Source organism: Panicum virgatum, chromosome 6N, assembly GCF_016808335.1.
Source record: "Panicum virgatum strain AP13 chromosome 6N, P.virgatum_v5, whole genome shotgun sequence".
Classification (NCBI taxonomy): Eukaryota; Viridiplantae; Streptophyta; class Magnoliopsida; order Poales; family Poaceae; genus Panicum; species Panicum virgatum.
The window spans coordinates 48,289,489-48,358,141 of record NC_053150.1 but is presented as its reverse complement, the minus strand read 5'-3'; the positions used below and the strand labels follow the sequence as shown (position 1 = coordinate 48,358,141).

The following is a 68,653-nucleotide window of genomic DNA, read 5'->3' as shown; positions in this document are numbered from 1 at the left end:
GGCACTAACTAGTAGGTGACGGCGGAGAGGCTCCTCTGGAGCGCCGACGACGCGTCCTTCTTCTCCATCTCCATGTCCATCGGTTGATCCATCGGCGAACCGAGCTAGCTTGATTCAGGCAGCTGCCTCGCTCCTCGTGGCCATGGCGACCAGAGACGCGCGAGCGTGGCCAGCAGCGCGCGGCAGCGTGGCCAGCAACCAGCGGCCCGCGGCCAGGCCAGCAACCAGCGGCGGCCGAAGCAGAGAGGACGGGGCGCAAGGGAGGTGCTGAGGCGCCGCCGGGGAGAGATCCGCCGCCCTGTCGGGCCTGCGCGCCCAACTTCCACCGGATCCGCGCCTCCGCCGACGCGCGGCCACGCCGGGCCGCCGCTAGAGCTAGAGAAACGAGAGAGGTAGAGAGATGAGAGCTAGAGATCGAAATGAGAGGGGTAGAGAGACGAGAGGGGACGGTCAGCGCTTAGAAATATCAGACGCGAGAGGCATTGGTACCGAGTGGTTTCTTCAACCGGTGCTCAATCTCAACATTTAGTACCGGTTTGTTTTATCACCCGGAACTAAAAGATGTCTCTTTTATTAATTCCGGGTTATGGCACGAGCCGGTGCCAATTCTTGATCATTGGCACCGGGTTGTGCCATAACCCGATGCCAAAGGCTCCCCTGAACACTTGCTCCAAATCAAAAGTACGAGCTACCGTTGCACCCGGTACTGATGCTCTCATTAGTACCGGGTGCAAATTGCAGGTGGTACTTTTCCTCTGGACCGATGCCCTGTTTTGTTTTCTAAGTAGTGGCGGCTGGTCGCCGTCAGCCCGTGAACGCACGCCGGGCCGTGCTTCCCGATTTCTATGGCGGCTAAAACTGGTTGCGAACCGGCGGTGCAGGTGGAGTCGGAGGGCGAGCTCGAGGCGGCGGCCGTGCTGACGCCGCCGCTGGCGCTGGAGGGCGGCCTCGCGGCGGAGCTCCGCCCGGCGAACCTCGCCCAGCGGGTGCTCAGCCTCTTCCGCAACGTCAGCCCGGGATCCGACCTCTCGCACTTCCAGGTACGGTGGTTACTGTTTTCAGATGCATCCCAGTGAAACCGAACTTACACTTCACGCATTTTTTTATTGCTGAAAGTGTTGCTCTAATTAGATAGTGTTAGGTCTTAATGCCCCATCCATTTGGTCTAGGATCTAACAATTTAATCACATGATTGGCATCATATCATGCACTTCTCCCTAAATTGTTTGTTTACCAGCGTTGCTAGGCTTCACCTAGTTGGTTTAAGGGCGTTGAGACCGGAACTATTTCTTTTTCTATTAAAAAAAACTACTTGGTCTACAAGCTAAAAATAAGCTAAGGTCTTTGATTTGTAGAGTAAATAAATTTTATTTATTTTGGAACAAATGGAGGAGTACTTTACCCAGTTGCTTCGAGTAATTAGGAGCACTAACAACAGCACATAATTTGGGGGCTGACAGTGATGGAGTAGCCGATGGGATTTTGCATGCGAGAGAAAGTGAGGAGCAGGTACGCTTGGCGCCTGGTCAGCTAGGCAACAAAAACGAGTTTCAAAATGGTAAAAGAAGGGGCTAATTTCTCCTTCCTCCTCCTTTTTTTCTCAAAAATGGAGAGGGGGCTCAAGAGGGAGAGGGGGGGGGGGGGCTCATTCGGGTCTAGCAGGACTGCCTCCTAGACCCGGTGCTGGATCCGCCCTGGTCCCTTTGAATCGGGACGTGATCATTGTTTGTTTCTTCTCACCTGACTGCGGTTGCAGACAGCGTCAACACCGCCATGAACCATGATGACCAGTTTCATTTCGTTGTCATGTCAGGTCTCTGTTTATTAATCTCCATGCTTTGAGCAATGGAGCTTGATTACTATTTCCATTTTAGAAGAGAGAGTTTTTTCAACGGGAATATGTCCTGCAAGAACGACGATGACAATCATCGTAGTCGTAGCTGCTTCAATCAACAATGTTGGATTTGAATCCATGACGACGGAATGCTGTTGTCTCTCTGTGAAAATTTGCAGCTGCCAGCGACGTTCAACCTGCCCAAGTCGCAGCTCCAGATGTACGGCGAGGGCGTGTACAGCGCCGGCGAGGACCTCCTCGGGCGGTGCGCCCGGGGCAAGGACAGCCTGGAGCGCCTCACGGCGGTGGTGGCCTGGAGCATCTCCACGACGCGGCCCCCCATCTTCGGGTTCGCGCCCTACAACCCGGTGCTCGGGGAGACGCACCACGTGTCCCGCGGCCCCCTCAACGTCCTCCTCGAGCAGGTCTCCCACCGCCCGCCCGTCTCGGCGCTGCACGCCACCGACGCCGCCGGGGACGTGCGCCTCGTCTGGTGCCAGAGCCCCGTCCCCAGGTTCCACAGCGCCAGCATCGAGGCCGCGGTGCGCGGCCGCCGGGAGCTGCGCCTCGCCCGCCACGCCGAGCGCTACGAGCTCGACTGCCCCAACCTGCTCATCCGGTTCCTCCCGGCGCCGTCCGTCGAGTGGGCCGGCGACGTCCGCGTCGTCTGCGCCGACTCCGGGCTCGAGGCCCAGCTCAGCTACTGCCGGACCCGCTCCTTCCTTGGCTTCGGCGGCGACGCCAGGTGCGTCAGGGGCAGGATCTTCCGCTCGGCGTCGCGGGACGAGACGATCTACGAGGTCGACGGGTCCTGGGACAGGACCGTCTCGCTCAAGGACGTCGCCGCCGGCGAGGTCTCCGTGCTGTACGACGCCCAGCGAGCCATTGGTAACCTCACCACGCCGGTCGTTCAAGACCACAAGGTAATTGCTCTTGAAAATCATTTCAACCTGAACTCTGAAAAACTTGGTTTGACATCGTTTCGATCAATCCCTGTGCTGATCGATGATCATGTTCGTCTCAGGGCGTGGCGCCGTCGGAATCCGCCGTGGTGTGGGGCGAGGTCAGCGACGCGCTCCTGAAGGAGGACTGGGAGAAAGCCCGGCAGGCGAAGCGGCGGGTGGAGGACGAGGCGAGGAAGCTCGCCAAGGAGAGGAACGACAAGGGGGAGGTCTGGACGCCCAAGCACTTCTCCCTGTCGCAGAACAAGAACGGCGAGTGGGAGTGCTGGCCCTTGGAGGAGTCGGTGCCGCCGGCTCCCATTGTCGTCCCTTCATGACAGTAGAGAGAGTACCTGACATGTAACAAGAGTTATGCGATAAACCTGAATTTCATGGAAATTTGTCACTAGTTCATTGTCTTGATTCTTCTTCGTGTTCTTCAGAATTGTGATCGACCGTAGTGATGATTTCTTCCAAAAAAAATAAAATCTGCCGGTGAACAAGAACAACTGAACATTCTGAGAAGAACAACAAGAACAACTAAACAGAGGAACTCAATACCAGTTTTTTTTAATAAGAAAAAGAAAAGGAACTGAATTCATGGAGAAACGAACAATGTGTTTTTATTATCCATATTATTATTTTTAAGTTTATTGTCCAGATTCTACATAAGCTAATTCAATCTGTACATGTTTCCATCTCGATTGACTATGGTGGATTTTATCACTGCTAGTGCTACACATGCGGAGTCCACGGAACTACTGTCAGTGAATCCTACAAGACCTGTGCCTGACGCCCTGACTACGTTCATGGCGAGAATGACCAGAGGAGGAACAAGAGCACTGCAGGCAGCAGGAGCCACAGCTGGTCGTGTATCGTGCTGGCTGACGACAGCGTCATCCACGGCGGCTGATAGGTGCTTCCAGTTCCAGCACCGTTGCTGGCGGCCGGAGGCGGCTGACCGGTGCATCCAACGCCATTGTTGTCAGTACTAGGAGTAGGAGGCGACGGGTTGGTGCTACCGACGCCATTGTTGTCAGTAGTAGGTGGCGGCGGGTTGGTGCTCCCGACGCCATTGTCGTCAGTAGCAGGAGGCGGCGTGCTGCCAGCAGCGCCGCTGGTGCCACCGCTAGTGCTCTGTCCATAGGCCGGCGGCGATCCTAGGGGAACGGCGCCGGGACTCTGCAACCTGTGCAAACAGACAAGGATATAGGATCTGTGACTCTGACCAGAAACACATTTCAGAGGCTGTGGATTCTGAAGTGTGTGAAGTCTGATCAGTGCGTTGCACTAGCAATGTTCAGTGAAGACGAATGGCGAGGCGTGTTGCGCGGCGAGATTACCCGGAGGGAGGGAGGCAGAAGGCGACGGTGTAGTCGGCGGCGTTGCCGCAGGTGAAGGTGCTGGAGCCGTCGTCGTAGGCGTAGCTGTACGCGCGCGGGCACGCCGTCTTGAAGACGGACGAGTACGCCGTCGGTCGGCACGTCGTCGGCGTCGCGTAGGCGCCGCTGCAGCAGTACTGGTCCTGCCCGAACGCCTCGCACGCGCTCCGGCACGCCACCGTGCCGCCGCCGCGGTCCACCTGCAGCTCCTTGGGGCACGCTGTCACACACACAGAATTTCAGGTGTCAGACAGAGCAACAAAAACTTACTAGTAGTTAGGACACGACATGGACGCGCGCGGAACGTACAGCGGTTGAGGTCGGCCATGCAGCCGGTGGCGTTGCAGCCGCCGGCGGCGCCCTGCCGCGCCCGCGGGACGGCGACGACGGGCAGGTTGTACCCGTCGACGAGGCTGACATCGTAGTAGTCCAGGTCGCCGGCGGCCTTCCCCAGCGTGACCTCGAACAGCGTCGCCGGCGGCGTGGCGCCGGTGCCCGCACACTCCATGCGCCCGCCGCAGTCGCCGGTCTGGCACGCGCCCTGGCCGCCGGCGTCGAACGCGCAGCCCGTGCGCGCCCATAACCGGCCGGACCACCCCGCCGGCGCCGGGACCTGCACGGTCTGCCCCGGATCGAGCCTGAACCCCGTCGTCGGCAGCTGCGGCGTGCCCGCGCCGGCGAGCGTCCCCGGCCAGATGGGCTGGGAGCAGTAGTTGGATATGGTGAAGCTGCAGCTCGCCGTGGTGATGCTGCAGCAATGGGACAGTGCTAGCACAAAGATCAGCAAGCATGGTGAACTACAACTTCTTGGCGTTTCCATGGTGTTCAGGTCTTGCAGTACTTCTGACTTGGGTTTCACTTGTCAGTTGTCACAAATTCACTATGTTCTTGATAGGATTGGAGAGAGTTGAGAAGAGATTTTGGACATGGTTGCAGTTGCAGGCTTTAAAAATTTTTGGGTCGCAGATGTGGAAGATAAAGGTTACTTGGTGACATTGCTTTAGCATTTTGCGTGCATGGGGTGGCCTCAGTGAGAAGAAATACCTTATGTAACAATGCAAGGGATAAAAGTGAAATTGGTACTAGGGCGAGTAGCTAGTCTACTAGTAACAGTGTAACAATTGCAAGAGTGTATATACCTTAATTCCTGACTAGATATACGTGCTGTGTTGTATCAATCTTAAACAATCCTCATGGTGAACAACTCAAGGGCCATGGTTTCATGCGCTATGTTCATGGATAGTTTTGCAAGTCACTAAGAGCATAAGACCACTCCAATCAACACATACAGATCCAAAATTCAAGCACTGAATTGAATTAACTAAAACTGACACTGCAATGTTTTCTATTCAGGGACTAAAAAAAAGAATTAGCCTATTTGGGCCATAACATACGACTCTGAACATTGCTTCCAGGTAGGTAAACTTGTCTTGCAGCAATAAGACGAGTACAAGTAAGGCATCAATCCCACACACACTGTCATGACACTAAGTACTTGGTTCTACTTCAAATAACTGCACCATTTCATCTGTATAAACAAACAGCATAGGTATCTAAACAGACGCCAGCTGCTATCTTTGCAAGTCAAGAAAGTATATATCGTCATTCTAGCAGCTTGGATAAAAGCATTGCTTCTGATTGGGTATGACAAAAAAGAATAACCATCCTTAGGCAACCAACTTTATGCTTCAAAAAATTGATCATGATGAGCAGCCGAGCAGGTACCAAGTATTTACCTCATAATGAAAGTAGAGGTCTCAAAATTATCAAATAATCATACTCAGCATAAGCCTGGCTTAGCCCTCACTCTATCCTCAAAGAGGCCAATAACAAGCTCACGACAATAAAAAAAAGCATACAACTTTCAAAATTCTACACGCAGCCTATTGATAAATAGTGAACAAAGATAAGTCTGTGCAGTATCAGGTCCACGTTCCATAGAGGTATGGTGAAGAATATTCAAGAAAAAGCAAAATAGAAGCTTTTTCAGGGCTAAACTTCAGTTGCATAAAGTAATTATTGTTCAGAAGTCACTTGGCAAAAAGTTCTCACATTGTGCAACAGTAACAAGCTACCAAACCAACCTGCAGGGCATAAATGCTAAAACAACTCATATGTAGCATAGTTATACTAATGCATAATATTATCATGCCCATTCAAGCCGTCTTCTCAATCGATGCTCCATTTTCACCATCTGGAGCATTAGGGTCATCAACAATTGTGAGACCATAAATGTCCAAAGGGTGTCCAGTCATCGGATCAATAAGTTGTCTGTCCCGAGGCCCGCCCTTGTGTGCCATAGCTAACATTGGAGGTGGAGGTAGAATTCCTGCACGAAAGAGTATGCGCTCAACAGGATCTGTTGGCTGTGCCCCAACCGACAACCAATACCTGCAGCAAGACGATAGTTACCTGAGAATGAGTCTGTGAGTGACAACCTAATATCATTCCATTCTCTAAAACAAATACATGTTCTGTAGACAATCACTGTCCCTTCACTAACTTGTCAAAGGCAGCATAGCACATATCGACCAAAATAAATAATGAACTCAACAGCTGGAAAACATCAAGAGAAACCACAAAACTGGCCACCTACAGAGCAGTTACTGAAACTTTGAAAAAAAAAAATCTACTGTAACTCTTAAAAGTCGGTCATACAGATATATTTTCCCCCATGCCATGCCTATTATGCCTATGAATAGTCAAACAATTTCAATGGGCAGTTCACATCATGCTATCATACTCTGATACTCCAGAAATTATTTGACCACGCAGATGGAAAAGGCTGAAATACTAGAATGATGATAAAATTTCCAAGTCGGCTTCTATCAACTGATCTCAATTCTCAAATTGATAGGGTTCAAAAAAGGTATATCATTTGCACCGCTTAAAATAATTTACTTCCTGCAAATAAGCATTCAGAGGATGCACAGCACTCCAAAAGGGCATGTAAAATCCCAAGCACTAAGTAATGCGCTGCAAAACATGGACACTACGATCTAGCAGTTAGCAACTTAGCATCAGCCCTGGATTTGGAACTTTTGAAACTATGGACAGGATAACAAAGTTACAATTTGACCTTCTCTTCACCTCAAAGGTTTAAAAGTTAGATATAAACAGAACGGTTACTGACGAGTAACGACTAGCCACGTGACTAGCTTCTGAGTAAAATAAAAACTTGTAGGAAAAGGCAAATAGCTAGTTCAATAACAAAGCAGAAAAGGGAGGAGAGGTAATTCCAGGAGTGCTCTTGCATTCCACAATGCCAAGTTGTTGGACAGTTTGACAACCAGATCACGACCAACTAGTTCGACAACCATCTATTACTGCAACGAAAGGACAACGAGTGCCGGTGTACTCACTTCACACGGTCAAATTTTAACCCCATCCTCTTGCCACCATCCTTCCCTGCAAAACAGCACACACGTCACTGCTCATCCCTACCCAATCGCAAGGCTAGGTTATTCGACCTTAAGGAATCAAAGCAATTTGATGGAGGGGAGCACCGGATTAGGATTGGACGGTACCGGGGAGCGGGTTGTAGTATCCGAGCACCTCGAGGTGCTTGCCGTCGCGCGGGGAGCGGCTGTCGGCGGCCATCAGCCGGTAGAAGGGCCTGTTCCGGCATCCAAACCGGGCCAGCCGGATCCGCACGACCATCCCCGCTCCTTCCTCGTCCCTTCGCCTTTTCGGAGCTGTTGATGCGGTGGCCAGTGGGGGAAGACGAGGGTTTTGGGAGAGGGTCAGAGGGATGGAAATGTTTTTTTTTTTATTGAAATGGAGTGGAGGAAACGCGGAGGTGGTGGAGCGGAGTGGCAGAGGTAGACGAAGGGATACGTCCATGGGCCGGTCAATTGCATGGGCTTTTATTTTTTTTGCAGCAACTGAATGGGCTTTTACGAGCCCAGCACATCGTTTTTCCGCGCAGGCAGATGCAGCGGCAGCGTGGCGAGCTCGCGCCGGCGCGGCGACACGGCCAGCGGACGGCTAGCTGCTCAAGTCAGTAGCATAACAATCACCTCTCACATGATTTAGCAGGTCTTGTGTCTGCTGAAAGACATGATTGACATTTTACATGTTGAAACGTATTCACCCTTTTTATCTCTTTATACATTTCTAGGGATTGTAACTTTACCTTTTGGAAAGAAACTAGGTTGCCTGAATTTTATTGCCAAATGGAGACACATATGTACATAGTAGGGATTGTAACTGTGTTTCTCGAGCGCACAGAAAGTGTTGTTTCTTACAAATGAATCTTCCCACACCATTCTAAAGTCACCTCTAAAACTTTTAAAGACAAATCACTGCATACGCAAGATAATATGGTGCAGCTAGTAGCAAAAATATGTACTCTCTGCTATCAACAGACAAAATTTTAGTTACATGATTGGTGTTTCATTCAGCAGTACCCTCTGCAAGAACACCTGCCTCCTTCAAAACGATGAAACCTGTTTGAATCTCTCAAAATGATTTCTCTGTTGCACATCTTGGATATGAACTTGGCAGCCTCATGGCAGTGGCTACAAACCCGTGAGTTCTTCGTCACGCGGATTGGCCGACCTTCTGACAAATTCAGCACGCCGAATGCGATGGCGAGCTTCGAGCTGTGCCCACAAAGTGCCTCATCATGCACAGCATTGTTGGCACCCATCAGAGCATACTTTTTCTTAGGATCATGGCCTTCTTCTTTCATCCTTGTGGTAACATTATCCAGGAACCCTGCAATCCTGCTTCCCTGTGGGTGATTCCGGTTATCCGCGTCAAAGACATGAACCTTGCCTCCAACCTCAATCCAACTGCAGCCAGAGTTCTCACGGAGCCCTCGACCACCAATCTTGCTTTTAAGCTTCTTGACAGCCTCCCATCTCTCAGCCTCAGTGTAGATGTTGGCAAGAAGAACATAGTATCCAGTGTTCTCTGGTTCCAGCTTGAATACCCTGTCTGCCACCTTCTCTGCAAGCTTGACATCCCTGTGAATTCTACATCCATGCAGCAATGACACCCAGATGCTTGAATCAGGTTCAATAGGCATTGACTCAATGAACTCAAAAGCCTCCTTCAGATTTCCAGTATGGCTAAGCAGGTCAACGATGCATGCATAGTGCTTCAATTTAGGTTCTATTTTGTGTTCATTTCGCATAGCATTGAAGAATCTCCATGCCTCATTTCTAAGACCTGAATGGCAGCAAGCATACAGTATGGCACTGAAAGAGGCTGAATCTGGCTCAACACCACTGCTTCTCATCTCTTCAAAGAGGGCAATGGCATCTCTTCCACAACCATGCATGCCATATCCAGCGATCATGATGGTCCAAGATATGAGGTTCTTCTTAGTCAATCGGTCAAACAAAAGTCGAGCTAGCAGTAACGCACCACACTTAACATACATGTCCACCAGTGCATTGGATGTATAATTGTCTTCCAGATATCCTCTTCGTAGTGCATAAGCATGTATCTCCCTGCCTCGCTCCAAGGATGAAAGGCTTGCAGCAGCAGGAAGTATGCAGGTCATGGTCACTGCATTAGGTTTGAATTGAAGCAACATTTCACTGAACAAAAGGAAGGATTCATTGGCAAGATTATTTCTGGAGTAACCTCCTATCAGTGTATTCCATGAGATTATATCCTTGTTTGTCACACGATCAAAAATCAACCGTGCTTCTTCAATATTCCCACATCTCACATACATTTCCATAAGTGCATTGGTAACAGGAAGAAGTTTCTCCATTCCATTTCTGATGACATATCCATGGACGGATTTGCCTTGTTTCAAGGATTCATCACCAGCAAATGCATGTAGGGCACTGGTGACTGCAAAGACGTCTGGCCTGATACCATCCAATACCATCTCTTGGAGTAATCCAGCCACTTTGTCAAACAGCCCTGCCCTAGTATAACTTGTGATCATTGCTGTCCATGACACCACATTTTTCTGATCCATACTTCTGAATATCTGATTCGTGCTATGCCAATCTGAGCAATTTGAGTACATATCAAGAAGTGCATTAGCAAGAGGTGTTTCCCCAATCAATCCAGTTTTCACTGAATAGCCATGAAGCCCCCTTCCTAAAAACCAATAGCATGACTGAGAACAAGCTGGCAAAACACCTAGCAACGTAGCTGAGTCCAGCTCCTGCCCTTGTATCCACATTGTTATGAACAGCTGAACAGCTTCGCTCTTTAAGCCATTGGAAGTGCATCCGCTAATTATTGAATTCCAAGAAATGATGTCCTGATGAAGCATTCCATCAAACACCTCGAGTGCATCCTCAATCCTGTTTGATTTTGCATAGAACGATATCAGTGCGTTGCAAACTGCACACTGTGCCCCAAAACCCAACTTTACGAGATACCCATGAACCACCAAGCCATCACTGACACGAGACAAACTAGTGATGCACTTCAGAAGGCATGAAATGGTGTGTTCATCTGGGGTAATGCCAAGCCCATGCATTTGCTCAAAAATTAAGAGGCTTTCTTGAAATTCACCAGCCTTTGCATAGCCACCGATTAACAGATTCCTCACATGCAAGTTACTTTTTGATGACATCACATCAAACACCCTTCTTGCAGAGGCCATATCACCACATTTCACATATAAGAATACCAGTTTTGATCCAAGAACATCATCTATTCCTCTCTCTAATGATTCAAGATCCCAAAGTAATCCAGATTTCACAGAGTATCCATGCACGACTTTCCCAACAAGGTCATAACCTAACTCCGCACAAGCAGGCAAAACACTGACCATCGTCACCGAACTGATCTCCAAACCCTCAGACCACATTTTGCCGAAAAGATCAACAGCCCTTCCATGCCATCCATTGGAAAAGCAACCGCTAATCATAGAATTCCAAGAAATGGCATCCCGGGGATGCATAGTCTCAAATACCTGCATCGCACCCTCCATCAAGCCACACCTTGAGTACAACGCGATGAGAGCATTAGCAACCGCACATTCTGCTCCAAGACCCAACTTTTCAAGCAATCCATGAACCACCTCGCCGTCCATGATGCTGCCCAAACTGGCAATGCACTTCAGAACACAGGAAACGGCATGTGCATCCGGACTAACCCCACAGCAGTGCATCTGCCTAAACAGCAGAACACCTTCTCCAAAATCACCAGCCTTGGCATACGCACTCATCAGCGAAGTCCAGACACGGACGTCGGCGACCTGAGGTGGCATTTCATCAAACACCCCTCTCGCACTGCCCAGATCGCCGCATTTGAGGTACATTAGCACTAGCCTCTTCCCAAGAACGCTCCCAATCCCACCCGTTCCACCGCCGGACGCGCGCAACAGGGCATGCGCTCTCCTCCCGGCCTCCAGCGACCTCTCCTCCCCGCAGAGCTGGATGACCGCGCAGTAGCTGCGCACATCAACGCCGTCAGAGCCCAGCAGCCTCACGGCCTCCGCGAGGTCGCCCGTCCGACAGAGGCGCTGAATTTGCAGGTTCACGTCGGAGCTCGGGGCCCGGTTGGGCGGGTAGTCGGTGCTCCTCGGACCTGGAGCAGCGGCGGCCGTCTGCAGTGCTTGACCGGCCGGCGGCACGAGCACGCCGCACCGGGTTCTCACTCGTGGGTTGGTGGCGGTCTTGGGAGGCGGCCATGGTGGCGGGGCGCGGTGGTGGGTGGAAATGGTGGAGAGCGGAGGCGTCGGCATGGAAGCGGGGGCAGGGGTTCAAAACCTGCCGCCAAGTGCCGTGGTTTGGTTTTGCTTGGTTGGGTGCGGAGGAGACCGGAGCGGCGTCGCGCTCCGCCGCCCCAGCTCAGAAGCGGTAGGAGGGAGCGGGCGGCGGCCGCGCGGGAGAGAGGCGAGGGCCGAGGGTGGGAGGGGAACCGGAGGGAGAAATCGAGGAAGAGAGAATGGGAGAGGAAGAGGATAATAATAAGATAAGTAAACCACTGGCCTGTTTTTTTTTTGTTCTATTTCCACGTTTGAGCTCTCCAGTAACTAGGGAGTGAGTCAATTCTGTATAATATTTTATTTATTTTCGAGCGACCAGCCATGAGAGAAAACAATGGCGAATTCTGTATGCTATATATCACGCTATATTTTTCCCAACCCGAAGCCTGTTTGCGGGCCAGCGAGGTTAATTTCGGTCCAATAATACTTTGGTGGCTCCATGCTGTAGTCTTTTATGTTTATTTTTTGAATTGTATTTTTTATTAACTGATACTGCTACTGCATGTGAACATTTGACCCACACTGCTTTACATTATATTTCTCTAATTTTGTTTTTTATTTTTTGTTGTACTGCTTTGTATTTATTATTTATTTATTTTTCTCTTTCCCTATTTTTCATTTAAAGCTTATATGTTTGTGTTATATTGGGAAGATAGGAAAGTTCAACTTTGCAAGACCAATAAAGGATTAGTCATTTTTACCAATGTGTCAAATAAGAAATTTTCTCAAATATTACCGCTGGTTAATTAGAACGGGGTTGCTAGCGGTCGGATGTCAATCAAAACTAATTGTTGCCGTTGGACAAAACGAAAAACTAATGTTACATGCAACATTGTATTATTGTTCGATTGTCCTGTCGCTTAGCTCAACTGACCACGTTGTTCATTACCTAGACTATTCCTTCTTTCAGTTCCCACCACAGAAATTCTTCCTTAAGTTCCCACCATGAAAATTGACTGCAAGTCGTAGGATATGACTATCAAGACATGTGCCGGAATAAACAAGATTTACATATGGAATGCCCGATTCATGGGGGTATTTAACTATTTGCCATCCTTACAATTTATACCTGCTTGTTTGTCATTCTTTCAAACGAAGTTAATTTTTTACCACCATCTTCTACATGAAGCTAATCTTTTGCCAATTTAATCTACGTGGCGCGAGAGATCGAGCCATATCACCTCGCCAACGTGGAAGACACGCGCGAAATGACCCCGTGCCCCTGCCTACCTCCATCTATCTTGCACCTCCATTGTCTTCCTCCTGTAAACCGCCCCCTCCCCCGCTTAATTTCCTCTGCTTTGCCCCTGCTGCTGCAGAGCGCCGAGGTGGATCCCCCATGTCCAGCGCCGCCTCTGCCGACTCGGAGGAGATCAGGGCGCGCGTCGTCCTCCATGCGGATGCCGCCGACGAGTGGGCGCGCCCAGAGCTCGAGGCCTTCCACCTGCCCTCCCAATGATCTCTAGCGCCGTCGTCGCCATGAGCGACCACTCCGACCCCGACTCCTCCCCCAAGTCCTCCTCCCCCTCCGCCCGTCGCTGCTCCTCGCCGCAGCGCGGCCAGGACCACTCCAACTAGAGCGGCAGCAGAGATGGCGTCCTCGTCGAGCTTCTCGCGCAGGTATGGCGTGAAGCCGACTCCGTTGCGATGCATGGGCCCGCGCTCCGGACCAACGGCTTCTTAGGAGGAGCTTCTATCGCTATGCAGGAAGCGCCAAGCCTTGGGGCGGACCCGGACGGCGGCGTCGTCGTGAACAAGCCGGCCGGCGACCTCGCCGCCACGGGCTCCCGCTCCACGCACGCTCGCGCTGGACGAGTCCATGGCCGTCATCGACTTCCCTGTGGTGTCAAGCGCTGGCGCCGAGCTCCGCAAGTACCAGGTGCTGCTTCCTCTTTCCTCAGCAATGGATTGGATTGGCCATGCGTGATTTAGCACATGATTTTGCACCGGGCAAGCTCTAGCCCGTGATGTGACGTGCAATTATTTTGATTTAGGAAAAGAAGGAGGTGTGACGGGCGCGAGCAACTGCAGGGACGACGCAGCGGGAGAGCTCGAGCGCAGCGGCGCCCACGCCGAGGAGCGCGAACTCGGCGTCGGCCATCACCGCGAGGCCGTCGGGAAGAGGGAGTGGCGAGCGCGGAGTGCGTGGCCAAGGAGCAAGAGGCCGAGAGGGAAGAGAACCGCGACCCGCAGGTGAAGATGCCGCACGGCCAGGCTCGAGCTGCTGCCGTCGACGAGAAGAACCTGGACGCCGGCATCGAGGAGGAGAGCAACGCGGGGAAGAGACAGCGAGTGGAGGAGAGGCACGAGTGGGTAGGGGCACAGGGGTCATTTCGCGTGCGTCTTCCACACTGGCGAGGTGATATGGCTCCATCTGGCTCGCCACGTCAGCTAAATTGGCAAAAGATTAGCTTCGTGTTGAAGACTGGCAAAAAATTAGTTTCATTTGGAAGGATGGCAAACGAGCTGGTGCAAACCATAAGAATGGCAAATAGTTAAATACCCCCAATTCATGGGTGCGCAACATTCAAAAACCATATCGACAACATCTCCTAGATATGAATAAAACAAGTAGAATCCTGATATTTGAAAAAATTATAAGACTCCAGCATTCAAAGTGTACACTACTAGAAAACGGGCCTTGGGCACTGGCTGAGAAAGGCCAAAGGCACCGGTTTTCCAACCGGTGCCCCGCAACCGCGACCATTGGCCTCTACTTAAGACATCGGGTTTTTCAACCGGTGCCTTAGGCCTCCATTGGTACCGGTTGGAAATACCAGCCGGTACCAAAGAGGCTGCTACGCTGACGTAAGGTGGCAGTCCTTTGGTACCGGTTGGTATTTCCAACCGGTACCAATGACATTTTCCCTTTTTTTCTCAAATCCAGTTTGTTTGTTCTATTTATTACTGTTTATTCTTTTATAATTGCTAAACGCACTCAAGCTCTACAGTACTCTACGTTCATTGGTTGTTCGTGTTCGTTTTCAGAAAATATTTGAAACTAACTAAAAGTGAAATGCGAGCATATAATTAAGCTAATTACATAAACTAATATATTTACAAATTTACAAACATCAAGGCATAATGTTTAAAAATATTTACAAATGTACAAGTCATGTTAGCCGTCCAACTACTAGTCCCCTCAGGATGTCGATGAAAGTCCTCTATCGATGTGACCGTCGTGGTAGAACTCGCCTCTAGGATCCAAGATCTCGTTCAAAATGAATCCGGCGAGCTGCTCGCACACGGCGTTGATCCGATCAGTAGAGTAACATTCATCCCCCATTTGAGACATCTATCATTTAGGAAAAAAGCACTAACATTCTGTGCGTTAGTACAATTATGAAAATATACTAGAGAACGGTTTGGACGTACTCTCGTTTCTTCATCAGTAGCCTTCCCGCATGGAGTCATGATGTGCAAGTAGTCGCATACGTAGTACCCGCACCAATCAGTTCCTTGTTGTTGTCTCGCACATTTCAGGAGAAACAAATAAATTACTCAATTTAGAATAATTTGGGATTATATACTTAACTAGACAAATCTTTATGAATGACCATACCGGATAATCCATGTTAACGTTCAGTTCGGGCCTCCATTGACCACGTCCTTTGTTATTTTTCACAAATTTTTTCCAAACCCTACGCTCAAAGTTAAGTTTGATATTATGGAATTGTTATTAACAGAAAAAAGATTTGATTGTGCAAACTGAACTTACCTGTTCAAGGGGTCTATGATATGTTGGATTGCGGAATATGGATTTTTCATTGAGTCTAAGACTATAAGATTGCCGGTCTCTACGGAAAGTATGAGTAAAATCCAATGATAACTGCAGATATAGATAGGATATATACATAACTGTATTAGACAACTTAGTATTTATTTAGTAATATAACAGAGGTTTGAGTCGATCAAGGCTTACCCAAAGTTGTATGGTATGAATATATAGGATTTGTAACTTTGCCTAGTCAACGAATCGTACATATTTTCGCACGTTTCCTTGTAACTTTTGTTGATCAATTTCTGGTTGACTAGCAAAGGAGACATGAAGCCGATCTGATGGTGTCATCTATGTTTTCGGCTTCTTTGGATCTCCTGTCTAAATGATGCAATACAAAATTTATAATGCACACATATAATTATGTTCTTGTTAACAAAAAAATATTAATGCAGAGGTAAGTGATACTTACAAAACCCAAATGGTGATGATAGAGGCGTCGATGGCTTGTCGATGGTAAATGTGATATAAATTTTGGAAGTACACCCAGAAGTCGTCCTCCCCGCGGAAGAAATCATGGTCACGATACTTGACTCCAAACATTTTCCCTTCATCTTTCGCCATTCGCAGGTACCATCTATGCAAATTGAACATCTGCGTGCCTAGACTTTTCTCCTCTTCCTCAGTAACAAACGGTTTTCCATGCTGGAATGGAGTAATAGTGCGAGCGACAGGGATTTTTGCCTCCACATGCCCCGTTGCCTCCTCTAGTGTTAATCCAGTTTCAGAAAGAAATATTGCGGCCTGTAGGTCCGCCTGGAGTTGTACGTCCGTCGGGTGTAGGAGTGGCAACCTTGGCACCCGGAGGGGCTCGAGTTCTTTTTGTTGTGTGCCAAGTTGAGGAATGGTCTTGTCACATTTTTTCTTCAGATTTCTCACCTTGTGTGCCTTTGTCAGAGTACGATCATAGTCCGAGGGTAAGCTTTTCGGTTTTGGTGGGTTGTCTAGATTTGCGAGAAGCTTTTTCCCTAGTTCTAGAGGTACCTTTTCCCTCGGCGGGGGGACTTTAGGCTTCAATTGTTCTTTTATATATCGAGCAGTCTCCTCTTCCAACTCCTCAGCGGTTTTCTCGTAGGTTAATTGTCTTTCGACCGTTTTCTGCTTCTTCTTTAAGGGTCCAGCCGCTGGGAGGGATGCTGTCTTTTTCTTTCCCTTTTCTAGTGTAGGAGTTGGAGTACTCATGGCCCTTTGCGCCGGCGGAGACGGTGGTGAAGGAGGTGGTAGTGGGGACGGTGGTGAGGTAGGCCGCGGAGACGGGCGATCGGTCTGCACGGGAGCCGTTGTGCTTGCAGTAAGTTTGATGTCGGCCTTGCGCCATAGAACGACCCCGTGCAGTGCGTCTCCCAATGTCTTCTCTCCATCCCCTCCAACGAAGTCGAGCTCAAGATCCTCATTGTTTCCAACTATCTGCTCGACTGTGACGGAGGTGTATCCAGGAGGTATCGGCCTTCCATGAATTGTAGTAGAAGGATTCAGGGGCAGGGCTGACCCGTATGCGACATGAATGGATATATTTCTTGCTCGCACATGAAGCTCGCACGGTGTCGGCATGGTGACATCATCCACTGGATACCTCTGGTCATCTACCGCTGTTGGCTCAATCTGGGGGTGCTGTTCCGCTTGTACGTCGGGCGCCGCCGTGGATGCACAGCTGCTGCGTCGCTGAGAGGCCGGGCTTATCACAACATCCGGGTGCGACCCAGCAGTGCCCCTTTGGCTCAGAGCTAGCTGCACCGCCTCATTGACCCTGGCGTCCATCTGAGATTCCAAGGACGCAACCTTCTCGTTCATCTTTTCTTCTATGGCACGAAGTTTCTCTTCCTGTTCGGCTTTGCTCTTTCGGTGAGTCTTGTAAGAGGGATCTCCGGCCCAAGCAACTTTCCATGGGACCACGCCGATGCCGCGGGCTCGTCCAGGGTGTTCCGGATTCTTTAATGCCCTTGTCAGCTCATCATTCTCCCTTTGAGGATGGAATGTTCCTTGTTGAGTCTCATCTATTGCAGCGACTAGATCGCGGGACACTTCTTGCATATGCTCGGGCACGACCAAACTTCCATCCAACTGGTTTAGTGTCACGCCATTAGCAAATAACCACCACTTGGATCTATCCGGCCAATCCCAAGTCGTCGGCCTGATGCCTCTATCTATAAGGTCCTGCTCCATCTTCTGCCATTTTTTAACTGACTTCTTGTACCCGCCAGCCCCAAGGTGGTGGCTGTACTTCTTATTTGCAGCATTCACCTTGGCTTGTTCGGATTTTTTTTGGGCTTCCTCTGATAGTTTGTATTGTTTGAATTCCTCCCAGTATGGTTTAACCTGAGGAAGATCGTCACAGTTCGGCTCCTTATCCTTCTTGATGTAATTGAACAAGTGACTATGGATGGTTCTTGTTGATGAGTAATCCTTCTCATTCTTACAGAATTTGCATGGACAACGAACGAAACCGTCATACTTGTGTTTCTCGGCCGCTTCTATGAATTCATGCACGCCATCAATGAACTCCTTTGAACGCCGATCGGCCATGTACATCCATTGCCGACTCATCTAGATCCACAATACATTTATATACATCATTGTAGTGTACAAATAATACATTCATACTATATTAAATTTGAATTCAAATATATAATTGATAATGCTTATAACTATAATAAATAGATACTATTTACTTATCAAATAAATTAAATGATAACTGCTTCTAAAAACCAATTGCTAAGTTATGGAGAAAAATAACTAACTTTTTTTGAAAAAAAAATCGCCTCCCCTCCCCTCACTCAGCTGCCATGAACAGTGAGTTCACGGCAGCTTGGAGGGGGGAGGGGTTGGGGTATTTATAGGCGTGGCTCAAAGGCACCGGTTGGTGCTCAACAACCGGTGCCAAACAAAAGGCATAGACACCGGTTGATGTTACTAACCGGTGCCTTTGTTGTGGGCACGTGGCGGCACCGGGCCATGGCAAAATCCGGTGCCATTGTCCACCCTTTAGGCACCGGTTGGTTCCACCAACTGGTACCTATTCCTCCTTGTGCTTTTGGTATCGGTTGGTGGCACTAACCGGTTCCTATATTGAAGTTTTGGTACCGGGTGATGCTTTAACCCGGTACCAAACACCTTACCTTTGATCGCCGCTGGCCAAAGGTACCAGCTGCTTTTGCAGCCGGTACTGATGCGTGGCATTAGTACCGGTTGCAACAGCAGCTGGTAACTTTGGCCAGGACCTTTGGCCTGTTTTCTAGTAGTGGTAATCACGATGCGACATATGTAACATCAAAACTTATAACTTGCAACATTAATTTTTTCGGAAAAAATTCAGATTACTCCCCTCAAGCATCCTCAAAGTATGGAAACCCCCTAAAATATTTTTTTGGTTCAATTTACACCCCTAAACTATTTAATTGGTCCAATTTACACCTCAATAAGCTTTATATTTTTATTTATTAATGTACAACCGAAGTATTGCACTAAAATTTTGAAGGATGATAGTGGACGTCATAACATATTTTAGAAAAAAATGTCAATACTTTTTCATAATTATTTCATAATAGGATATGATATTTAATAATACATTACCATTTATGATACAAAATTATAGAAAATATAATGATAAAAAATTCACAATGTATTTTTTTTTGACATACATTGTGATACCCACTACAACCCTACAAAATCTTAAATTAAGGCCCCACTTTTATGTAGAGAAATAAAAAAAAGATAAATTGGATTAAGTATGAGGTAAATTGAACCAAATTGGAGCCACCGCCGCCGCCATTGCACTGTGCGCAGGGAAAGCAGCCATCGGGCATTGGAAGGGAAGAAGATGCATGGTGGGGATCACACTCGCAGTTGCAGTTGGGTCTTTTCGCCCTGCCTGCAGCGCCCCTTCCAAACCGCATCCACCTGGGGATCCCACCAGCTGGTGAGCTGGTGCCCATGGGACTTCCGTTTTTCTTTTTAACTTTTTATTATCCCCTCAGTTTTTTTACTAGTCCAAAATATAATGAACAAAGCTTGCTCTCCTTTCTTGATTCTCTCACCCCCATTTCCATCGATTTTGCTGTTGGAGACCTGACACACCACAACGACTAGCATGTTCTGATCGACATGGCCCTTACCTTGCTAGGACTAGTAGCGTGCGTGCGCTGCAGAATGTTCACAGAAAAGAGCTAGCATGTGTGCAAGTTTACACACAAATACTGTGCTCATCTATTGTTAGATACGGCCGAGCAAGAAATGTTCTATATTCTGATTCTGAACACGCACATTACCAGCTATATATGCCTTTTGCTGATATATATATAGCATTAGCAGCGCTGCCAGCCAAGAAATTAAATCCCGGTTGATTCCTCGATCGTATATCCAAAGAAACTAAGATTCGCTACTTTAATTAATTTCTTGGAATAAATACGACACATGAAACAAGCAAATCAGACAAATGAAAAGAATGTGGTTGCAGGTCTAGGCTGCACTCGTGGCCTTAATTAGTTTTCTGCCGTCAATTTTTACTTTTTTCCCCCAGGAGATGGGCAAGTATGTCAGCTCCCCAACATAAAAACCCTAGCTAGTAATATTATAAGGGGCACAGAACACGCAAGCAAAAGAAAAACAGATTATTGTGAAATGAAGTCCAACGGCAAATATTAAAGAATGGAACAAGCTAGTAATATTATAACATATTTATTCATGATGAAGCAAGTATTATTATACCAAAAAATATCAGAAAAACGTATGTGATAACAAAGTACTATACGCCATCCAATTCAGTATAAGGAGGCTAAGCTTTCACAACAATTTCTTTTGAAAATAATACAATCTTTCAAACAAACAAAACTAAATATCTTCATACTACACATATATATGTAGCACGGTAGGGCCGTGCCTAGAGATAGACGAACCAACGCTGCATGATAATAAGCTAGCGCCCACCACGGCAGCAATGCAATCTGCAAAAACAGCTTGAAGAGAAATCTAGAGGTGGCGTTGCAACGTACTACCGAAATTCCGGTGACATTCTATGCTTATTACTAAGGAACATTCTAGAAGCAGGAGGAGTGGGGTGCGGTGGCCAGCACCGTGCTTATCCATCCACCGCTTTGGTTAAAACACAGAGCAGAGTAGAAAAAAGCATAATTATTACAACTTTGTGTTACATTTTCACTTCGGTAAAAATGATACCTGAACTTGGCATTCAAGAAAGCTTTGTCTCGCTTTCTTTTTTAAAAGTGGAGGCGATTCTTGCTCTCTGAAAAAAAAACCACCCCTACCAGTTTGGTACTCTCTCGCGAGGGAACGAGAGATGGCGGACGCGCCCATCTTGGCCTCGCCGGCGGCTTCCAAGATGGACATCCCGGAGGACGCGCTGCGCGGCAACGGCGCACCACCGAAGGAGGATGCGACGAACGAGGCGCCGCTCTGTGGGGACAAGGAGCCGACGGAGGCGGCGCTCGAGCCCGAGGAGGACGAGGCCGCGCTCGAGCACGAGGAGGAGGAGGAGGCGCACAAGCCCGAGGAGGACGAGGCGGCTCTCGAGCACGAGGATGACGAGGCGGCGCTCAAGCCCGAGGAGGAGGAGGAGGAGGTGGCTCTCAAGCCCAAGGAGGACGAGGCGGCTCTCGAGCACGAGGAGGAGGAGGAGGTGCTCAAGCCCGAGGAGGAGGAGGAGGCGCCGGCCCTCAACCTTGACGTCATCACCGTCATCGCCGCGCACCTGCCGAGCAAGGCGGCGTACCGCTGCTCCGTGCTATCCAGGCCCATCCACAACCGGCTACAGGAATCTCCTTTTCTCGGTCGCCATCTGACGCCAAAGCCTACCTTCGTCGACGACATCACCGATGCCTTCATCCTACAGCCGGTGAACAGGGAGGCGCATGGCTACACCCACCTTTCCATCTTCAATCATCAAAACACCCGCTACAGCACCCTGCCGCTCCACACCGATGACGGAGTCTACGACTTCCACCTCCACGGCCCGGATGCGGTGTCTGTAGCGATGCCAATACCGAGCTTCTTCGAGAAGACGGTGCGCGACCTCGACATCCAGATTGTGGCCTTGTACGGGCGGCTCCTACTCGACCGCAGTCCGGCCAGGTTCTACCTCTGCCACCCGGAGGAGGATCACTGGGTCAAGATCCCGCTCCCCGACACCCTCCCAACATCGTCGCGCGACACAGCTGAAGCCCTTCACTACCACTTGGACGCGGCGACGGGTCTGATGAAGTTCACAATCGTCGTCCTCGTGCGCCTCAGCGAGAACCATCTTGCCGTGAAGCGATTCTCTTCTGAGCAGGCGAGATGGGAGACGATGGAGGTGGAGCATGAGGTAGCTTCATTCCTCGGTGGCGATGGCATCGGGCCGGGCATCTACGCCGGCGACGCCTTCTTGTGGAAGAACAGGAAGCGTGGCACCATCATCTGCTCTGAGCTCGTCGGCACACAAGTCTCGGTGATCGTGGAGCCGCCTGTGGAGGAAGGCCATCTGAGGCTCACCAGAAGTTCTTTGGGAACCACCGGTGGACGCCTCCGCTTGTGCACCTTCGACGTCATTGGTGAGGAAGGGTACGGGTTCGAGGTGGTGGCCGTCGACACACTTCTTTCCATTTGGGTGAGGGAGAGCCTTGCTTCTTCCTGGGTGCAGATTCAGCGGGTGGTGATCGGTGATGTGCAGTGGGCTTACCTTGTCTTCCTCGGCTTTGAGATCCCCATCGACTTCACTGCTGCTGGTTTTTGGTCACCGGTGAAACATGATTGGTGAGCAACCTATACAAGAGGGACTCCAGTTTGCTACCCTCTATTTATCTACGTGTTTGTGCGTCTTGTATGTCAATTGTGTGCGGACCCCCCACTACTGCAGAATGACCGGACATAATCTTCATAATCTTGTTGTGGGTGTCCCAATTTGTTCATGGTTGGTTAATGCTAGTACTACCTGTTCCGCTTCAGTTACAAATTTGCTCTTGAAATCTAGCACTTGATGGTTTAAATGAATGAATCCCAAGACCTGGCCTGTTAGATGGGTTTGCATCGCTGATTGCAAGCTGCAATCTGAACATGATGTGGCAGGACGCTGGCACTGTGCAATCTGAAGATGATGTGGCTGGACGCCGACACTGTGCAATCTGAAGATGATGTGGCTGGACGCCGGCACTGCGGTCGCCTTGATGCATGCCCATGATGAGGCTTGCCTAATCCTCTGCGTTTCCCATTCCGGCTCCATTCTCCATCATTTGATTCTCCAGTCCAGGTCCAATATGGCTGCTGGCCGGCTCCTACGCGAGTCCCAAACAATAGTGCAGCTCATCCAGCATTCACCATAATATCCACTAAGTTGAGGACCTACACCTAAGATACACCAACTCACTGTAGGGTCGGTTAGTTTTTTTCAATTTCTAGCTACTTAGTGTGTAAGGTTCTTTCGACGGCAGAGCCAATTTCTCGCTTCCGGGTGGCAGAGCCTACCAACAAATGAAGCTGGTTTCTGGGAGGAAGAGCCTTCCTATGATGAAGCCCGGACCCTTTCTGATCCCGGGTGGCAGAGCCAGCCTACGATAGATCACAACTTATACACTAAGTATTTAGAAACTAGGAGACTAACACTTACAAAACTCTTACTACATAAGAGTATACAACATACTATCTCTTTATAGCTATCCTAGCACCCACTCTTCTCATCTACCATGCTTTTAGATAGATGGCATGGCAAGAAGGGGGTCCTCTATTTATAATCCAAAGAGGATCATAGGGTGGTGACATGTGTCCCCCTTTCTAGAGAATTTCTAAATATTACAAGGTTTTTAATTTATTTATTACTAATTCTAGATTACTCCATGAAAATATCTTCTTATTGTCTTATGGAGAATACTCTATAAGGTTACCTTACATTCTTCCAACATTTAACATGTTTGATGATTATCGTGGAACATTGTTGTCGGTGTTTACAGTCAAGCCTGCTCAGGGATACCCTTAGCAGTAGGGTTTGTAGGTAGGGATCGACTGCTCTAGAACTTGATGGTACAAGGAACATAAAGATTTAGACAGATTCGGGCCGCAAGTTTGCGTAATACCCTACGCCCTGTGTGGTTTGTATTGCCTTAGGTGTTGATGATTGTTTGTAGGGGGTCCTTGCCCGCCCTTACATATCCGGGGGGGACATGGTTACACGGAAAGTCCTAACCGAGTACAGTTGGAGTCCTACTACAACACAATCGGGTAGTTTCATTTATACTGCAGCTAGTTCAGCAGCCCCCGAGCCTTAAATCAAAATCCCTTTTGCTGCGAGTATCCCCCGAGCGTAGATTTGGAATTAAGGATTTAAGTCGTGTCATCAAATTTTATCCTTCAGATTATTTGCAGGATTGATTAGATCCGAAATCCGAAGAGACCTCTTTTTCGGAAAAAAATCCTAGAAAAATGATACAATTGGATCCGCCACACTGATTGCACCCGAAATAATTTCAGGAATAAAACCCGGGATGTACGGCTCTTTATTCAGTGCTCACATGAGACATTACTGTTTGGAGAATCTGCTTTATTGCAGCTTTGACTGCGTCCGTGAATGCTGCCATGAACGCGTCCGTGAAACGTGCACTGTTGATTCACGAGTTCTCCTTCAGCAAGCCTCCTTGTGGCTATAAAAGGAAGGGGAGAGGCTTTTGCCAGAAGCACCAAAGTGTAGCGACCATGTCTTTTCTTTGGTGTTCTTGCTCTCGCCCTCCTGAGATTTGTGTAGTTTTTTCCAACAAAAGATGCTAGAAGAGAACTTGCGAGTGACAAGAGAAGTCTCTACTGCCTCCTCCTGCGTCCCTAATGCCCTCGTCGGATCCATGCTGGACATCATGTCCTTGCATCTTCCAATGAGGCAGTTTTGGGGTCGCTGGGTTGAGTCTTGTTGTGTCACATCCTTGGGGTTGCCTGTTTCTAGGTGCCCAAGAACTGACATCTCTGGCGGGGAAGCTTGCTCTTGCCACAAAGTGTTCAGGGAGAAAGAAAAATTTCTCTGCAAGATGCTACAAGAGGACTTGCGAGGTGATTACTGTAATCTGCCTCCATACTCTTATAGCTTATCTCCCTGAATACAAATATCTTTATTCCCGAAATGGGAATAATAAGTTTGTATTTTGCCACGGCCTTGGGCCGATCTAACTGCAGCATGCTTCTCAGGAAGCCAAGAAGTGTGCGTGCAGACCCGAGTCCTTTGTAAAGTTATGTAAAAAGTACTCGAGTTGTAATGTCGAGTAGTTGTACTGTGTCGAGTATTTTTCCTTATTTTGGAATGTAATCCTAGTTAAGGAAAATGATGTCGAGTAGTCGATTAGGGATGTGAGTGTTTTCTTGTCCAGAATGTAATCTTAGAAAAAAAAGGAATGTCTCTTTAAAATCTCGTTTTTTCCGCGATTTGCAACGGACTTTTGGCCCGTTGGGTGTTTTTACCATGTTGCCACCGCCATTATAAAATAAAGCGGTAACTTAGGCTTTACCCCACCGGCCGCCACTTGTTTTTACTGCTTTAGATCTGTCTTTCCGCTTTCGAACTCCCAGATCCAAAGTTCTTGCTTCATTTTGCTCCCCACTTTCGCCCTAGGGTTTCCGCCAGTGTATGCGCGTGAAGCGATCCGTAGATTTTTGGATGGCCCCCAAGAAAGCGACCAAGGGGAAGGGTGTGGTTGCAGAGCCAACCCGTGATGAGGGTTGGAACACAAGTAGGTGTTCTCAATCTGACTTAGATTCTCTGGTGTCGCAGGGTCTTTTAGTTCCCAAATCTATTATCCAATTGCATCCTGCCTTGGGTTCAGATCATCCGTATGAAAATACGAGGGAAATCGTTGCTTTCACCTCATACTTGGAACGAGGATTGGGGTTTCCTTGCTCTTCTTTCTTTTCTGGACTCCTGTGCTACTACAGGATCCAGTTGCATCATCTGACCCCAAATTCCTTTGTCCATATTTCCATCTTCGTGCATTTATGCGAAGCTTTTCTGGGCATCGAACCCCATTTTGAGCTCTTTCGCTTTCTTTTTCATTTGAAACCGTAGCCCAACAGATTCGTCTTAGATGTAGTAGGGGGCGCACGTCTCCAACTTAGGCAAAGGAAGGATAGAGTGTATATCCCTTATGACCTTAGTAATAAACTAATCGAATGGAAACCCAAGTGGTTCTATATCGAGAACCAGTCGAGAAGTTTTCCATCCATTACTCCCGGTCCTCCAATCCAATGGCCCAAGTGGAATAAAAAACCAGTCGACGAGAGTCGAATCTCTGAACTACTCGCGCGGATTGCCATTCTAAGGCAAAATATGTTGACTGGGGAAACAATCATGTTTGACTGGATGAAGCGCAGAATCCAGCCATTGCAGGCTCGGGAATCGCTTGGATTCTAGTATCAAGGAACAACTGATCCATCAAGATACTCGAAGAAAGAGATCTCGGATGATGTAGTTTTTAGTCGAATACAACGACTTCTGAAGAATGTAAATAGAATCCCAGTTGTTCCTGGTACATTTTCTGCTGCGAATCCACTGAAGCAGGTACTTGATAAGAGTAGTCGATTCATAGAAATCGAGTACTTTACCATAGTGTAAGTCTGATAGGATTTGCTTTCTGTAGGAGGACGTCGATCGCTTTAAGAGTAGTACTTCGCTACCAGGCATTTATTCGCCCTTTTGTTCTTCTAATTTCCTCGATTTGTTAATCAAATCTTAGCATGCTCATATGAGGTTTCATATAAACAGTACTGATATCCAGACTTGGTTGTGCAGATGAGGCAGCGTCTGGGGAAAGGAGTGATGGGGAGCACAGCCCCACTCCAAGTGCTGATGCCCAGACCGAGCGCCCAAGGAGTACTCGGTCAATGGTGACGAAGCATAGCAGCTCCTCCCATACCACTAGCGACTGATAAGTAACTAGTTATTTTGCAATCGAGTACTTTCTAGTTGTTTATTTGCAAGTTTTGATTTGTTTTTTTGCTTTTCTCAGTCCGGCAGCTAAGATGCCACGGACCTCAGCATCTGGGGATGATGTTGCGGAGGGACAAACTGTCCCCTCCACCACAGTAGACCCATAAAGTGGGATCGGGGCTACTCAATCAGCGAGTAGTTCCGATATAAATTGGATCGTCGATGCGGGTAAGCTGGCCATGATTGCAAAGCCTGCCCGCAAATTTGGCATCAAGGGGTTTGCCCTAATAAGAGCTCCTGCGTAAGTTCTTTAGAACTTGTATGTGTAGGGTCTGTTTTGAATCTAGTAGTTTGTAACTACTTTGTCTTTGCAGAGATACAGTCCTGGGAGAGGACGTGGGGGCTGAGAGCCACTCGGATTCTCAGCCGGGGCTGGAGAAGCCCCCGTGTACTCTTAATATGAGTACTCATGATGCGGAGGCAATGGCCAACGCTATGCTTCTGGATTCTCCATTGCCAATGAGGAGATCCCAGAGGATGGCGGAAGCGGCAGGCTTCCAGGAGAAGGAGAGGGCGAAAAGCTTCCTGAGGGGGTGATGATAAACAGCATGCAGAGATCCCTGCATGTAAGCTTGTAGTGCCTTGTAAAAAGGTATCCTTTTGTTTGCTCTTAATGTAATTAAATGGCATGTTCTTCCTTTAGATTCCCAAGTCACGGGGAATACTGTAGGAAGGAATGAAGAAGTACCCAAGAGGGATGTTGTTGTGGCGAGTACTTCCCAAGTCTCATCGAAAAGTAACCTGTCGCAAGAGAAGGTGGAGCTTGCTTTTAAGCTACTGGAGGTAAGTAGTCGAATGCTTCGAGTATTTTTATAGTAGATCGAGTGGTATACTGATCTTTTTGTTTTGCAGGAGGCACTAGGACGAAAGGGTGTGCAGACGCCAAATGAGACAGAGCTAAATGCTCTCAAGGAGAGGGTTAAGACGCTCTCATCTGAGAAGACTGCTCTTGAGGGGAAGCTGAAAAAGCTTTCCAAATCTAAGAAAGGTTAGTCTTTAGCATTTGATATGCACTCGACTAGTAGATCTGCTTAGTGTTTATAAGATTTTCTTTCTATCGAGTACACAACTTGTGCCAAATCTTTAGAGATTCAGGAAAGCTTGGTACTGGATTTAAAGATTCTTATGTACCGAAACGCAGATGAAATAGAGAAGCTCAAGAAGATCAAGGAGGACTCTGACCATGAGGCAGCATCGATACTGCAACAACTCAAGACTTTGTCAGAGTCTCGAGACTCGATGCAGCATGAGCTCGTGGAGCTGAAAGAAGTCAGAGATGCCGCCCTGGAGGTAGCCGAGGCCATGGATATCCCAGTTAGAGATGGAGATGAACCACTCACGCTGGCCGGGAGGCTTCGCAGGGTGCCTGGGGCCTTCGAGAAGTTTGTTTCCCACATTACCCGCCAGTATGTAGGTCACGTACTTGGGCTGGTGAAATCTTATTGGCTAACCACTCGTCTGGATGCTTTTGGACGAGGAGCCAAGGCTGATTGTACTGATGATCAGTTCCGTCAGTATTTGGCGGAAACTTCCGGGGTGGCTGATCAGATTGTAGAAGCCTTGAGCAGAGCAGAGTCTTCTTAAGCTTTTCTTGTGTTTGAGTTGGCGTGTGAGCCAGAAGTACTTTGAACAAATGCTGGATGTTTGTGTAAAGTCAAGTACTTGTTAGGATTATGGAATCCCTTAATGTGTCGAGTAGTTGTACTCGTGGGTCCTCAGTGTAGGCAGCATTGGGCCCACTCAGTCATAATAGTAGATACGATACATTGTATCCGTGGATGCCTTAGGAGGCAACATATTCTCGAATCAAGTCGATTTTTTATGTTTCTGAATCATAACCATAGTGCTGACCGGTTAGGATTGAATCCCACGGGATTAACCAAGTGGGAATAGCACAAAAAGGTGTGAGAAGCCGTAGCTTAGTATGAATTTCCTTTTTGGAGGAAAATTTTCAATTAGCACGCGGCTAATATGAACTTTGTTGTCCTAACGGGGGAAGAACTTTTATTGAGTATTTAGGAGCTTTAAGAAGTTTCACGATAGATAAGAAGACAGGAAACTCTCGACAAATACTTAGATTACTAAGGGAGAACATGAGTTCTTTTTGTATCTCAAGCAAGCGAGTAGTACCCGTCAAGTACTCGAGGCAAAAAGATTCTGTAACGGAGATTCCCATAGTAAACTAAGTAAGCGGAAAACTTGTGTCAACTTATTTTAGAGTATCAAGAACTTATTTGTACTCCTTGAGGGGTTTTCGTAGTTGACCATTTAGGGTAGACCTTGTTTGGTTACCCAGATAGTATGCAGCTGTTTGCGAAAATGGCCCAAACTACTCGAATGTATCGAGTAGTGCGTCCTATTAATGGACTGGATTGATTTCTAGAATATGACTGTTAGGATTGAACTCCGTCGAGTTAACCAAGACGTGAATGTTCTAGAAACATCCCAAACTTACTCGAGCAGAACGAGTAAGGTGTCCTACCTGAGGACTGGAGTAACTCTAAGGCAAGTCTGTTAGGTACTAACCCCGTCGGGTTGTCCAAGATGAAGGTGCCAAAAGAGTATCCAAGACCTACTCGAGCCAGCGAGTAGGGTGTCCTTTAACCAAGGACTGGAGTAACTCTAAGGCAAGTCTGTTAGGTACTAACCCCGTCAGGTTGTCCAAAATGAAGGTGCCGAAAGACTATCCAAGACCTACTCGAGCCAGCGAGTAGGGTGTCCTTTAACCAAGGACTGGAGTAATCCGTAAGACAGAACTGTTAGGTACGAACCCCGTCGGGTTGCCCAAGATGTAAATGTCGAAGGGATATCCAAAATTTACTCAAGCAAGGCGAGTAAGGTGTCCTTTAACCAAGGACTGGAGTAATCCTTAAGACAGAACTGTTAGGTACGAACCCCGTCGGGTTGCCCAAGACGTAAATGTCAGAAAGATATCCAAAACTTACTCGAGCAAGGCGAGTAAGGTGTCCTTTAACCAAGGACTGGAGTAACTCTTAGGGCAAATCTGTTAGGTACTAACCCCGTTGGGTTTCCCAAGATGAAGGTGCCGAAAGAGTATCCAAGACCTACTCGAGCGGGGCGAGTAGGGTGTCCTTTAACCAAGAACTGGAGTAACTCTTAGGGCAAATCTGTTAGGTACGAACCCCGTCGGGTTGCCCAAGATGAAGGTGCCGAAAGAGTATCCAAGACCTACTCGAGCGGGGCGAGTAGGGTGTCCTACCAGAGGAATAGAGTGTCTTTTAGGATAGAACTGTTAGGTACGAACCCCGTCGGGTTGCCCAAGACGTAAATGTCAAAAAAGCACTCGAGTGAGAACCATCAAAACTACTCGATAGTTGCTCTAATGCTGAGCAAGACTTTCAAGGTGGGGTATTGGTCATGTGAGCGAGAGCCAAGTAGTCGATATAGGAGAAATCAACTTTATTTGGATTTGTCGAAATTACAATAACTGTAAAGTGACAGACTCTGACTCTTAAGACCTACCCCTTGCTCGTTGGACGTGAGCAATGGTTTACATAACTAACTAAAACTTATTCGAAGATAGTACTAGTCGATATGGGGGGTGACTAGACTTGGGGTAGAGCTAGTCGATGCAGAGGTCGACTAGATTTATTGGTGGGATTTCCTTTAGGAGAGGTGCCCCAAGGGCCTTGCGGAGTGAGTCACACTGGAAGATCGTGTGAAAACTCTTTGGGTGGATAAAGCACTTGCGTAGCAGTACTTTATTGATCTTGTTTCCTTTCTGAGACGATTCAGCTTGATGCTGGGTGCGTGGTTTACTCTGAGGACGGGTACTGGTGGTTGTCGGCTTGTACTTCTTGAAAGATGCAGAAGCCTTTGGCGGGATGCGGTAGTTGGAAGAAGGGTTGTATGCCTTGTCTTCCTCCCGTTCCTTTCTTCTTGAGATGATGACGTTGCGCGCATCGCGCCCAATGTTGATCACACTACGAAGGTCGCAGTTGAAGTAGTCGTAGTTGTCGCCTTGTTGTTCTTGTAGGGTGTTAGCGAGGCGCTAATGCCTGAATGCCCTCTTCTGGTTGAGCTGGCGGCGACGTTCATAGAGATCTTCTGCTGGATGCTGCTCGTCCAGTTGAACGGTGACGGTCACCGCTGGAGGAGGAGGAGCAGGTAGATTCTCCTTGGTAGTAACTTGGGCTTCTGTGATTGTATGAGGAGTAGTTTCCATATTGTCGGAAAGGTACTCGTTGAAGTCATCAGAATAGTAGTCGTCGAGGTTGAGACGCTCCGTGGGATCACCCTCAGATTCTTCGGCGATACGAACCATAAGGATTTCACGGCAGAGGTCTTGAACTTCTTGGTCTTATTTGCTTGAGGACGGGTCTAAAGGAGTGCTCTGTTGGTAAGGCAGATCCGCTAGCTGTGAGGCAGAAGCGTAGGGATCTTGTGCCTTCCTGAGGTGCACCGTTCGTGCTTGCGGCGTTGCATATATAATCAGGTTAGGGAGGGAGTCCTGATCGGTCTTGAGGTTCTTAGCCGAGTTGGACTCGACTTGTTTACTATACTAGATTAGGTCATCCAGTTGTTCCTCCGGATCGGAGGAGTACTCGGATTCGGAGTCGGTTAGCCCACCGATTTTTGAGTATGTATAGTTTGGGTGAGCGAGAAGCGGTATGCCTATCTCTAAACGGAGGGCGTTCTCGTTCATCCAATGTAGCCATGATTGAGTAGGAGTTAACCCCTTAGGCTTCTTAATCCAGGGTTTGTCATAGATTGAGTCGCTGGATTGTTCTGGAGCCTTGGCTTTTCCTTTTTTAAGCTTGGCCAGTTCCCAAAGAGCATCGGCATGCTCGATTGATTTGGCCATAGCGTCCATGAACAGCTCGACATTGTCTGACCACTTTTCAAGATCGTCAAATGGTTCAAAGTTCTCGAGACCATTCATGAAGCGATCAAAGTCTTGATCGAATTTGGACTCGACTGGTTTCGGAGTCTGAGTGTGAGCAGGTTTGTCTCACCAGCTCCCCCGCAGATTCATCATCCCGATTTCTGCTCTTTGTTTTGCAGAATGCTTTCAGCCACCTTAAAGCAGTTGGCGAGCTTCGGATTTACCCGATCGACCCCTGAGAGCGTATCGCCCGACCTCTTCTGCGGTGGGTTTAGTGCTTTTGTGTTTGCTGTGGCGCAGATGAGCTGAGAGCGGTTTCTGCAAGTTTGATGCAGCCCTCTATCGATCGTGAAACTTGATCCACTCCGGCGAGTAGTTCTGAGTTTTTGATCTTAGGGCGTTTGATTGTCTTCAGATGAGCCAGGTATTTTCCGAGAGTTTTGGAAAAGTAAGGCTTTTCGGAATCAGAATTTGTGTCGAACTCGACCAAACCAAGAGTTCAGTTTTGAGTTGTCACATTTCCTGGGTTGTCCGAGTCGAGTTCGGGTGGAACTCTTTTCTCGTCGAGATCCGCAGACTCGCGGATGTCGGCGAGTTGGGAGCGGGTTTTCGATTTAGGCGAGTTAGGGGTGACAAGGTGGCTGGAAAAGCCTCCCGTTCCATCAACCGTGCAAGCCTAGGAACCGAAAACGAAAGTCGTGCCTTCTGGCACGCTGTTGGCGTTGCTTGATCCGGCCATCGAATTCATTGGTGAACTCGCCGAATCCCCTACCTGGCGTGCCAGCTGTCGGTGTTTACCGCCAAGCCTGCTCCGGGATACCCTTAGCAATAGGGTTTGTAGGTAGGGATCGACTGCTCTAGAACTCGATGGTACAAGAAACACAAAGATTTAGACAGGTTCGGGTCGCGAGTTTGCGTAATACCCTACTTAGCGGTCGGCGGCAGCGAGCAGATCTTGGAGCTTCTCTGCTTGGGAGTCCTCGAACCAGTGGCGGAGCCAGAAAAATATTATAGGTGGGGCGGCTTTTAGCAAGACACTAAATCAAATGTAGAAGCACACATATTCACACCACATTAGCGCATTCACACATCGCAATTTTACAAATTACAAGCTAAGTTTTAGAATGTTACCTTAAATTTGAAGAATAAATTTTTAGTTCTTACAACTATGCATACATTTGATATTCGCACGCAGAGGTAAATGAAATTACAGGGATCAAAGCAACATGGGAAACAAAATTAACAACAATGAACTAAATAGCTTTCATATCCAAATTATATAGCCTGTTTAGCATCGAGATTTAGCCTAAATTGTTCAGATGATTTCCCAATATTGACAGCAAGATATGCCAAGTATAAGAGTTGATGTGCCTAAATTATTCGGATGATGCTCTTGCCGACGCCGGCGTCGGCGCCGTGCCATAGCCATGCCCAGCCCCAGCTAGACCTTGCAATTGATCCTCCTCTCCCTCCATGAGGATTCAGCGTCTGAGTGGACAGCGGCCCAGCAGGCCAGCACCTGCGCTGCGACTTGCGGCGCCCACGCGGCCATGCTGTCCCTCATCGGCTCGCCGCACGCCCGCCGCCACCGCCGCTAGGGCTGCTCCACTCCTCCGCTGGCTGTGGGTGCTGGTTGCTCCGCAAGGCACTAGCTGTGGGTGCTGGCTCCTAGTGCTCAGGTGAAAGGAGTATTGGGCTTTGGTCTTTGGCATGTGTGGGTTCTAGCTAAAAATCAGGCCCAGTTGTGAGCCCTGCGACAGCTTTCTTCCTCCGAGTTTTAGCTCCAGCCTCCAGGGCAGCCATGGAGGGGCAGACGGGAGACAGAGAAAGGCAACTGGGTAGGGGTCACTGGAAAAATATCGGGGGTCTTTGGGTGAGCTCGCCGGGGAGTAGCTGGGGCAGCTGCCCCACCGTGCGGTATGGGCAGCTCCGCCTATGCCTCGAACCCGCCTTCCACAGGAAACGCGTCGGTGTAGATGAATCGAAGCATGGCCTTGAACGTCGCGGGCGCGATGTCATGCAAGGTGATGGATGCCATCTTGGCGTCCGCCATGGATCCCAGGAGCTGCGCCTTGAAGACCGGCGAGCGGGCGGCGAGCACCGCCCGGTGAGCGGGGAACTCCTCACCGTCGACGACGAACGACACGTCGGAGCCGTCCTCGGAATCCAGCAGGACGCCGAGGTGGCTCCCTATGTCGGAGGGCGGGGCGTCGTCCAAGGGGTTGTCAGGTATGACCTTGACCCCGCACATGACGATGAAAGATCCATCTGTCAGGTAGAGCGACTTGAGGACACTTCGCTCCACGAATTTTGGCCAACCCCAGTTGTCCTTTGGCGTGTAGAATTGCACGAACCTTTTTCTATGGGACGAGGACGGAGCACTGTCTCTGTCCATCACGAAGACCTCGAAGATAGCCTTGGCGTTTTTGGACTTGCTCGCATGGTAGCGGTAGATGGATAGGTACTCGCCCTTGTTCTCTTCTCTGTCCCCACGGGGGTTGCACATGATCTTCCAGAGGTGCTCCCCAGCAGAGATTTCGCCGGAGCTGACGACGTGGCCGATGGCGACCTTCTTCGTCTCCTCGTAGTTGAGCTTGAACTGATGCGTGAAGCTACAGGAGTCGAACATGCTGGGGAGTCTATTCCCCGCATATGCGAGGGGGAAGAAACACATCGCAGAAGGCTTCTCCCGTCGCTCCCCCGCCATCCGCCGCCTCCCCAAGCTCCGGCGCTGCCCCCGGCGCCTCCGCCGTCGCCCTCCACCGCCGCCAACCCTAACCAAGCTCGTCGTCACCGCGCCGCTGGCTTCTTCTCGCCCCCGCCGCCGGCCGCCTCCCACCGGGGGTCCTACTCCGCCCGGCCGGCGGCATTCCCGCGCCGCCTCGCCCTCCACCGGCCGAACCGTCGCCGCCGCCCATCCTCCGCCGCCCGGGGCCCTCCTCTTCTATCGCCGGTGGCCATGGAGCTCCCCGAACCTAGATAACCCGGAACCCTAAAGCTCCGCCGCTGCCCTCCACCACCCCGGCCGCCGGCGACCTCGCCGGCGGCTGCTCCCCCCACCTACCACCCCTCCCCGAGCACCCCCTCCCCCTCCCCAAGCTCCGGCCGCTGCTTACCTCAACGGAGAAGATGAACAGGTGCGGCGGCGGTTCTTCTGCGATGTGGTAAGGGAAATCGCATATGCGATAAATAGATTTTCCCAACACGCTGGCTCTCATCTTCGCAGCAGTAGTTGGACGGGATTGGATTGCAGGGTGATAATTGGTGGGCCTAGTAGTACTCGGATCCTACTAGTACTATGAAGGAGCCTGGCCGACGTCCGCTTGGAGTTCCGAGCTGCGGAAGACAGGAGTTCGTGTCGGAACAAGAACGGACGTTGTTGGTTTTGGTACTAGCGCAGTAGCGCTCGAAATTTGACGGGGGGAGATCCGCTAGCCGGCCTCAAGGCTGCCGTGGTTAGCAGACGGGCTGGCGGTCCAAAAGTGAACGAAGGGAAAGACGCCTGATAGGTCTCACGTTTGGATGGGAATTATCTCCGATCTTGGCTACTACTAAATGCGACTATCTGAATTCGTATCTGACTTGGTTTATTTTGATGCGTTGCCACGGGAAATCAAAAACTGTTCGATACTACAAGAGAGGAGCGTAAAAACATGGGATTTTGAACCATATATATTTTTATCTTTTCTTTACCTATACACATATATAGAGAGACACACTACTGAAAAAATACTAAGGGTGACGTTTTTTTGGTCTACATCCTCGCTCCCTCCCCTTAGTTCACCCTACGATGGTTGTGTTCGCCCATTCAAATTTTCACCTGTGATCCAACGCTGGCCAGCGCCCGCCGCCCGCCCGCAATTCTTGCCACCTCCCCCACATGCCTGTGCTCGCCTCTCCCTCGCCCTCGTGCCCCTAGATGCCCCCGATCCCCGATCCATCGTTTCCTCGCCGCGCCTTTCCCCGACACCGCCTCCACGCGACCACACCACCTCCCTGTCGCGACGCCTCGTCGCCTCCCCGTCGCGACGCCTCGCCGCTCATCCTGCTAATGGTTCTGGTGTAAACCGGCTTCAACAGTTTGGATTTTGCTTCGTTCCACTTCAGTTTGGTGAGAACTGGTTGCACTAGGAAAAATAGTTCAATTTGATTCAGTTCCCAAAGGCAACAGTTCGGTTTGGTTTGGTTTATCTAATGCCGCTAGCCTCTAACTAGTTCTTATTCTTCGGTTCCTGTTCGGTGTAAGGACTTGCTTTCAAGAGCCTACCTTCCGGACACTGCACAACATCGTTCTGTTTGCTGTTTTTTTTTAAAAAAAAACGGTTTCATTTTGGATTGACATTGCAAGAAGTTTGGTTTGGCTTGGTTTCTGGCATGCAATAGTGTGGTGTGGAGTGGTTTGAGTTAACGTTTTTGGTTTAGATTTAGTCTGGATTACCACCCATTAGCACCTTGACTCGCCGCCGATCCGTCGCGACCACACCACCACGACGCCTCGCCGCAACCACCCCACAGCGCCTTCCCCGACGCTGTTGATATAGGGTAGGAGATATTGTGTACACCATATAACCACCCGTAACATATCTTGTACCAGTCAGATTTGATGGAAACTACTCGAGATAAGCTCTAGGACATAAACCGACTTAGGATTTCTGTGCAACCCTGCCCCCCGGCTTATATAAGGGCGGTCAGGGACCCCGTCGTTCATCTCATATCGATATAGTGCGTAGAGACCCCCTCTACGCGTATTGCTACATCCAAGGCAATACAAACCACACAGGACGTAGGGTATTACGCAACATCTGCCGTTCGAACCTGTCTAAACCCTTGTGTTGCTTGCACCATCATATTCCTGATCTCGGCGATCCCCACGATTATCTTTCTACCTAAGGGTATCCCTAGGTAGACGTGATAGTAAAACACCGATAGAGGAGGAGGGGGCCGCGGTGGGCAGCGGTCGGCAAGCTCGGCAAAGCTTTTAATGGTGGTGGCCGGTGGGGGTCGGCGTGGCGTCGTGGAGCGGCGCAGAGGCGATGGCAAGGGGACGGGCGTGCAGAGAAGGACGTGCAAGTGGGAGGGGGTGGCACAAGTGGGGGAGGGGGCGGTGGCCAGGCGTGCGCCGTGCTCCGCCGTGCTCTGCGTGTGCTGTGCGTGGGGAAGGAGATAGGGAGAAGGGAAAAAGAAAAGAGGAAAAAGGGAAAAGAGAAAAGGAAAAGAAAAGGAGGGAGAAAAAAAGGAGAGAGACGTAGGCGGAATTCGCGGCGGCGGTTGCGGGTGTGCACAGCGGCGTCTTCGGCCGGTCAAGCAACACGCACGCGGAACGAGGAAAAAAAGGAAACATGTGAAATTGCCGGGGAAAGGATTAGAGCTTGACGGTAAAAAGATTTTGAAATGTATTTTTAGCGAGTGATTTATCTTGGATGAATTTTTTTTACGGATGTTACATGACATCGACGCTGAGTCTGACATGAACTCCGGCAAGGAGTCCGACGCAGCTCGCCAATGACTCCGGTGCCAGGGACTCCTCCGGCGATAGGGACTCCTGCGCTAGGGACTACGGCGCCGGAACCTCTGGCGCCAGGGAGTCCGGCGCGACCACCTCCTGCGCCAGGGAGTTCAGCACCTCCTGCCACTTTGGTGTGAGGTCGTCCATGGCGCGCTCGAGCGACTCCGGCGTGAGGTCATCCATGGCGCGCTCGAGCGACTCCAACGTGAGCTCGAACGATGAAAGGAAATCGACGATGAAGAGATGGATCGGCGAGGAGAGATAGAGATAGATCAACGAGGGAGAGATGGATCGATGCTATTAAGACATGGGCCGGCCCTTTGAAAACAAAGCGACCCTATTAAGACATGCACGAGAGTCGGAGTGCGTGTCAAGGGGTAAAGACGCCAAAACGACACCCCTTACGACATCCTTTGCACAATCAGAGTACAAGCCCAAAACAATTTCTGTTTCTAAAATAGAGGGAGTACCTTTCTCAATACAATTATCTATTACCTTATTATTTGACAAAAAAACGGAGCCTCCACGTTCGCTCTCAAAGTCTAAAAATTCTCACGTTAATCGGAGAAAAATAGAGAAATAAAATTAACCACCACTACCATTACGATAAAATTAGCCTAAAATACCCCTGTGCTTGATTAAAATCACCCACCAATATCATTATGAAAAATTAAATATAAAATATCATGTAGCTAAACTAAAGCTAACAACAATCAATCAAAATATAACGAAAATAAGAATAATTTATATGCATAATATTATTAAAGCTCAACTAATCAAATTATTATTATAGGTAGATCATATTTGAATTGTGTTAACCAACAATAAGACATAATTTACGATAATAAATAGGATCATGTATGGTAAAAAAATAATATAATTTTTAAGTAAGAATACAATGATATGCAATTTTTTGAATTTTCATACTAGCCGCGTAAATGCGCGGGCTATACGTCTAGTTTCTTGATATTTAATATTACTTTAATTAAATGAACTTTATTATAATCTAATAAATAAACAGTTTTTGTGGGATAAAATTTGAAAAATAAACAAATAATCAGGATGGAGGGAGTATCTCGCTAGGGGCATCAAACATATTAATGGGGTGTTTAGATGGTGAAAAAGTTTGGGTTCGAGTACTGTAGTATATTTTGTTGCTATTTGGTGATTAATATCCAATCATGGATTAATTAGGCTTAAAATATACATCTCGTCCTAATCAGTTAAACTGTGCAATTAGTTATTTTTTCAACTACATTTAATGTTTTATGTATGTGTTCAAAAATTCGTTGTGACAGATACTGTGCAAATTTTTTTGAAACTAAACACTGCCTAATCGTTGCACTTGTTTTGACTGACGGCTTGATTGACGAGCATAAGTGCCATCGCAAAGCATAGGGGCATCTAACGATGGGAAAAAATCATGTGGACCGGGGCACACAACAATCTCCATGCGCGGAAAAAACTGGCATGGACCCGGGGTCCATAGGCGATGCCGTCCACTTCCCCATATGGCCATCCGATGGTGCCCCTGCACCGCGAGCCCGAGCCCCTGGTGCCGGCCGCCGCGCGAGCACCTGCCGCTGCCCCGGGCGCAGCCGTTCGCCGCCTCCCCCGGCCGGCCACCCTCTCCGGCGCCCGCGGCAGACTCTGCCCGGCGCTGCCTCGTATCCCGCGGCCGCTTCACCTCCGCCGGTGTGCCGCTCGTGCGACTTGGACGGAAGCCAGCCCGGCGACCCCAGCCGCAACAACTGCGAGGTGCGGGTGGTCGCAGCCTGCACGCTGCTGCACTACGACTCGGACGCAATCCTGGCCGGTGACCCCGTCCGCGGCAGCTGCGAGGTGTAGGAGGTTACGGCCCGTGCCCTGTTGAAGTTTGAGATCGATGACAGCACGCGGGTCCTGGAGTTGCCGTGGAATCATCTTGCACGAAGCCTCTAGCTGGTAAGTTTGCGAAAAAATTTCAGCCAATGCAACATTTTTGTGCAGAAGATGGCACTGTGAAATTAACAAGCAATCTAAAATTCACATTCACATATTAGGAAGATTAGGAAAATAAAATTTCTGTTTCATCTACTCTTGTGATCTTATTAGTGCAAATATGCTAAAGTAATGAAATTGGTGAATTAAAGTTTGATACACTGTTAGGACTTGTATTCAGCAGCTGCGTACTGTCAATCAGTTCTAGGATGCGGAGCCGAGCCATCGAGCCCGGGAAAACAAAGGAGCCGGCTGGGAAAACAAGGAGAGGACGGCGGACGGCAAAACAACGAGCCAGGCAGCAGTCCGTCTGATGGGCTCATGGGGACATGTGGCGCAAATCAACAGGAGGGGCGCACCCAGGTTGCCGTGAGCCCCGGGCTCACGCCACCTGCCCCTGCATCCCCATCTGATGCCCCTGCACCTGAGCAGCCAGGTCGGCTTCGTCACAGGCCCAACGCCCTCGGCTCTCGGCTCGGAGGGAGCGTGGGAGATTCTCCATCCAATCGAGCGTGAAGGGCATCCATCACGGAACGAGATCCGCTGCAGTTGAGTGCCCTGCAGTGGTGTCCCTGACACGTGGGCCCCACACACGCAAGCCCACTTGTCAGTGGCCCAACTGCAGGCTGCCGAATTGCAACGGATCCCTTTTCATCCAGCACGGGGGGCACACAGAGGCTGTTGTGCTCCGGGGTTCCACCTGATTTTTTTCTCCGAACGATGGGACGACACGAGAGACACCATGAAATTGCTCCTTTACCATGATGAACATCATGATATCATCACTCATCAAATACAGTTTTATTTTGTTGCCCCTAAGACCATTTACTACATTGAAACAATGTTTTTCGCGACCGTGCCTGAGCACGTTTTTCATTAAGAGGAGAAGAAAACATAGTACAAAAGACGGGTTGGTTTCGGAAATGAAACCAGCCCATGTCACCAAGCTAGACGATTACACAGTAATGGTTGCGCGACCTAGTAGTCTACCTAAAATCTGAGCCTCAGCTTGAAGACAACTAAATCCGGCCTGAAACCAAGCAGCGATCTCATCAACCACCCAATCTAGTGTTTCAGCTAAAGTTTTTACAGTACGGTTAAAAATTTTGTTGTTCCTTTCTTTCCATAGTATCCAGGTGACCGTAATTACCACCGAGTCAAAACATGGACGGTCTTGTTTCTGAATGCTCTTCCTAGCTTTGCTCCACCAGACGTGGGCACTAACCAAATGAAAAATTTGCATTCGGCCGGGGCTCGTACCTTACGAAGCAACCTAGCTCCTTCAACAGGATATTGTCCAATGAAGAAAGATCGGTAGACGGAGGAGCTAGAAAAAACCTTGTCTGCTGTCCATTTCCAGCACAATCTATCCGGCCGGTCATCTACCAAATTCACTCCCCTCATCAAGTCCCACACAAGTAGATAGTCAAGAATGACTTGGACGTTTAGTGCTCCAGAAATATCTTTGGTCCAATGATTTGCTTGCAACGCTTGGGCAACAGTTCTTGTTTTCTTTATACGAGGACCAATTACCCTACAAAGAGAAGGAGCAACATCGATCAGAGACTTCCCTTGCAACCAGCGATCAGTCCAGAACAGAGCTTTGCGGCCATCGCCCAATTCAACATAAATGGAGGCCTGGAACATGGCTTCCACAATGGGATCCTTTTCATCAGGCAACTCATGCCAAGGTCGTGCATCCTCAGTGCGTTTCAACCATAGCCATCTCATACGTAAAGCATATCCAAAGTGCTGCAAATCAATTATGCCTAATCCCCCCAACTCAGGGGGTCGACAAACTCTTGGCCAAGCTAGGAGAAAGTGTCCTCCTTTGGCAGATTGGGCACCTTTCCAAAGAAAACCCCGCCTGATGCTATCAATGCATTTGATAGCCCAAGGAGAGAGAGTGACTGCCAAAGCCGTATGCATTGGGATGGCCGATAAAGTACTCTTGATGAGGACAGTTCTCCCAGCACGATTCAACAAGCCGGCCTTCCAGGACGGTAGCCTATTTGCGACCTTGTCTATCAAAGATTGCAAAGCGACCTTGCTCAACTTTTTTAGACCAAGCGGGATGCCCAGGTAATGGATGGGGAAAGGATCAATCTTGCCTAGGAAGTGTGTGAGAAGCGTCACAGTTGCTTCAAGATCGCATTGAATCGGCGAGATCAAGCATTTTGACAAATTTGTTTTCAAGCCCGAAGCGCCCGCAAATATTTCCAAGATTCCCCTGGTGAGCACCAAGTCTTGCTGATTTGGCGAGAGGAAAATGACAACGTCATCCGCATACATGAAAGCTCGTTCTTTGATCTTGGGATGAAGTACCTGCAGAAGCCCTCGGACATCAGCCAACTTTAGGAGGGCATTTAAGCCCTCCATGACCAGCACAAACAGTAAAGGAGATAATGGATCGCCCTGGCGTAGCCCTCTAGCATGACAGATTCTTCTGCGGGGGATCCATTCAAGATGACCTTTGTGCTGGCAGAAGATAAAATGAGGGATGTCCAATCAAGCCACCTCCTGGAGAAACCAAGGTGTTGTAACAGGTTTAGCAAGAAACGCCAATTGACCGTGTCAAATGCTTTTGCAATATCGACCTTAATGAGGGCGGATGGTATTTTGTTTCGATGTAGCATCTTAGCAGAGAGTTGCACTGCTTTATAATTTTCATGTATGAGCCGGGATTGAATTAAGGCGCTTTGGTTGTGCTTGACAAGGTCATTCATGTGAGGTGCAAGACGGCGGGCTAGCACCTTGGTGAGCAGCTTGACAAAACTATGTATCAGGCTTATGGGCCTATAGTCCCCGATAGAGAGTGCATCCTGCTTCTTACGCAAAAGGACCATGTATGCCTGGTTCACCAAGTAGAAACTCCGACCATCAAGCGACCAAATGGCCTGGAAGGCCCTCATGATGTCAGATTTGATTATATGCCAAGCCGTCCTGTAGAAGAGTCCTGTAAACCCATCCGGCCCCGGCGCCTTGTCAGTAGGCATATCCACAATTGCCTGCCAGACCTCCTCTTTAGTAAAGCAGTGATCAAGCAAAGACCCATTAATCGAAGGGAAACCCAGCTCATCGAAATTAATGAGGTTGAGCTGATCTCCACGGGTGCCCAACATGCTTTCAAAATGCTTAAAAATCGCATCTGCCATTTCATCATCTTTAAATAGCACAGCCTCATCAGTTTTTTAGCTTGAAAATATGCCCTTTACGACTCCTATGGCAGGCTTGTAAATGAAAGAACATCGTGTTGGCATCCCCTTCAGCCAGGAAAGTGAGTCGAGATCGCTGCCGAACCAAAGTTCTCTGTAACGAGGCAAGGCCAAGGGAGCACAGTTTGGCCTTCCTCCGCAAAGTTAACTCATGTGGCACCAGGAGCCGAGAGTCCTGGGCTGCATCAAGTCGCAGCACAATCTCCTTCGCGATCGCTAATTGATGGTGAACCGACCCAATTTTCTTAGCACTCCAACTCTTCAATGCCTTAGCTGTGTTCCGCAGCTTGTAGTCTAAACATCGGAAAGCGTCAGCATCATGAATCGACCAAGGTAATGGGGCATTCCAAGCCTCCTCGACGACCTGTAAGAAACCTTCACATTTGGGCCAGAAGTTTTCAAAGCGGAATCGCAAACATTGTGGAAGTGAGCAATCAGTTTTGAGAAGAAGCGGCACATAATCAGAGCACTCCGTTGCTAGCGCCGATAGCTCATGATTGGGGAAGGCAAGGACCCATTCTTCAGAGGTGAAAACACGGTCGAGCTGTTCAAGCGTCGGCCTGTCACGTTCATTCGACCATGTATAGAGCCTGCCCCTGAGATAGAGCTCCTGTAAATCAGCATCACCGATGAATTGCCTGAATCGGCTCATCATACGTCTGTTGAGACGTGTGTTATTTTTGTCCCGAGCACGATAGATGAGATTAAAATCTCCCCAAACCAACCAGGTACTAGTGCAACCAGCACGTACATCCCTCGGCAACTCCAAGAACAGAATTTTTTCCTGGTCCGTTTGTGGCCCATAGACAGATGTTAGCCACCAAGTCTCTCCAGTCGCCAACATGGTGACCTTTGCCGTCAAGCTGTATGACCTTAGAAGCGGGGTGGTTACCGACCAAACATTAGTACTATATTAGGACGTGATTAGATACTAAATTGCTATAGTAATGCTACAGTAAACATGCTCTAATGATGGATTAATTAGGCTCATTAGATTCGTATCGTAATTTACAGACGAGATATGTAATTAGTTTTGTGATTAGTCTATATTTAATACTTCAAATGTTGAAGATTTCCTTCTAAAAATGCAAAATACAAAGTGATCTAAACAAGACCTAAAATCTAAAAGTGCAATGCAATCACCCTGATCCACGAGCGAAAGCTATGCGTACGTTCTGCTGGATGGGGCCATACAAATTTATACAAACGGGCTGCGGGAGTTTGGGCCTAGCCTGTGTTCACCAACGTTTTTTTTCCGACCGGTCCGGTCAAACCGCCGCCCTCCGGTAGCGGTTTATCGGACCGGTTTGACTGGAAACTGGTGGAATTCAAAATCGCATGTTCAACCGGTTCCGATCGGCTTACCGACCGGTTTGACCGGTTTACTAGTCCGGTTTGACCGGTTACCGGTCGGTTTGACTGGTAACATGTCGGTTTGAGTGGTAACCGACCAAATTCATTTTTTTCCTTTTTGGTTTAAATTCAAATGCCCGCAAAGTATACTAAAAGAATATTTGTATAACATGTTTTAGACTAAATGAACCCTCCAGTCCTCTTTTGTACTACTTTTACATTGTATTTGTATACTTTTGTATCCACGTTTTTTTGTTTAACTTCAAATGCTCGCAAAGTATACTAAATGAACGAATATTTAAAAAAAATAACACCATTAGATTCATCGCAACTTGAAGTATTTTTTGGAAAATTTTCATTTTTTTGAATTCAAATTTGAATTTTGAATTTGGGCCGGTTGGGTACCGGCCCAAATCGTAACCGGCCCGAATCGGTTTGACCGGTAATCGGTCAAACCCAACAGTTTTTTTAACCCTGGTGTTCACGCGCAAACTACAGCGTTTTTGTCTAATCCTGAACTTGCTTTCAGAAAAAGGACACTACACATCCCTAATCCCTTGCTACATTCTGGCTTGACATCACCACGTGCCGGGCATGCCAGCTCGCTGGCCGGTAGTGGACTCGAAAGCTCTCGTCAGCGCACTCGGCTAGTCGGCTGGTGCTCCGACCGTCCGATGGAAGCACCACGCACGGCATGCCGGTGCACGTCGGCATGCAGGCGCCGCCACACGCCGACCATGCTCCGAAGAATGCAGGAATAATCAAGAGACACATCAGCCTCCCGCTAACCTCTGATCATTCCGTTGTCTCATTGTCTGTCCTGTCATTCGAAAGAGAGAGAAAAAAACTAATCACGCCGTATGTGTAGCATTAGCCTACTGTCGTCGTAGCTCATCGATCACTACAGTGATGCAGTCTACTGAGTATTGAAGCGCATCTCTGAAGAGGAATTGCAGACCACGATCGTCGAGCCGGTCAGGCGCACGAGCGGCAATGAACTCGACGGCGTAGATTCTGACGCGACGACAGCACCGGCCGGCCGGCGCCTCAGACCAGCTGCTGCTCGCCGGTGAAAGAAGGACGTGGGTGTGTCTGTATGCGCGCGCTGCTCGCCGTGTTCCTCATCTCGACAGAGGACAGACGACACGGCCTTGGCCGGACTTCAGAGGTCGACGACGTAATGAGCTGATCGCCACTCTGTGGCTTCCGATAAGCTGATCGAGAAGCACTAGGCAGACTGAAACTGAAACACTACCATCCGGACTGATCAATCGAAGGAAAGCACAAAGATACGAATACTGGCGAAATAAAAACAAATTCTATACTTAAGAATTAAGCTGGAAATGTCGAGTGGTAATCTTCTAGTATGTTACAGGGAGTAAAGTTGATATGGTTTCTGACAGCGGACACATGGATATCAAATCAATAAAGTTGACAGGAGGCAATTGCAGCCATAGAAAATGCAGTGACCAGCCACCAGTGGCTCAGAACCTGTCCACCTAAACAGCCGGGAGATATGCTCGGAATATATGTTTGTTGGACCAGTTCGATCCTTATCTTCAGAACCACACCCAACTTCCCACATTATAGAATTCAGCATCTTCTTTTTGTTGTTCTATCTCTTCTGATCCTTGCCTTCTCAACCACACCCAATTTCCGGCACTATCTTATTCATCTCTCTCTGTCTTCTGGATCCAGTACAATCATGCAGCATGTGCAGGTAATTAACAACAGTGTTCATGTGACACACTTCAATAATCTGAATGTACTACCATTGATTATTATTGTGCACAAAAACTTTATTCCTTGAGCCCAAAAACTAACTCCCAGTTGCTGTTCGTGATGACATCTATAGTGATGTATGCATTCATTCATTACTGCCTAACACCACAAGTTGTCAATTTTATCTAAAAAAATCCACCAGTTGTCAAGTTAAAATAAATATATATACACCACTGAATAAAAACAACCATTTTCGTCCTTGTTCAGAGCGACGCCATCACCTTCGTTGGCCGTACGTGCGAGCTGTAAGAATGCGATGGCCGTTTGCGAATTCACAGGGAGGTGGTGAGACGAACCTCAAGCCTGACCGACCTGTCCAGTCCACGGAACACATACGTGGCTGTCGATGCAGGTCGTCTTCCTCGTTATCCTTTTCCCTCGTTGCCTTGTGTGCCTGCCGCCTGGGCAGAATTAGATTCTTCAGCATTTTCATGTGGTACTCTGCTTCACTTTCTGTCACAGTCAACCTACTACCTAGATGTCCAAAAAAAAAACCTTTCAGAGTCATGGTGCAGAGGCACAGAGCTAAGGACTGGCAACTGAGATTGCTGATCCCGAATTCCTGATCAATTTCTAGTTGGTTCAGTAATTAAGTTCAAGCTGAGTTAGATTCTTCGACATTTTTATATAATTATATGCGACTCTCCTGCGCTTTCACACAAAGTCAAACTACCTGGATGTGAAAAAAAAGGAAGATAAATTTCAGATCCAGTCGTGCTTCTTTGATAGTACATGGTGCCTACTGAATTTTCTGCTCCTGCTGTTCAGCACTTTCATGTGCGACTCTCTTGCACTTTCTGTCACAGTCGACCTACCTGGGTGTGAATTTCTTTCAGAATCATGCTTCTTGGATCGATGGCACAGAGTTAAGGACTGGCTACTGAAATTTCTGCCCCTGTTGAACCTCCAGTTGGGTTCAGTATTCAATTTGGTTTTGTTCAGCTGGAGCGTCATTTTTTAAAAAAACAAAAAAAAATGGTGGCCGAGATCTGTGGTTGAGAAACATTTCTGGCTCCACTAGTGGTCCACTCTAAATCGCTGATAATGCACGTATTGGTGGAGAACCGATCTGGTCCACACTGGCTACTTTTTGTTTGCATTAGAACCTAGGAGTTAGTAGTAGTAATGATGCTCATTATATATTGGGACAACTTATTCCACTTTGGTAGGCTGCTTATTAGCCCTGCAACTTGTAATGTAAGACCAATACCCCTAACTATAGTTGTGTAGCAAGTAACCTAAAATCATTCACACCCCTGCATCATAGATATATGATGATTGAGGCAAGTGACCTGAAGCCATTCATGTCTCTGCTATCACAAAGTCACATACTTAAAATTAGGCCTGACGATTTTATTTATTATCTAGAAGTAGAACCTAAGTGTAACAAGCCACTAACTACTTTTGTAAAACTGTCTTTCCTCCTTTGAGCGTTGACATGCAGCTCGACCTCTAGAGTGTTCGAGACCATACTAGCCCCCTAAAATCCAAACCGCCACTTTGATGTAGAACACACATAGCAAACTGTAACCCTATTTATTTCAAGGGCATGCATAAATCTGATTAGCTAGTACAGTAGTATGAGTGAACAGCATATTCAGCCGGTGGCAGAAAGCGACCGGTGACAAAATTTGAGGACGGGGAACTGTTCTTGGTTTGGAGCTAAGCTAGCTACACTAATTATTGGCGCCATAATTTGCCGATTAAAAATAACGAGCCGGCACAGTGTGTGAGATCGCCATTGGCTTGCAACATGAGCAGAAGGTTAATTACACCGAGCAAAAGCGGAGTCTCACCGAACCTGTCCGGGGCCGGTCACCAGAGGCGGTGGCGGTGGTGGTGGCGGTGGCACCGACCACGACGTCAGCAACCAAACAACTAAAAAAAAATATTAGTAGTATAATGTAGCAATGATTTTTTTTTAAAAAAAACTATGTATCGAGTCTCCACTGCAAAAGATTAGGATATGAAGTCGAATACGTAATTTTATTGGGTGAAAACTATAGTGATTAAATTATTTTCTTCAAAAAGAAAAAGGTATAGTGATTAGATTATTGACGCGTAATAATACGCAAAAGAAAGTTATGTTGCTTTTTTTATGCATATATTTCGTTTGGACTAAGAGATGCACATGCATGGATAATGCCAACTTAAGTATGGTTTCGTCGACCTGGCATGAATTCTTAAATCTTTCTGATTGAGGTGATCCCGGGGAATATTAAATATTTCAACCAGGGTACATGACATGTCCATTGCACTACTGGATCCATCTAACCAGACAAGGTAGCAGCACAAATGATCGCACTAGAAAAATAGTAGTAGTGATGGGCACATGAGAGCAGTACCACCACCACTGCCAGTACCATTGCCGGTCAACTGCTTCTCAAGCCTGGAGAAAAAAACACCATATCTGCGCAGCACAATTGTTGGTTAAGACCTAAATATGCCTAGTTGCTGCATCAACAGCTATCAAAATTAATCTCACGATTTCTTCTTCGGTACTAGAAGATTGTGTGCCCCTGTACCTGGTCAGTCAAGAAGGGGGGAGAGTCATTGTATTGCACTCCTGTGTATTCAGGTGTTCACCAGAGTGATGAGTGACAGTGAGCTGGAAAAAAAAAGGAAGGTGCTGGTTGCAGTAACAATTTTTTTCTTCCCATTCTTCTGCAGTCAGGACAATCATTGTACTAATTCACAGAACTACACCTATAGTGCAACTACTCCAAATGAGGCCCTGTTTAGTTCCCAAAAATTTTAAAGATTTTCCGTCACATCGAATTTTTGGACACATGTATGGAATATTAAATGTAATTTAAAAATAATTAATTGCACAGTTTAGTTGTAAATGATGAGATGAATCTTTTGAGCCTAATTAGTCCAAGATTGGACACTAATTATCAAATAAAAACGAAAGTGCTACAGTAGCCAAGTCCAAAAAATGTCGACCGGAGCTCAAAATCGAGTCAAACCGTCAAACCAGCCGCCAGTACGCGTCTACAATGGGTACAGTCAGCGCCAGCTGGGCTCTGCTGAATCGGATGGGAAGATGGACAGACAAGCATGTACAAACGTGACATGCTCTGCTTCTGACGATGCATATCTGTATATGTAGCTAGTATTCACGTACTCGGGCGAAAGAAACGTCCAAGTTAAATTCAGACACCGACAGCTCTGTAATCCTCATTATTAGCCTCCTTTTCTTGACAGCCAGATCGTGAGTTTAATTCGGCGATAGCGATTAAATAAACAGTATAAATACGAAGTTTGGCGGCTGAAGCACGCTATCGTTTACCAGGTCACGCAAGAAAGTGGAAGGAAATTGACGTCGAAACGTGCAGTGCTGGGCAAGCAGGAACTGATGTTGAGTTCCATGAAGGTACTACTAGCACACGTCCAAAATCGTACATCATGAAGCTAACACCAAAAAACCTAGCAAATTAAGCAAGAGGCGGCAGCGTCATCGCGTCATTATCTCACCGTGACTGTAACTCATCTTAATCTCATCTTAATTTCTTTACCCTTTTTGTTGTTCACGTGTGTTTGGTTAGCATAGTCATCTTAAAAGCTCGGCAAAGAACTTTAATCGGATGAGATCTACGCGAGCAACTCGAATAGCCCGTTCGATTTGTGCCTGTTAGGATTCGAACTCTGTCTGATCTACTTAGAGCAACTCTAGCAGACCTACTAAATGAGCTACCATCCAATGATTTAGTTGGTGAATGTAAAAATTCATCTCCAGCAAAGCTTTTATATGAGCTGCTATTTTAGAAGGGCTTCTAAATTCCTTCCTCCAGCCTCTCAATTTGGTAGTCCACCATTCCAACTTCCAAATTGTGGGACTCACCTTTTTTTCTATGAGAAGAGATGCTCAGATATGAATGACATGTGGGACTCAAAAGAAATAGAAGCCCATTTAGTTAGGTCTGTTGGAGTAGATGACATATTTTGACCTCCTAAATTTTAGAAGTGAACTTCTAAAATAGAAGCCCATTTAGTTAGGTCTGTTGGAGTAGATGACATATTTTGACCTCCTAAATTTTAGAAGTGAACTTCTAAAATAGAATTTAATAACTTAATTTTAGAAATCCTACTGGAGATGCTCATAGGGCGACAACACCGTTGACCGCGCAAAGGTTGGTCGCCTGGTCTGATCTCTTTCAACCTGTGGAAGAGGACACTAATAATAGAACACTCCAAATTAACATTACTTGCACGAGACAACGAAATTTTGAGCAAGATGTAAAGCAACATGATTCGAGAGTCGCCGTCGGTGAGCTGGAGCCGGAGTCGGAGCGGAAACGTGCCGGAACTTGCTGGGCATGCGTTGCTGCCGGTTTCGTACGCCCTGCATTTCTCAAGACAACAGTTGTCTGGAAAGGTCGGTTGACGATCGTGTGGCTGAGGTCTGATGCTGGGGTGACCATCGTGTGGCTGAGATTTTTGTTGATCGCTGTACCAAAAAAAATTTGGTGGTACAGTTCTCCTGTCGTTTTAGACCCTAAGCAACCTGAATGCTAATCAATGGCTGGTTAGCTTATCGGCATTCATCTTCTCCAGCTGCTCTGTTGATTTGTTCTAACATCAAGGCTGCTGGTGATACGTTAGCGTTGTGACGGAGTGCAGTGTACCCATTTTATATACGTCATAGATAGTTTTGTTTAGAGGACACTTGCTATCAGATTCGTATAGCGTGATTGGTTTCCTTTTCTTTAAAAATCAAGTTAACAAGAATGAAGACTGGAGAACCCTTCTTCTCTATCTCTATATATGAAACAATACTGAAGAATTGATAAATGGAATGCAGTTACAACAACACCACTAAAAAAGCGGACAATTTGTTTGCGTCATGTAGTAAGCTGGGATCTACATGCTACAGCTCTGGAGGGTTGCTACAGTATGCAAGATTCGCCCGGTCTGGGGTTCTTTCGGCAGCAACTGCAGTGACAATAATGCATGAACTACCAATGGCGTATATCAAGCTCCTCATTCTTTTTCACGAGCTAATATGCATTAATTGTTTTAGGTGCAAACGACCACGAATGAATGAAGTCAGTCAGCTTTTCGAACGAATTTCATAAAAAATATTTGAAACTGGTTCTATTATTCACTAGCGATTTCGCTTCTTCTCTTTCTAAAAGTTACCTCGCTAAGGGTGTTGAGGAATAAAAGTACTCTATTCTTCTTGTGATGAGTGAATTATCAACCGTGCGGTGTGATCGTGCGCTTGGTCTTTGGATTGTAGGTACACGGGCGTCGAGTGTCGACGGAGAGTTGCCGTGAAGGAGCTCGGGCCGGGCGGCAGCTGTGGCGTCCACTCCTGGATCAAGGGCGCAAGCAGCGACGGAAGGCGGGTTTCTTGGTTTGCCGCCACAAAACCAAGCAGACGGACGGCTGGTATTTAGAAGACGCCAAGTCGTGGAGGCACGGGCGTCGGTCTCGGGACTGACGGAGGCGACGGGCGTCGACGGCGGTCTAGGGCCCTCGCCTGCGGGCGAGGAGGGGGTGACGAGCGTCGGGCGGCGTCTAGGGCGTCAGAAGGCTGAGGCGCTAACGGCGTCTAGGGCCACGGCATGGCGGCGGGAATCTTCCCAGCGTGTGGAATTTTGAACGTTTTCTCAAAACCAGCCACCCTACCCGGTTTTCGCGGACCCTCCAAAACCGCGGACGGAGCTTCATCCACGTGGCAAGCATCGCGGAGAAGACTTCGACTCGAAGAAAAAACCTCGACCGTCGGATGAGTCCCTGTATCTTTTTCCGGTTTTGCCCCTACGGGCTTTCTAGTATTTATTATTGGTCTAGGGTAGTTTAGTCTTTTGGTGTTGAGTAGTTGTTGGAGGTTAAAAAACCCCCCTCACCCCCCTCTCTCTCTTTTTCCGGGCGTTCTAGACAGCAAGCGCCGCCTCCTCCCAGTCGCCTCCTCTGTTTCTTCTCTTCCTCCTCCCCTCCTTCCACTCTAGGCTTAGGATTTTAGGGATGGATTCTTGAAGACTTTGTACTGAGATTGTGTGGGAAAGGAGGCCCAATCCTCCTTGTGCCCTCCGGGGTTTTGAATTCATTTCAATCTCGTACGTTTCTGTGCTTACTTTTGATGATGAATTCGATTTTCCTTTGTCGATTCTTATGCACGAGATCGTGATGGTCTTTGAGCTCTTTGAAGTGATTCTAATCCCTCTTGCCTAGTGCAAAATCTCTAGGAATCACGAGCCCTTTTAGAATCGAAGTTCTTGAAGTTTTCACCTTCTTGAGAAAACCCCGTTCTAGCTCGGTTTTTCTCCTCGATTCCTCTCAAACCATGGAGTGATTCGTCGATTCCTTCCATGGATGTGTTCACAAGTCCTTTGTGATCATACCCCCCAAAAATTTGGTAAGATTTGGACTTGATTCAATCCCTTCGAACATCGAATTTTTGACAAGGCGCAGGCTGAAAACAGGGTTTTTGCGTCGGGCTGAGTTTTTACCTATCACCGGTTAACCGACGTTTTTGAACATGGTGCGTCGGTTTCAACCGGTGAGTAAGAGTTCGAGTGTTAGGGTTTTGGTGTTCTGCTTGTTGCACCGGTGTATAGAAGTCTTCTATCATCGGTTCAACCGGTGTTTATTTGATTCGTGTTGCAAAGTCTCTGGACAACTGTACCGGTGTTTCGGTTTTGCTAGCATCGGTTTTAACCGGTGCTTTGCATCGAGTTTTGGTGTCCCTCTGGACAACCACACCGGCGCTCGTGATCGATTTTGTCGGATCATCCGGTGTTCTATCACCGGTTGAACCGACGCAGTTTAAACCGTAGCGTCGGTTTAACCGGTGTGGGTGTTTTCACTGCTGCAGGCTCTGCACGTCGGTTTAACCGGTGAGTATACCTTGCGTATTTTTAGCTGCCTCTTTTCGCTGTTTGTTTTCGTGTTGGTTCGATTGCGTTCCTAGGGCTTTCTTGTGTTGGTATAGCTCCTCCATAGCTACTCCAAACTGTGCCTAGGACTCTAGGGTTGGGTGTGCACTTTGGGACTAAGCCGATGTTTCAGTTTGCAAAAATTTCTGAATCGGCTCCCATTCACCCCCCTCTGGTCGCCCCTTCGGTCCCTCAGGTGTGTTTAGATCACTTTGCATTTTGTGTTTTTTTTGTTTTTGGAAGAGATTTTTTAATATTTGAAGTACTAAATGTAGACTAATTACAAAACTAATTGCAGATTTCGTCTGTAATCTCCGTCCTTAACCAATGTTTTACTTCTCCAGCAATTTTGTTAGTTTGACCAATGTGTGCTCACATGTGAAAAATTCGAAATTATCAATGGGACGGCATTTTATGTGGCCTATATATTATCTACGTGCCTGTTCTTGGCACAATGGCATGCCCTTGTGTTATGCGAATCAGAAGATAAAGAAATTCCATTGAATGAAAACCCGGATGCCATGAGCGAATTTAGCTAAGCGAGAAGAGATATTTCATATTACATCTTGCCACAAATTGTTTTATATTATTCTACACCGAGTTTTCAAGCATCCGGTATGTTTCGTGGATATTGTCACAACTAATTGTAGTCAAATAGCGACATTGTTTTATGAAAATTGCACTTTCAAGCATATTGATAGCATTTGTAACACCAGATTTTAGCTTCCATTATATTCAAGTGATATATATAGATGCGTTGAATCTCAACCCATATATACATAGGCATGGCCTCCTACTAATTATTGAAGCAACATGAAAATAAATCCTTCTGCTTGAAGATGATGTACAAAAAATCATGGGCCAAAATTTTATTGTTTCATCCCTTCGCCAAAATAGACCACAGAGCAGCGAGGGCACATCATCATCATCATCATTCCAACCTCTCTCCTCCCACCCATTCCTGCTCCCTTCACAACAAAACACACAAGAAAAAGAGCGATATGGAAAACAATATCATGAGAACTACATCAATATTTTTTTCTAAAATACTTCTAAGATAGATAGACAAGAACAAAAGATGAAGCCAATAAGCCAAGCCACCAAGCCAATCACTCACTAGTTATCCTAGTCAGCATCTCCGTCTGGCTGTCTAACCAACTTAGCTTCTCCCTTCCAATAGAGAACAAAATCCCTAACATCTTCTAGATTCTCTCTCCTAATAATAAACAGAAAATAGAAGAAAAAAAAGCAAGATAATAAGAGAGAGGGAGACACCCTCCCTCCTTCCCCTTGCTGCGTTGCCCTGCCTGCTCACCCAGCCTCCCTGGCAGCCAAATCATCCACCCCCCAACAAACCCAGGGCGCCATTCTCGCGAGCACAGAAGAGGGGAGGAAAAATCATCTCCTCTAACCTCTCCCCTCTTCCCCACCAAAATCCTCCAAAATCCCGATCTTTATTCCAGAAAAGATCCTCCTTTTCTGGGTCGATACAGATACACGCAGCTATTTATAGCGTCTGGTCTCGTGGATACGCTCGTTCTTGGGCTCCCCTGCGGTGCTGTTGATTTGAGGAAGTCAAAGTCGCCTGCGGCTGAAGGGGGGAGCTGGGAGCATGGCGGAGGAGGAGAGGCGGCGGTTCGCGAATCTGCGAAGCGTCCGGTGGCGGGTCGATCTCAGCATCCTACCGGCGTCGCCTGAGGCCTCCGTCGACGAGCTCCGCCGCGCGGCGGCTGATTCGAGGAGGAGGTAAGGCTGATTGGCTTTTGTTCATGGTGCCCATCGACCATGTGTTTGTTTTGGATGTTTTTGTCGGCAGAAATCTGTTCTGTTTTTTGCGCTACAATTCTGTTATTTCGTTAGTTTGCTCTAGGTTTGGTTCTCGTGTAGGTCGGGTGTTGTTCTCATCCTCCAATGATTGAGATGAGAAAAAAAATGTCTTTTCTTAAGGAAACAATTCAATAACTAAGAGTTAATGCCTGCAATTCGACTAAGTTCTCAAGAAATGACTCGTAAAAATTCGGTATATCTTCGTTGTTTGATTGTGCACATGGCTACGAGTCATCTATGTATTGGAGGCCTGGTTCCTTCTTCCTGCAGAAGTTGTCATATCTACTTATGAAGATTTATTGGTTTCCTGTTTCTTGTAGATATGTTAGTTTGAGGCGCCGCCTTATGGTAGACCCACATCTTCCAAAGGAAGAGGACAGATCATCCAACCTCGTCGTTGACAACCCACTATCTCAGAACCCAGGTATTTCGTCGTAGACAAGATTTTATGACGACAAACAGTAAACATGAAATCACAATGATGATATGCTCGAAACATAGGTTCGCTACCTGTTTACTGGCACAAAACTCTGAAATAATTAATATAGGTGGGAACTGGTATATTTGTTTTGCATCTGTCATCAGAATTTTTTATTTACCTTTTTTGGTTGTTTTTTTTAGGTGGGGGGTTTCCAATCAGGTTTTCTGAACCAGCCTTTAGGCAAGAAATTCCAGTAGTATTGAGCACAATTAGTCAGAAATCTATGTAAAAGTGTTAGGATGTGTATCTTGCATATTCTTTAACATACTGGTCTTTGTGCTTCTTAGTAACATAATTACACCAGTAGAAAGGAGCCCCTAATTCCAAACAACCAACAAGAATAAATATGGTAAAAGTTTGTTTTCTTAAAGGCATGGAAGCTCAAAAGCTGGACACTACTGGATATAATGAGTTTTTTTTATTGCAGCAGCTTTATTGAATCGGACTCTAGAGTTCTATTACATCTAGATAATCAATTCTTGTGTGGTTCAATGTTCTAAATGGCTGTACTTCCCATATGATCATATATTTTTATTTAACTTGCATTGTTGCGCCAATACTTAGTGCTAAATTCTAAAGCTCATATATTTTTATTTAACTTGCGCAGATAGCAGCTGGGGCCGTTTTTTTAGAGGGGCTGAGTTGGAGAAAACTGTTGACCAAGACTTGTCCCGATTGTATCCAGAAGATGGTAGTTACTTTCAAACGCCCAATTGCCAGTCCATGCTGAGAAGAATACTGTTAATGTGGTGCCTTCAGCACCCGGAGTGTGGATATCGCCAAGGTAAGAAACACTTTTGCATACGTAGTTGACAGTATCTAGCCTTTGCAGCGTATCTGGTTAGCTTTGCAATCTCAGAAAATTGCCCATGGGGTTGAAACCCTCTGTTCATGTTTCATTAAACTAGTAGCAGCCATATAATAAGCTGAATCTTGTTTTTAGATGAACTCTTTGGGACACGCTAATAAGCTGTAATTCTGTAAATCAGCGACAAATAGCAGTGTAGTTTTGTTGAAGTTTGATTAATTTGTTTGGCCACATTATTATCAACTAGCTTTCCCCATGTTTTTTAATTGCCAAATAGTTAATTACTTATGGACTATTATTTCACAGGAATGCATGAACTACTAGCTCCTCTAGTGTATGTTCTTCAAGTTGACATCGATAAACTGTCTCAAGTACGGAAGCTCCATGAGGACTGTTTCAATGATGATTTTGATGGAGTGCCTTTCCCAGATACCGATATGGTTTTCAGTTATAAACCAAGGAAGGATGCAAAATGGCATTCTAGAGATGACAATGGCAATGATTCTGAAAGAGCTTCCAAAGTTAACAGTCTTGATGAGCTTGACATGGATACAAAAGAAATAATTTTACTTAGTGATGCATATGGGGCTGAGGGTGAACTAGGTGTTGTATTATCTGAAAGGTTCATGGAGCATGATGCCTATTCAATATTTGATGGTTTGATGGATGGAGGTAGCGGAGTGGTTCGCATGGCGGAGTTTTTCTCAGCATCCAAGGTTGGATCTAGCTCAAGCCTTCCACCTGTTATTGAAGCCTCATCATCTTTGTTTCATTTGCTTTCCATTGTTGAGCCATCTCTTCATAGCCATTTCATTGAGCTAGATGTGGAACCACAATATTTTGCTCTTCGTTGGCTGCGGGTCTTGTTTGGACGAGAGTTCTGCCTCAACGATCTTTTAGTCGTGTGGGATGAAGTTTTTGCTTGTTCCAATGATATGCTGCTCAGAGAAAATGAAGAATACAATTTCAAGATCTTGTGCTCATCTAGAGGGGCATTCATTGTAGCCATGGCAGTCTCTATGATTCTTCACCTTAGATCATCTTTGTTGGCTACTGAAATCAATACATCGTGTCTTCAGAGATTACTGAACTTTCCAAACAATGTTGATGTGCATAAGCTAATTGAGAAAGCCAAATCTCTGCAGTCTATTGCTATTGATGCAAACGCGTCATCCCCATCTTTCTTATCAAAGAAGGATAGCTATGATTATGATAGGGTTTACAGCAATCTTGCTACTTCAACTCCTCCAAGGACTCCATTGCATCCAGTATCTGAGAGTTACTGGGAAGAGCAGTGGAGAAACCTGCATAAGGATGGAACAGATCCCAAGGAGATTGAAAACGTTCAATCCTATAAGAGGTCACTAAAGAAATCTCTGAGCCAGAGGCTTGGTTTATCTAGGACAGAGTCGGATCCTTCTCCAGTTAAGGTAGTTAGTGTGAAGAATGACACCAAGAGTTCAGTGAGACGTTGTCTTTTGAATTCCTATTCAGACTGTGAAGTTGCTGGAAAACTTCAGCATGATGAATTCCCTATCATCTCAATTCATAAGGAACCTGTTGCAAGTGCTGAAAGGCCTTCACATCTAAAAGTGAAACCAGCAAGTCAGATTTTAACAGCAAGTCAATCAAGTGTGACAAATGCCAATCCTCTTATTGACTCACCGTCAAAATCTGCTGACGAGAGTTCAACAAAAGGAGTAGAAAATTGTTCAAGTGGTGAGAGTTCTCCTGTATTTTATGCAGCAACTGCTGGTAATGAGCCTGAGAATTGTCCTGACAATGATTCAGAGAGAAGTAGCATCACTTCAAATTCATGTGCTGGTGATGATGATAGGGATGAAGTTTTGCAAGATGAGTCATTCAGTGGTAGCTGCGAGAACAAAGTCGCCTTAGAAGCAACGACATCTGAAAAAAATGCAGATCCTGTTGGACCATCTGAGAGAAGTGCGGTATCTAATGAAAGAAAGCCATTCATAAATAAGCTACAATGGTTCTTGAGGTTTGGCAGACCTTCAGGTGAAGGCAATGTGGAGAAGGGCAGTGATGAGGCATCGGATGATAAACATGGCGTTGTTCCTCCCAGCGCTTGCCCTCCTGATGTGAGTTTAGATAACTCCCATGGTGGCGTAAACTTGGCTTCTGGTGATAAAAAGGTCATGGGCACACTCAAGAACATTGGACAGAACATGCTTGAAAATATACAGGTATTTTATTCAAAATCTATTGTTGCCCTCTGGTGTTATCATTTGATGATTGCTTATTTGCTATGTACTGCTTACTGTTAGTCCCTATATTACTGATGGTACTTTCTATCTGGTCACCATCCATTTGTCTTACACAGCTCATGCTTTGAAGTTCTCAATTGCATAGCTAAATTGTTTGCAATTGTAGAATGCTGTCCAATGCATGGGAATAAACGGTATCTGGATGCGATGTGCAGGTGATCGAGTCAGCGTTCCAGCAAGACCGTGGCCAGCCAAGCGCCATGGAAAACTTCTCCAACAACATCCTGGGAGGCAAAGGGCAGGTGACAGCCATGGCAGCTCTGACCGAGCTCCGCAAGATCAGCAACCTGCTCCGCGAGATGTAATGTAACCACACCCGAGGCGCACACCCCCATTTTTTCCCGATTCATTAGCTCCTCAGATAAGGAAGGCACCCCCTGTAGTTAAAATTAAGGCGCCTAGGCCCCCTCTGTATATATATAGATTCGATTCCATTCCATTGAGTCTGGTACGTAGAGGCTCTGCTGTACCTAATGGATCGGCTGTCAATTGAGTTGCGCTTGATGAGGGAGTAAACCTCTCTCCGGCGTTAGGAAGCAACCCACTTTTTGATGGAAGAACAATTTTGTCCGCGTACAAGGATTTCCAAGGTCGAATAAACCAATGGAATAAGCTATATCCAATGTGCATGTGTATCCCTTTTCCTGGTGAGGTGGTGAGCTTATTAGCTGGTCATGATTTAGCTGCTGTGGACCTGTGGTGCCAGCTTGTTCGACATGCAGTATTCTTGTACCCCATGTGCGTCACTGCAGATCTCATTCAGGATCATTGTTTGTCTTTGGCAATGAGCAAAAAAGCATCAGGTCTTTGGATACCCACCCACCTGCCCAGGTGCGCTGCTTTCTGTTGCCAGCGTGTGTTTCTGAATATATCAATCTTTTTTTTTGCGAAAGAATATATCAATCATGTCAGAATTCAGCGGGTCTGATGAGTCACGCATGATTTGCGTGCGCTACATTAGGGAAGCAAGAAAGACAGTGACGGGTTGGGTCGGGTTGACGCCGTGCTAATCAAGGAGAAAGGATTTTGGCATGAGTAGTACAGCAGGGTCCTGGCTGGCTGCTCGTTCTTGAACGCCTCTTGGACACGGCGGCAGCTGCTGTGCTGCACAATCATTCATTCCCGTGGGGTTCTTCTTTCTTCCGTCGTCGTTGTTGTTGTCTGAAGGAGACGGCATTGATCGGGACAGGTTGGGTCTCAGCTACTTGTTGGGCATTGATCTCCTGCCCAAGAGGACTGGGGGGATGAAATCCCTTGTCGCGGCGTGCCCGTTCATGCGTGTCTTTCCTTCAGGGCGGCGTACCGACACGCGACACCCTTGTGGCTGCCCACCCAGCTTGGGGTCGGCCGCCGTCGGCCCTCGGCCCTCCAGGTAGAAACGGCCAGCGTCGGCGTCGTGGGAAAAGGCAGAAGGCCTGCGACGCCGCACGTGAGGAGCAACCGGGCGCCCGAGACGCGGCGCTGCGTGCCGGCCCAGGGAACACAAGAGCCGAACTGGCCATGCTGGGCTGACGAAAGTTCCGGGCCGAACCGGCGCGGGTGTCTGGGTGATTAGGCCCACTTTGCAGTTGCAACGCGCCGGCGGAGTGGGCCTAATAACCCAAAAACTTCACCGCAATCTAATTGTAAACTCCTTACTTTTTTTATTTTAGATATAAAGATTGAAAAAACAATAGAAAGAGAATGTTGTGTAGTAGTAGTTGTTAGGCTGGTCTAGAGTCCACCGCTACCATTCTGGTCATCATCGTCTCATCGACCTACAGACGAAGGATGTGCGGGAGGACGGCTCGCGGCGGACATGGAGTCGGGACCGTCCCATTTTTACAAATTTCTAGGTGTTCATCCGGCTAGGAATTAGGGTTGGTAGTGCTTCTCCGCGGAGGGGAGGAGGCGACGAGCAGAGGGCAGGACTGCATGGCACGAAGGCATGGCATGATTTCTACGGCTCTACAGGTGAGGAAAATTGGGAAGATATTCATTGGGTTGGGCTAGGCGGGCCGAGAGGTCCCCGCGGGTTGGGCCAATTTGAAATACATGTGAGTACGCGACCTGCAAGTTGAGCCCATTTGAAATGCACAACACTCCTTAACGATGGATAAGCATCCTGATAGGGTGCCTTTCCACTAGCAGAAAAGGCTCATCCGCCTCCCCATCATATGGGCCGTACGTGGGCTGGCACTGCTCCTCCACTGCCGCCCTCGGCCCTGGCGCCACCACGGTAACTCCATCGCCCGCTCACCCACCGCTACACTGGAGAATTTCTTCTTCTTACCCCCGCCACCGGCCAAACCGACCACCAGGTGTCCATAGCCCCGTCTGGCCAACGGTGCTCCCCCATCGTCTTGCCTCTGCCGCCGGTCGAACCACCACCACCGTTGGGCCGCCACCACCCACAACCTCCCCCTCTATAGCCACAGGACACGGAAGCTCCCACCCTATGAAACCCGAAACCTTAACCCTCACCGCCTTCTCGACAACCACTCCGCCCGACGGTGGCCTCACCGCCAACCACTCCCTCGGAAGCCTAATCCTGGTAGCCTGGGCGGAGTGGCAAGCAGCGGCGGTGGGAGGTCCATGGTGAGCCGTACTGGACCTTCTATAACGGGTCTAATCGAAGGTCGCGCGCGACCTCAGTTATTCCCGTCCTTCAACTCCTTACAAAGTCCAACAGTTTAAAACCTGAAGGCAACTTATAATTTTAGCACTCAACTTGGATCAGGCAATCAGCTAAGGCCGGCTATAATAGGTTTTGTTCTGGAAACTGAAGAAGCATGATACGCATGTTCAGGAAATACTATTCAGACGAATGTAGGACAGTATACACTACACTAGATGTTCACTGCACTTCCATCAGAAACTGATAACGTGGAGTCCGTGTAAGTGCCGCATCAAGTAGCTTGTGAGGGCAGAATGCTAATGATGCCTCGTCAGCAAATGCCTTTTTCGCCTTGGAATTCTTAAAAATATGATTCGAAACCTAGATGTTTTGCCTCTCTCAGCATGTTAAATTAAAGTGGCATCGAGGCTGCTCCTGCGTGCCGCCCGCGAGGCATCTCTCGCATCTCGCACCGCTGCGGCAGCCGCATCTCGCGCCGCTGCGATGGCATCCCGCTCAGCGCGTGCGGCCGACGCCGCAGCCGCCGCCGCCCGCTTGGGCTCAGGCGCCACAGCTCCCGTCGACAACTGCCCCACTCGCGGCGTTGCCCTCACCAAGCCCAGTCCAAATGGCCGCTTCTTTTCCGACGCCGATTACGAGCAGTTGCCAGGTAACCAATCCCCCCTCTTCCTGGTCTTTCATAGATAGGGCTAGTAGGAATCTATTCATCTCATAATTTTTTTTCCAAATTGTTGCCTGCAAATCCTCTGTGCGCGCGTGCTTGAAACTACTAACGCCCTTACAAAACTACTGTCGTAGATGATGCCAAGACCCCGACGGACAAGGATCTTGAGTCGGACGAAGCCGTATGGGCCTTATACTAGCGCTGGTGCAAGGCTTTCAACAAGGAACAACGTGACCATGCCGAGATGGCTCGCCGGTTCAAATTATTCAGAGATACTGCAAGCAGGGTGCACCGCTGGAACACTTATCTTCCTGACGATCCAAAGAAAGCAGCCATTTACATTCGGAAAAGAAGACAGGCCAAATTACTTCTTTCAAAAGGGCAAGATGTCTCAAAGTTCGATGAGAAGTATCTGCCAATGGAATTAGGTCCATTCGCTGATGGGGAAGAACCATTAGGCGAATTCTCTAAGCGCTTAATGAAGGAACTTGAAGAGAAAGAGAACAGTGTATCCTCTAAGTGAATCCTCTAAACTTCGAGGATTGGCATCTGCCAATGGAATTAGGTTCAGTGCTGTTCAACATGTTGCTGCAGAGTAACTTGCATGGTTGGAAATAGCCCGCTATAGTCCGCTAATAGTTTTTTAGGAGATCTACCGCTACACTATACAACATTTGTCCGCTATATCCGCTAAAGGAGATTTTATGAGATTTAGCCATGCTAAATGTCTGCTAAATAGGTTTTTGTGAGACTTAGCAGCACTAAATGTCAATTGGGTACTGTTGGGTAGTTAAGAGACGTGTTAGACTCAAATTTTAGGTGTTAGACCAACGATACTTATAATTTGTATGAGATTATTTATTATTTTATCATTCCGCTAAATGATTTAGCTTTCACTATAGCCCGCTATAGCTTCGCTATAGCTATTCTATAGCTTTTAGAGAAGGTTACCGCTAAACTTTATAGCCCGCTATTTCCAACCTTGGTAATTTGCTTAGGGAAAATCCAGACCCTGAATGAGATGGAGTGAACTCCACTGTAATAAGTTACGATTTGTTGTTCCATGTGTGCTAAGTTATGCTTCCATGTGTGCTAAGTTATGCTTATGTAGCAGCTATTTCTCTAAGCAGTCATGATGTGTTCCATACGCTTCCACTTGTGCGAAGTGTCTATTAATAGTCTTGTGTTTGCAGGCACAAGAGTTCAAACAGCAGAGGGAACATGATGAATGAAATATTGAAAATTAAGTAGTATAACATCAGAGATCACTATTTGTAATATGAAAAAAATGATATGTTAAAAATAATTGTCGTTCGACTTTAGGATATTCCAGCCGCAACATGAACACTACGTTCCATGCAACATCTATTGTCAAACATGTAGAAACAATAGTTGCAACATTGATACTTAAATATTGCAACATATGTTGGATTTTTTTAAAAAAAATTCCGAACGTCCGTACTGTAGCATTACCGTACTGCAACTTTGATACTGACCAAGGCTGATGGGGAGTTGTTATCAGAAATGCAGAAGGTGCGGTGGTGAATGTTGGGAGATCAAGACGGTGAGGATGGGAAGCTTCTGCACCTTCTGCATGATGGTGAAGCTTGCTATGCAAAATGACAGCTTCAGGTTATCTGCACTGGGAGGAATCATGTGACGGAACCGCCAAATTAAAACTCAAATTAAGCGTAATGGCCGTCATTTGAACACATCGGGCTCATTAGCTTAACGGCTTAATTTGGCGATCCTTTCTCAACCCACGTCCCGATCGAAACATCACCGATAGACCCACGCGAAGGTGGGCGCAGATGGTACAAGCACGACACATATTTGAAAATACAACAAACGTACATAGAACTTGACCTTAAGTTTTACAAACCGAGTTTGAATAAATACATAATTCACAAACTTTACATTACTGAAATCCTAGTTCATCTAGAGGAAAGGGGCCTACAACTACCAAAAGTGAGCCCTAGGGAGATCCCTAACTAAACGTCTGGCTCCACGACCACCCATCCCTCTGCATCCCGGCGGATGAACTTGGCGCAGCAGGGACAGAAGTCTACGTCGGTATGCCATGAAATAATATTGGCAACAAACCCTGAGTATACTAATACTCAGCAAGGCTTACCCGACCAGTGGGTATAATTTAGCCCACATATCTAGACATGCAAGGCTTTTAGCTGGTGGTTATTTTACAGAAAAAGCAACTAAAGTAATTCCTTACTTTCATTATTTTAGCTTCAGATTCTATATAAATTAACTCTCATCTAATATTTGCAAAGGCCTACTATAGCAATCATGGTGATGCACGCAAAATAATTCGATGAGCTCAATATTTTATATAAACATACCTAACTCACATTCTACATTTTTGCTACGGTGTGACAAAGAGACCAAGGCCCTCATAACCGCGAGACACGGCGAATCGATCCGATTTAACCTTGCAAGGTGGACCTAACCAACACGGCACGTATTTGCCCCGTCGGACTATACATACCAACCATTCCCCTCCCCGCCTCGAACTACAGGAACCAGCCCAACGACATATGGTCAGCCGAGCTCAACGTGAGACCACCAAAAGTAAACATATGCATCCCAATTCTCCGCGACTACTCGACTCGCCCCAGGAGTTGGGTGCGGGTTCCTGTACTTTCGAAGCTAGGCAGTACTCGGCTTACCGGTTTCGACTACCTCCTACTCCCGGCATGCGGTTAGTACAGTTCAATCCCCGATCAGCACTGCCACATCCACCGGTCCTTAATCGACACAGACGGGGCTAAGACACCCAGGAACCCTGTCCTGCTGCCATACCTATCCATCATCCCCGCCCGGTCTCACATTTCCATATCCATTTCAAAACAATTCTCAACTACTGAATTATATAAAGATAATAATGTATCTCGCGAGTAACCGGAAATTACTCGGCTCCTAACATCCTACATCTCGCGAGTGCAGGAGACCACTCGTCTTCTACTGGTAACATTAAGCTTAGCACATCTATCGTCCTATACATGCTAGTATAACTCAGGGAATCCTATGGATCATGCAACTAGGGTTCCAAACAATTCCTGAACTTAATGCACAAGCAGTAGAAACATACATAGGTGTCATAATTTAAATTACTAGGATGTGCACCGGGGCTTGCCTTGTGTCTGCTGCTCAACACTGGGGTCAGACGGGCCTTGGGCCGGGTGCTCACACCTCTCCTCTTGGGCTTGCGTCGTCTGCTCTTGTGGTGCCGCGATCACCTCAAAGACTGCGCCCTCAGAAGCGGATGCTACACGTATGCATATGAAATAAATGAGTGCAGCCCAAAAATGTAACTAGTTTACTTTAACTGACATACCTTGCGGACTGTCCGCCAGAGACGGAAACGTCTCTGGACAACTTCCTAGACTCTACTGCGGACTGTCCGCGCCCAAGTGGCGGACCGTCCGCAGTTCACCCATGTGAACCTCCAGAGACGACATCGTCTCTGGAACAAATTTAAGCCTCAACGGCGGACAGTCCGCTCCCCTATAGCGGACTGTTCGCAATCAATCTTGCAAAAACAACCAGAGGCAACATCGTCTCTGGACAAAAACTAACCTGACCAGCGGACCGTCCGCGCCTCCCAGGCGGACCGTCCGCGATACCTAATTTCTAACCCTCGCCCCAGGCGGCAGCAAGGGCGGCGACGGCGGCGGCGGCCGTGCTCCTGCGCCGGCGACGCGCCATGGAAGGGGAAAAAGGCTGTGAAGCATAAGGAACTCACCACGAATCCATTCCCACGGTCGGTTCGAGTGGAGGACGACCGGAGAGGCGGATCGACGGTGGAGCAAGCTTCAAGCACCTCCGATGGTGTCCGGCGGTGGCGGGAACGATTCCGGCCGTAAGAAGCCGGTTTAGGGGTTCGGGAAGGTGGAGGAGGTGCCGAAGAAGGTTCCCACGCAAGGAATCAAGGTTTGGTGGGCGGAGGAGGGAGATCGAAGTAAGGGGCGACGATGGCGCGGGAGCTCGAGCTCCGCTCGGCCCTGGAAGAAAAGGGGAAGAAGAGAGGAATGACGAGTGGGTCCCACGACCTTCTAGATAAATATCTGGGCATCACCTCAGTGGACCGTCCGCCGGCCCGGTGCGGACCGTCCGCGAGGCGGTTGTTAAAAATCATTTGGGAGATCAAGACGGTGGCAGCATCCAGTTTTATTTCCGTTACTTTCAATCATTGTTATCGGTCTTGTAATCATGTCACGCACGAATTACCAATCATTGTTAGCGTTGTGGTGTACAATCTTGTAATCTGCGTTGTGGAATCATTGTTATCTTGCCGTGCCGACGGTCTAATGGAATGAAACTATTCCGCTCAAAAAAAAGTGTAATGCCTTGTTCGGCTGGCTGGCTGATTTGGCGTGAGAGGAAAACACTGCTGGTTGGCTGGCTGATTTGGCGTGAGAAGAAAATACTGTTGTGGCTGGCTAAATCTCCCAGCCGAACAAGGCGTAAGTGCCTCATCAGGTAGCTTGTGAGGGCAGAATGCTAATGATGCCCCCTCAGCAAATGCCTACACCTGATCGTTCATCAGTATCAACCTGCTCTTTTGAGAGCAGGTCCAAATACTGAAACTGATATGAGCAGAAATTTTAGTGTGTATACCGCTGAATAGTATGGAGATCTATCATGAAGATACGGTCACTGAACTGTGTCTCGCGCAGGTCATAAGTTCATAAATGGACATGCCTTTCTTGGATTTCTGCAACAGATCAGCAGCACTGAAAGTCAACGACCATTCTATCAGATCATGGTGCCAACCATACACAGATGGGATCAACCATCAATGGACTAAACTCTAGTCAGGTAGCTAAACAACCACTTTGTATACATAAGTTTAAATGAAGGTCACCAACAAGAACAAGCAGGCAAACCCAAACGCATTCACAAGTTACAATAAACAATAATGAACAATGAAACAAAGGCCGAGGCTGAACCCCTGAACCCCAGCAAGGTGCAGGTAAAAGGTCTGCTGCAACTGAAGTCCATATTACACCTGGGGTGAAAATGTAAAAAGCGAAGAGATTGTTGACGGTGTACAATGTTTTCACGGTAAGAGGGATACCCATGAGGCCATGACCCAAGTCTCCTTCCTCCATGGCTCAGCAGAACAGCCCAAGAAAGGGAAAGCAATCCAAACCCTGCTTGAACATCCGCACCCTTAAGTGTTCGATAATTGATCTACTTATCAGTGTGCCGGCGCTTGTGTCTCCTGTGGCCATGATTACCGTTACTGCCACGAGATCTTTTATGCTTTTTGGTGCTACATAGAAGCAATGACAGATAAATTCAGTTCAATGTCACACTACCAATGATTAGAATTGAAATGAGCTGTTGATATCTGAGAAACTAACCAGAAGGTATCTACTAGAAGCCTGTATATAACAAAGACAGGCAGAGCCAGTAAAGCGGAAGCCTGTACAGAAAGGTTATAAGTTCGTTATATTACTAGAAAGCTGTGGTTCCTCAGAAAATACTTTAGGTTTCCTTACCAAGAACCAAACCAATTCCTTCGTCGCGAGTGATTTCGTTATCTCATGTTGGTGAAGGTAGTCCAAGATGGTTGCTTGAGCCTGGAAAGGAGAAGAAAATGTTGAAATTTTGTCACATCAGTCTTCACAAAAAGAAGGGTTTTCTTAGATGATACAAAAACTAAACATATCAGCTAAAGGTAGGACAGAGCACAAACTACATCATGAACTTAATGAAGCTGCTAAAAACAGTGGAGCACACAATCTATCCACACCAGCAGGACACTATCTCTAGGCACAATGCAGATCGCAGAAGCAGCTAAATAACTGCCCAGGAGCATTAGGTAAGGTGACTACAAGAAGGCATAACCCATAACCATAAACAGACAGCATGCTACATCTAAAGGCAGACGTAAAGCTGTGGGGAGCAGCAGTAGCACAGAAGTTGGATACTAGATTCAGGTGTGGTTTTAGAGCTATAGCCTATGGCACAAAAGGAAGCACTGAAAATCATGCACCAGGAACTGGAACGGAAATGGAAAAGAACCACAAACCTGGCGATGGTATGTGGTTGCCGACTCAAGAAATGAACCATATGCATGAGCTGCTCTTTTAGTGTACGGCTTCAGAGCAGTTCGAACTTTCTCAACATGTGGCTTTGTGATCTCAGCAACTTGATCTATGTAAGGCTTGGAGAACTTCTTGGCTTCCTGGATCAACGTAGTCAAGTTAATGGACATCAACAACAGCATATAATGAATATGATAATGCACTGGATTACCATGCTCAAACAACTGCTGCACTCAAACGGACGGGTAGAATTGTATAGATTCTTGAAACAAGTACCTGGTAGTAGGGATGAGTAAATTCCTTAACTTTGATAACATGAGGAGTCACAGCGACCCGTGATGACTCATACAACTCCACTGATCTTGTTGAGACCTTCTGTATGTAAGGTTCAGCGTTTTTCTTGAGAACAACCAATTTTTCCTTAACAGGGATCCATTTCTTAAACCATAGAATGTAATCTTGTCAGCATACTGTCAGTGCAAGATAACTCAAAAGGAACTAAAGTACATGAATGAATGGAGTTAATAAGTAGTGAGACACTACCATCTTAGCAGTCTCAATATGAGGTTCAGCCCATTTCTTTGCTTGTGCTGATTTTTCCGATGCCTGAAATATTAGATATGCAGACATAAATGGTGGTTTATTTGTGGAATGCATATTGGAATTAAAATAAAAGCAAGCAGTACAAAGAGGCACCTTCTGCAAAAAATTATGCATGGCAGGTTTTCCATGTTGATTCCAGTGGCCTGAGACCACCTCCTACAAATGATGATGAGGATAGCAGTGTGAGAGCATGAGCATGAAAATTGCAACCGTACATTTGTTGTTCCACTCTTACCAGGTAGTGAGCATATTTTGCAGCTAACCAAGGTGGCAACCATGCTCCATGAACCTGCAGAAGGAAATGAGTGCACATGGAGTCTTGCATTTGTTGTACATGGGAATAATGAAGAAAATCCAAAAAAAAAAGCAAGCATATGGCATTCAAGGCATTAGAATCACAATAGGCAACCTCTACTCAGCCTAGTTTCAGGTAACTGTTAGAAGTTTCAACACATTAGTGAAATGCCACATCACACATAGTGCCCAAGTGCATCTTGAACGAATGAAGCTATTGTGGAACAAAAAATTGTTGAAACTTCTCTAAAATTGATAGCGAAAAAATGGAACTACCCAACTGAAGGAAATCAATGTCTTAATAGATGACTGCATATACTAACATTTTGGGTACCACAACAGTTTATGTAGGTTAAACTCATATGTTTTGCACTACCTTGAGATTTTTTTCTAAAAAGCAATAAAGAGTAGAAAAGACAGAATAGATCAGATGATAGTACAGGATTTTGACATGCTTTGTCTAATAATATCTGCACTGATCACTATACATACCCGATTCTGTCCAATATGCATGTAACTATTCTTAGAGGATGTTATTACATTGCTGAAATTTCTGAATTTGCATTAAGTACACCAGGTGATAGTGACAGGATATATCTTTACCTCGGTCAGCTGTTTTGCCTTTGCTGTTGCTTCTAGCTGCAACCTCATCAATTCCTCCTATAATGTGAAAGAACAAGTATGTAACATGTACCACACCAGGAACTCCCAGGACAGAAGTGAATTAATAATAAACAAATGTATTGCAAACCTCAGCAATTTTAAGAGCACGTTTTGTTTTCTTGATTTTGCGCTTTTGCTCATCACTTTCCTTTTGGATCTAGCAAGGATAAAATCAATAAATAAGAGCAATGCAATCCAACA

The 68,653-nt window shown here is 47.4% G+C and overlaps 8 protein-coding genes, 1 long non-coding RNA gene and 1 pseudogene across 9 annotated transcripts in view; 4 read left to right on the top strand and 6 right to left on the bottom strand.

Moving 5' to 3' along the window:
- Positions 1–92, bottom strand: part of LOC120678700 (uncharacterized protein At4g08330, chloroplastic-like) — a 543-nt gene extending 451 nt beyond the window's left edge. The window contains exon 1 of the mRNA XM_039960000.1: positions 10–92. Within this exon, the coding sequence (XP_039815934.1) occupies positions 10–92 (83 nt within the window). The remainder of the gene's footprint in view (positions 1–9) is intronic.
- The window catches only part of LOC120678697 (oxysterol-binding protein-related protein 4C-like), a 6,101-nt gene extending 2,881 nt beyond the window's left edge, over positions 1–3,220 (top strand). The window contains exons 2-4 of the mRNA XM_039959996.1: positions 882–1,040; positions 2,014–2,757; positions 2,859–3,220. Of these exons, the coding sequence (XP_039815930.1) occupies positions 882–1,040; positions 2,014–2,757; positions 2,859–3,113 (1,158 nt within the window). The 3' untranslated portion in view covers positions 3,114–3,220. The remainder of the gene's footprint in view (positions 1–881; positions 1,041–2,013; positions 2,758–2,858) is intronic.
- Positions 3,221–3,372: 152 nt separating this feature from the next.
- Positions 3,373–5,932, bottom strand: LOC120678698 (pathogenesis-related thaumatin-like protein 3.5). Its single transcript, XM_039959997.1, has 3 exons — positions 4,467–5,932; positions 4,119–4,377; positions 3,373–3,964 (listed from the first exon to the last, which is right to left on the bottom strand). Exons 1-3 carry the CDS (start codon positions 4,975–4,977, stop codon positions 3,583–3,585), a joined length of 1,152 nt encoding a protein of 383 aa, XP_039815931.1. The 5' UTR covers positions 4,978–5,932; the 3' UTR covers positions 3,373–3,582.
- Positions 5,933–6,106: 174 nt separating this feature from the next.
- LOC120678699 (30S ribosomal protein S16-2, chloroplastic/mitochondrial-like) lies at positions 6,107–7,956 on the bottom strand. Its single transcript, XM_039959998.1, has 3 exons — positions 7,685–7,956; positions 7,520–7,565; positions 6,107–6,548 (listed from the first exon to the last, which is right to left on the bottom strand). The coding sequence occupies exons 1-3, from the start codon at positions 7,815–7,817 to the stop codon at positions 6,314–6,316; spliced, it is 414 nt and encodes a 137-aa protein (XP_039815932.1). The 5' UTR covers positions 7,818–7,956; the 3' UTR covers positions 6,107–6,313.
- Positions 7,957–8,293: 337 nt separating this feature from the next.
- LOC120677727 (pentatricopeptide repeat-containing protein DOT4, chloroplastic-like) lies at positions 8,294–12,068 on the bottom strand. Its single transcript, XM_039958903.1, has one exon. The coding sequence runs from the start codon at positions 11,821–11,823 to the stop codon at positions 8,557–8,559; it is 3,267 nt and encodes a 1,088-aa protein (XP_039814837.1). The 5' UTR covers positions 11,824–12,068; the 3' UTR covers positions 8,294–8,556.
- A 1,000-nt stretch (positions 12,069–13,068) lies between these two features.
- On the top strand, positions 13,069–14,309 carry LOC120677526. Its single transcript, XR_005676352.1, has 3 exons — positions 13,069–13,467; positions 13,555–13,726; positions 13,842–14,309. It is a non-coding gene; the product is annotated as an uncharacterized LOC120677526 (long non-coding RNA).
- A 19,040-nt stretch (positions 14,310–33,349) lies between these two features.
- On the bottom strand, positions 33,350–34,185 carry LOC120678258 (BTB/POZ and MATH domain-containing protein 5-like). The gene has a single exon (XM_039959398.1). The coding sequence runs from the start codon at positions 34,121–34,123 to the stop codon at positions 33,350–33,352; it is 774 nt and encodes a 257-aa protein (XP_039815332.1). The 5' UTR covers positions 34,124–34,185.
- Positions 34,186–53,376: 19,191 nt separating this feature from the next.
- Positions 53,377–58,191, top strand: LOC120677267. The gene is made up of 5 exons (XM_039958415.1): positions 53,377–53,882; positions 54,284–54,387; positions 55,052–55,228; positions 55,559–57,459; positions 57,696–58,191. The coding sequence occupies exons 1-5, from the start codon at positions 53,749–53,751 to the stop codon at positions 57,843–57,845; spliced, it is 2,466 nt and encodes an 821-aa protein (XP_039814349.1). The 5' UTR covers positions 53,377–53,748; the 3' UTR covers positions 57,846–58,191.
- A 1,923-nt stretch (positions 58,192–60,114) lies between these two features.
- LOC120678257 lies at positions 60,115–61,972 on the top strand (annotated as a pseudogene).
- Positions 61,973–65,638: 3,666 nt separating this feature from the next.
- The window catches only part of LOC120678580 (enolase-phosphatase E1-like), a 5,156-nt gene continuing 2,141 nt past the window's right edge, over positions 65,639–68,653 (bottom strand). The window contains exons 5-14 of the mRNA XM_039959832.1: positions 68,541–68,609; positions 68,393–68,449; positions 67,731–67,784; positions 67,589–67,651; positions 67,436–67,498; positions 67,169–67,330; positions 66,877–67,032; positions 66,344–66,424; positions 66,206–66,267; positions 65,639–66,114 (exon numbers count right to left, since the gene is read on the bottom strand). Of these exons, the coding sequence (XP_039815766.1) occupies positions 66,033–66,114; positions 66,206–66,267; positions 66,344–66,424; positions 66,877–67,032; positions 67,169–67,330; positions 67,436–67,498; positions 67,589–67,651; positions 67,731–67,784; positions 68,393–68,449; positions 68,541–68,609 (849 nt within the window). The 3' untranslated portion in view covers positions 65,639–66,032. The remainder of the gene's footprint in view (positions 66,115–66,205; positions 66,268–66,343; positions 66,425–66,876; positions 67,033–67,168; positions 67,331–67,435; positions 67,499–67,588; positions 67,652–67,730; positions 67,785–68,392; positions 68,450–68,540; positions 68,610–68,653) is intronic.

Bases quoted from the DNA above. Each gene is read 5' to 3' on its own strand.
- LOC120677727 (XM_039958903.1), bottom strand. From the start codon at position 11,823: ATGCCGACGCCTCCGCTCTCCACCATTTCCACCCACCACCGCGCCCCG.
- LOC120677267 (XM_039958415.1), top strand. From the start codon at position 53,749: ATGGCGGAGGAGGAGAGGCGGCGGTTCGCGAATCTGCGAAGCGTCCGG. The intron at 54,388-55,051 runs GTATTTCGTCGT...TAACTTGCGCAG, and splicing joins CCCACTATCTCAGAACCCAG to ATAGCAGCTGGGGCCGTTTT. The intron at 57,460-57,695 runs GTATTTTATTCA...TGCGATGTGCAG, and splicing joins ACATGCTTGAAAATATACAG to GTGATCGAGTCAGCGTTCCA.
- LOC120678699 (XM_039959998.1), bottom strand. From the start codon at position 7,817: ATGGTCGTGCGGATCCGGCTGGCCCGGTTTGGATGCCGGAACAGGCCC. The intron at 7,566-7,684 runs GTACCGTCCAAT...GCTGTTTTGCAG, and splicing joins ATACTACAACCCGCTCCCCG to GGAAGGATGGTGGCAAGAGG. The intron at 6,549-7,519 runs GTGAGTACACCG...GTCTTGCTGCAG, and splicing joins TTAAAATTTGACCGTGTGAA to GTATTGGTTGTCGGTTGGGG.
- LOC120678258 (XM_039959398.1), bottom strand. From the start codon at position 34,123: ATGGCGGGGGAGCGACGGGAGAAGCCTTCTGCGATGTGTTTCTTCCCC.
- LOC120678698 (XM_039959997.1), bottom strand. From the start codon at position 4,977: ATGGAAACGCCAAGAAGTTGTAGTTCACCATGCTTGCTGATCTTTGTG. The intron at 4,378-4,466 runs GTACGTTCCGCG...TGTGTGTGACAG, and splicing joins CATGGCCGACCTCAACCGCT to CGTGCCCCAAGGAGCTGCAG. The intron at 3,965-4,118 runs GTAATCTCGCCG...CTGTTTGCACAG, and splicing joins TTCTGCCTCCCTCCCTCCGG to GTTGCAGAGTCCCGGCGCCG.